Source organism: Lissotriton vulgaris, chromosome 7 (genome assembly GCF_964263255.1).
Source record: "Lissotriton vulgaris chromosome 7, aLisVul1.2, whole genome shotgun sequence".
NCBI classification, from domain to species: Eukaryota; Metazoa; Chordata; class Amphibia; order Caudata; family Salamandridae; genus Lissotriton; species Lissotriton vulgaris.
In genome coordinates, this window is record NC_141695.1 from 712,197,628 (window position 1) to 712,269,716 (window position 72,089).

Genomic DNA, 72,089 nt, shown 5'->3' on the forward strand with positions numbered 1-72,089 from the left:
CAAAACGATTCAGAAAAGGGGGTGGTGATGGACAGAGTATCTGAATTAAACAGAATACTACTACCCAGTCAACAGATCAGGGCTTGATCTATCACCGTTTTTTAGCTCACTGCACCATCCCAGTTCAGAACCTGGCTACATGCGAATTAGTCTGTCCCTGGCCCAGTGCATCATGAGAACAGGGCAGACCAAACTACCAAGCCAATTCTTTTACTGGAAAGGAAACAAGCTTCCGGGGACCGGTTTCTGGCATTACAGCCGTCTTCGGCCCGGCTTGCTTGAATCCTGATGGTGCAGTGAGCAAGGGACTCACATCTGAGCATACCCTTCCACGCTTGTGGTGGACAAAACGATTCAGAAAAGGGGGTGGTGATGGACAGAGTATCTGAATTAAACAGAATACTACTACCCAGTCAACAGATCAGGGCTTGATCCATCACCGTTTTTTAGCTCACTGCACCATCCCAGCTCAGAACCTGGCTACATGCAAATTAGTCTGTCCCTGGCCCAGTGCATCATGGGAACAGGGCAGACCAAACTACCAAGCCAATTCTTTTACTGGAAAGGAAACAAGCTTCCGAGTACCGGTTTGTGGCATTACAGCCGCCTTCGGCCCGGCTTACTTGAATCCTGATGGTGCAGTGAGCCACCGGGGCACTTGTGTAATGCAGCCCCTGGAAATCTACTGGAAATGTTATGTGGCATATCCCGTGGGCTCCAATCTTGTATTTTTATTCAAACATATTGCCAGTTTTTAGAAAAGTATGCAATATGTGTGCAAGCTGGTAACTGCCCATATCACCGTCAGCATGCATTTTGAGTTTTGATGCATTTTTAACATATGTGTGAGAATGTAAAGGAGCAACACAGTATGCTAAAAAGATTTCCATATATTCTTCCAAATTGCTGGTGTTAAGCAAAGGTAAATATGTGTATATGTGTCCAATAAGAGTTTTGCCAAATGCAATGCCTCATTTTTTTAATGTTAGGATTTTTATTATAAGGATTTGAGAGAAAATATTGAAGAAATTGATGTGCCTCTCTCTGAACTCGACCGTACTTTCATAGATAGCGCCCTCACAACAGACGAAATTGCTCTCGCAATTCGATCACTCCAACTGGGCAAGACCCTTGGCCTAAATGGACTCCCAATCGAGCTATACAAGCTCCGACCCGACAAATTGGCCCCTTATTTGAAACTCATGTATGAATATAGTCTTGATAAAGGCACACTGCCCCCTGACCAGAGACTTGCCACCATAGTTGTGACCCACAAAGACGGAAAACCAAAAACAGACTGCTCCTACTACCGCCCTATATCCCTTCTTAACGCAGAACCCAACATTTTGGCCTAGCAGATTGATTAAAGTAATTGGGGAATTAGTGCACCCTGCTCAATCAGGCTTTATGCCGCAGAGAAACACTGCCCTAAATCTGCACAGACTGCATGGTGTGCTGGGCAGGGCCGCTACCATAGGGGAGGATGCGGTCATAGCCTCACTTGATGCCACTATGGTATTTGACACACTTGAGTGCCCTTATCTCTTCGCTGTGCTTGAGAAAATGGGATTCTGTCCTGTCTTCTGCCAGTGGGTGCGCCTGTTATATAGCAGTCCCATGGCCCAAATAGTTGTTAATAACAGGAAGTCTGACGCATTTGAGCTTAGCCGGGGTACCCGCCAGGGATGCCCCCTTTCCCTGTTACTGTTCGCAATAGCCCTTGAACCACTTGCAGCATGGATCCGAAAGGACATCATGGTCCGAGGGATGCAATGATCGGCAGACTGGGAAGACCGCATCTCCTTGCATGCGGACATCATTCTTTATTTGACATCCCCCAAGAAATCCCTCATCGCCGTATTTGATTTCCTTGTCACCTTCGGCAGGTATTCCGGATTCCACGTGACTTGGCAGAAATCCTTCTCTATGTATTGCACAGGGATCCTCCTCCGCTATACCCATCGTCTCTAACGGCTTTTGATACCTTGGTATATACATCTCCCTAGATCCGCAGGTCAGACATGACCGTAACCTTGCCCCCCCTTGCAACGACTCAGAAATCACATTACGCATTGGAAAACACTCCCACTTTCTCTTTTAGGTAAAGCCATTTTTAAAATGATGTCTCTCCCTCGATTCCTCTATGCCCTCCAAAACTCAGCTGATCCTGTCCCTAAGGCATATCTTAAAGAAATTGAAAGACTCCAGAGAGACCTTCTGTGGACTGGACGAACACGCACAGCCATGAAAAAACATACTCTATGTTGGTATGACGGCGGTATTGGATTGCCGGACATCAGGAAATACTATTGGGCGGCACACCTCGCTGCAATCAACCATTGCACCTACTCTTGTTCAGAATATTCCTGTTTTAACACGGACCGATGGATCTTCCCAAAAGGATCTTTTGCCCGTGCATTATACTCCAAGCCACATAGATTCCTGCTTACTGGCCCTATGAGGCATGCAGTTAAAATTTGGCATGCAGCAACCAAATCTCTAGGCTGGAATGACAGATTGACTCTTGCCACACCGTTGTGAGACTCTCAAAAACTGAGTGGTCGCTCCCCAGTCTCACTGCCGAGACCTGGTATCGTTGCGCTGCATTGTGAAATATTTTGAAATATTAGCGCCTGGAGATTACTTGCATTTGACTTGCTTGGTTGCTGCTTAGCTTGCTCTGAAATTGACTTGCAGATTAAATACGCGATATCCCCCGGCGCCCTGCTCTGCTCTCCCCTCCATTTTGTTTTGTTGTTGTTGTGCTCCGTGTGCATTCCCTTGAGCCCGCCCCGCCTCCCAGCTGAGCCGCCCTCCCACTAACAATATACAGCGCTCCCGTACCTAGAAGCGCTGTGATCCCCTCATCGCTCCTGCACTGAGTGGTCGCTCCCCAGTCTCACTGCCGAGACCTGGTATCGTTGCGCTGCATTGTGAAATATTTTGAAATATTAGCGCCTGGAGATTACTTGCATTTGACTTGCTTGGTTGCTGCTTAGCTTGCTCTGAAATTGACTTGCAGATTAAATACGCGATATCCCCCGGCGCCCTGCTCTGCTCTCCCCTCCATTTTGTTTTGTTGTTGTTGTGCTCCGTGTGCGTTCCCTTGAGCCCGCCCCGCCTCCCAGCTGAGCCGCCCTCCCACTAACAATATACAGCGCTCCCGTACCTAGAAGCGCTGTGATCCCCTCATCGCTCCTGCACTGAGTGGTCGCTCCCCAGTCTCACTGCCGAGACCTGGTATCGTTGCGCTGCATTGTGAAATATTTTGAAATATTAGCGCCTGGAGATTACTTGCATTTGACTTGCTTGGTTGCTGCTTAGCTTGCTCTGAAATTGACTTGCAGATTAAATACGCGATATCCCCCGGCGCCCTGCTCTGCTCTCACCTCCATTTTGTTTTGTTGTTGTTGTGCTCCGTGTGCGTTCCCTTGAGCCCGCCCCGCCTCCCAGCTGAGCCGCCCTCCCACTAACAATATACAGCGCTCCCGTACCTAGAAGCGCTGTGATCCCCTCATCGCTCCTGCACTGAGTGGTCGCTCCCCAGTCTCACTGCCGAGACCTGGTATCGTTGCGCTCCATTGTGAAATATTTTGAAATATTAGCGCCTGGAGATTACTTGCATTTGACTTGCTTGGTTGCTGCTTAGCTTGCTCTGAAATTGACTTGCAGATTAAATACGCGATATCCCCCGGCGCCCTGCTCTGCTCTCCCCTCCATTTTGTTTTGTTGTTGTTGTGCTCCGTGTGCGTTCCCTTGAGCCCGCCCCGCCTCCCAGCTGAGCCGCCCTCGCCCCTCCCCCTTTCCATTATCCATATATGACCGTTGCATTTGCGCGCAGCGTTCACGCGCAGCGATCGCGCCCCAGTCGCGCCGAAGGTGCGCCAAAGGTAAGCCCGTCTACGCCCGTCCGCGCCTGGACCGCGCCCAGCGCCAGACCCCCTGGTTCCCGTAATACCCAGCCCACTCGCATCACTTACGATGCCGCCTCCCTCTTAGCCCTTAACTCCGGCCGCTCCCTCAACTGTGTCCAAGCCGCTCCCGGACACACCCATGGACCCTTCTCCTGCAACTCCTGCAAGTTCGACGGCACCAATACCAACTCCTCATCCACCAACGCGACACAGAGACCCGACACCAACCACCTAAAATGCATCCTGCTCAACACCCGCTCAATCCACAGACATGCCATCGACCTTTGGAATCTACTAGACACCATCTCACCAGACGTCGCCTTCCTAACAGAAACATGGATGAACGCCTCATCAGCCCCAGACATCACCATTGCCATCCCAGAAGGATACAAGATCATCCGCAAGGACCGCGTCAAGCATACAGGAGGAGGCATCGTCATCGTCCACAAGAATTCCATTCACATCTCAACCAGCTCAGATGACAACCTTGCCAGCGCCGAGCACCTTCACTTCCAGATCCACACCGACCCCAAAACCACACTCAGAGGCACCCTTCTCTACCGGCCCCCGGGCGCAATTCAATGACGATATCGCTGACTTCATCACCCCACACGCCCTCCCCTCCGAGGACTACATCCTATTGGGAGACCTCAATTATCACCTGGAAAAGAGCAATGACAACAGCGCCACCACCCTTCTGGACAACCTCGCAAACCTCGGACTTAAACAACTTGTCACTTCCCCCACCCACATTGCAGGTCACACACTCGACCCTATCTTCACCTCCAGCAAATACGTCTCTTTCAGCCACACCACAGCTCTTCATTGGACGGACCACAGCTGCGTTCACTTTTTCTACAATAAGCCCACAATCCACTACCACCCTCAACCCACCCTGCGTAGAAATTGGAACAAACTCAACATCGACCAGATCTCTTCATCGCTCCTCCAAATCCCTCCTGTCCACTCCTCAAACCCCGACCAAGCAGCCATTAACTTCACCCAATGGCTATCCAAAAGCGCCGACATCCTAGCACCGTTGAAAAAACATCAAAACAAACTAAGCAGCAAGAAGGCCTCCTGGTTCAACGATGATCTTAAGAAATCCAAGAAACTCTGCTGCTCCCTCGAGAAAGCATGGAAAAAAGACCCAAACTCCAACACCAGAGACGCCTTCAAAAACGCCACCCGCATACACCACCAACTAATCCGGTCCGCCAAGAAAGCCGCCTTCAAAGACCGACTAGATAACAACGCCCACAATAGCAAGGAATTATTCAACATCGTCAAAGAATTTACCAACCCATCAGCAAACTCCAACACATCACCCCCTCTCAAGCCCTCTGCGACTCCCTAGCCTCCTTCTTCCACAACAAAATTGCAGACATCCACAACAGCTTCGACAACCGACCCGAAGACCTACCCACTCAACCTTCTGCAGGACCTTCTCCCCCCTTGAACATCCTTAACAACTGGAACCCAATCTCCACTGAGGACACCATCCGCCTGATGAACTCCATCCACTCAGGATCCCCAACTGACCCATGCCCTCACCACATCTTCAACAAAGCAGACTCCATCATAGCACCACGCCTCCGAGACGTCATCAACTGCTCCCTCAACTCCGCCACCTTCCCGGAAAGCTGGAAACACGCAGAACTCAGCGCCCTTCTGAAAAAACCCACAGCTGACCCCACCGAACTCAAAAACTACCGCCCCATCTCGCTCCTTCCTTTCCCGGCCAAAGTCATCGAGAAAGCTGTCAACAACCAGCTTGCCGCCTTTCTCGAAAGCAACAAATCCCTCGACCCCTCACAGTCCGGATTCCGAGCCAAACACAGTACTGAGACCGCACTCATCGCAGCAACAGACGACATTCGAACCCTACTGGACAATGGAGAAACAGTCGCCCTCATCCTCCTTGACCTCTCCGCAGCCTTCGACACAGTCTGCCATAGCACCCTATTACAGCGCCTCAGTAACATCGGAATCCAAGGAAAAGCACTGGAATGGATCACCTCGTTCCTCACCGGAAGAACTCAGAGAGTCCGGCTCCCTCCATTCAAATCAGAGGCCACTGAAGTCATCTGCGGCGTGCCGCAAGGATCGTCACTCAGCCCCACCCTCTTCAACGTATACATGAGCCCCCTCGCAGCCATCGTTCGCCAACACAATCTCAACATCATCTCCTACGCTGACGACACCCAACTGATCCTCTCACTCACCAAGAACCCCAACACCGCCAAAAACAACTTACACGAAGGAATGAAAGAAGTAGCCGAGTGGATGAAGCACAGCCGTCTGAAACTGAATTCAGACAAAACAGAAGTCCTAATCTTAGGTACCTCCCCCTCCACCTGGGACGACTCTTGGTGGCCAGAGGCCCTTGGAAAATCACCCATCCCGACGGACCACGCACGGAACCTGGGCGTCATCCTGGACTCCTCACTCTCAATGACCAGACAAGTCAACGCTGTCTCATCATCCTGCTTCAACATTCTTCGCATGCTCAAAAAAACTTTTCGCTGGATCCCCACCGAAACTAGAAAAACGGTCACTCACGCACTTGTCACGAGTCGCCTGGACTACGGAAACACCCTATACACCGGTTCCACCGCAAAACTCCAGAAAAAACTCCAACGCATCCAGAACGCCTCAGCCAGGCTCATACTTGATATCCCGCGTAAAGAACACATCTCTGGTCACCTGAAAAACCTCCACTGGCTCCCCGTAAATAAGAGAATTACCTTCCGCCTATTAACCCACGCACACAAAGCACTTTACGAACTTGGACCCGAATGCCTCAACACACGACTGTCCTTCTACACCCCCTCCCGTCAACTACGATCCTCCAACCAAGCCCTGGCCACTGTTCCCCGCATCAACAAAGCCACCATGGGAGGTAGATCCTTCTCCTACCTGGCAGCCAAAACCTGGAACTCTCTTCCCACTCACCTTCGGCTTACTCAGAACCACCTAGCATTCAGAAAGCAACTTAAAACTTGGATATTCGACAAGTAATTTTCCCCCTTCCTCAAGCGCCTTGAGACCCTATGGGTATGTAGCGCGCTATATAAATTTCTGACTTGACTTGACTTGACTTGACTTAACAGTCCTGGGGTTTTGACAAGTGGGACCTAATTGGTATCTCCCATGTCAAAGACCTTTGGAGTGCAGAGGGCGTGAAATCCTTTGATATATTACAGAATGAATACTTCCTCGCGAACTCTGAGCGTTTCCGCTACCTCCAAGTTCAACACACACTAACCACAACCCTGCCCCGTGGAACAACTCCTCCGGAAAGCTCCCCTTTAGAAGACCGACTTTTAGATGGCAATCTTCCTGAGAAAGCCATCTTCCTTACCTATCGTAAACTACTAAATAATATGGGAGACCCCCTACTTGCACTCCGTGATAAATGGACTAATGACGGGGTCGAACTGGATGATGAGGACAGGCAGACAGCAGTCTCGTCTCCCCGGACGATTGCTATTCCGGTGCGACTCCGCCTAATGCAATTAAAAATCGTCCATAGGGTATACTTGACTGGACCCCAATTAGTGCACATGGGTGGACTGAACGATGACTCATCTAGACGGGGATGCTCTCACACAGGTACCTTTATGCACATCCTCTGGCAGTGCGACTTAATACAAGAAGACTGGCGAGCAATCCATGTGATCATGAGCGAATCGTTGGGTGTCGTAATCAAACCGCTGGCATTCAGGTGCCTCCTAAATATCTGGGAGCCTACTGATCTTAACACATATGCAACACAATGGGTCACTTTCGCTTGCATGCTTGCCAGGAGAAATACAGCCCAACTCTGGGGGGGCCGCACATATGCCTACTGTAGCTGATAGGGAAAAAGACCTCGAGTGGAGTATGCTGGGTGAAAAATCAGTGTACGTGGCACGGGGTGCCGTTGGAAATGGTCTAGAATATGGGCCCATTGAAATGCCTACAGAGAAGATATCTGTTCACCCCTCGAGACCTAGACAACGAAGATTCTCCCTCCCCGTGATTTCCTCCAAACTCATTTTCTGTAATTATGTGTTATTTCCTTTGTAATTTGCTGTCACCTGTCTACGGATCATTGTGACCATGCACCATCATGTTGAGATTGTTTAATAAAAAGATTTATTAAAAAAAAAGAAATTGATGTGCCTGCAGACTTTTCTATCTTGATTTAGAACTATGCATTAAATGATGAATCTGCATACAGAGTGCTGGTATGAACTTAAAACCCACTGTCGGAATGTCCCCAAAGGAGGCTATTAGGGCTTCCACCAGTTTATTAATATATAGTGTAAAAAGCAGAGGAGCTAAAATGCACCCTTGCCTTACCCATCTCTGGACCTCCCATGAATCTGAAAGACTGCCATTCTCATTGTACCTTATTGAAGCGGATAGGTTTCAATGTGATCTATGTAAGAAGGCTTCTATCTCAGGTTGAATACCTATGTTCAGGAGAATAGGCATTAGTTTTGATCTATTTACTCGGTAAAAGGCCAATGTAAGACCCATAAAGGCTAGGGGCAGACATCCCCCCTTGGTTACATTGTATTTACCTATGATGAACTCTAAGTTATTACAATAGTCCAGGATCCTTCTCCCCTGCCTAAAGCCATATTGCAGCTCTGATATATTATCGGCTCCAGCCAGGATGCTAAATGCCTCAGGGCAACCTTCCCCATGATTTTAGCAGCAGAGTCTAGAAGTGAAATGGGGTGATAGCAAAGTGGGTTATCCCTAGACCCTTTTTTAAAGATGGGTAGTATAATGGCTTTGGACCATGTAAATGAAGGGTCATGGTTACAGGCCCCATTAAATACTTGGGTCAGCACCTTTGCCCACGTTATAGGGTTAGTCTTGTAAAGGTCTGGGGAACCACATCTGGGCCGGTGCTTTTCCCCCTGCAGTGGCAATGATGGCCTGGCTTACTTAGTCTACATTAAAAATCAGCAGCGGGATGTCTTTATCCAGGATCCACAGCCTATGTGTTCCCTCCGTAAGCTGCCCACTGTACATCCCCTTTGAGTCGGGAAATTTATATGTCGGGAGCTATGGTGCAGGCCAGACTAAGGTTAAATATCCCTGCAAAATAAGGTCTGTTCACAATCTTCCAGAATTTGGAACTTTTCAACAGCACACAAGTATGCAATAAATCCTCCAGGCATGCTCCTTAATTTCTTTTTTCCTGGGTTGCTAATTTATAAGCTTTCCTGCACTACCTAACCATTGCTTCATCCCTGGGCTAATGTTTCAGGGCTTCCATCAGATTTCTATAGGTTCTAGAGCATCTCCCATCAAACCACTTAATGTCCCTAACAGTGCTGTGCGTACCACAAGCCGAGAGGTTGGCTGCGATCTGCTCCCAGAAACTGTCGAAGGCATCGAGGACCTCAACATCCCCCAAGCCGCTTTCTAGACAGAGTTCTAAATCACCCACGTTTTTTATATAAAGATTATCTTGGAAATTCTCTGGAATTATCCTATCCCATTTGAATCTCTGGGCTTCATCTTTAACGTCAAGAGTCTTGTTTGATGGGCCTTTTTTATTCCTGGTCTCCTGATTGAATTCCCAGTCTAAAACCATTGCTATCGGGTTTTGGTCACTAAAGTTAATACAAGATGCACTCATGGATATGGTGACTGGGATCAAAGGGGAGTAATGGATGACAAAGTCAATGGTGGAGGAACAAGCCCATCCAGTAAATTAAGGTATGACATCATCCATCCCATTTTGTTCCAGACAAATCAAGTTATTGGCCGCCATTAACTCCTCTAAAATGTTCTAAAGAATTAATAATTTCTTAAGGTCACTATCAATTCTGTATTTTTTGCAGTTTGGAGATTTTGTGACCACGGTGGTGAGGAGGGCTGCTAGCATTGCAAGCTATTTAATGTTTGCAAAAATAATTATACGATGTCATTCGTTTATTATTGCCATTACACACGTTTGTAAAGACTGAGAAATGAAAAGTTTCCCATATAGGCTTGAGAGAAAGTGAGAGAAACATGGTAAGAGGGAGCTAGGAAGAAAAAGAAATAGCGATAGAGATAGAAAGAGAGCATGTGAGATTGAAAGAATGAAAGATAGCGATAGAACAAGAGAAAAGAGAGATGCCACATCCCCCAAGGCATAAAACAGACCACCACCATGAATTGTTAATGCACTTCCTCAGTCAATGTTAGGTTCAGTCAGTAGTTGTTTATGATGATTTAGTAGCCCATTTAGAAAGCTCTATCTTTAACTAGCAGCTAGATTTTTCACAATCCCTAATCCTTTCATGAGGTGTCTTTTGGGTGTCCTCCAGTCTAAAATCTGCTCCAGCACCACTGGGGCAGATGGAGGATAACAAGCATATAAGAAGCTGGAGGGTTAAGGCTGAAAGCAACATGAACAGTTCAGGGTAGAGAGGATGGGTGAGCCCCATATCTGAAGACAGAAGGGAAAAGATGGCTAGCATTCTGTTATCGGAGGGCAGCTAAACCAGTTTATCAAGAGTGGCATCATGATTTACAAGGACGCAAATTACATTTGTGTCCATGTTAATATTAGTGCTTAGGTCTACCCGACCCTGTTACCTGGTTCATCTGCTACTGTAGAGATGTTTGGAACCTGTGTCTCACAGGTCCCAATCCTAATTAGAAAGTTTGATAAGGTAATTCACTAACGACAATGTATCAAAATAGCCCAACAGTACAAAAAAGAAACCCAAAGAAGTCAAACACATTGGATCAGTTACCACTAAATGTTACAGTACACACCTCTCTAGATCATGTCAACAACCTCCTTTGCCTTAAACTGAAGCTCCTGAAGCAATCCGGTCAGTGTGCAAAATATAATCTTGTGGGTAACTGATTACTTTCAGTGAATATATCTGGCTGCTGAACTTTTAAAATACCAGCCCTGAGAACGTCATCCTCTTTTTATTGAAAAGAAATTCTTACAGATGGAGTTTGTAGTAAATGTTCCCTTTCTGCAGGGTTACCTCATATTTATTGCCTTTTTCCTAAACCCTGTTTTAGCTGGCTATACAACTATGGGGTCGATTCTGATTCGGGAAAAAAACGTCCGTACGATTATCATCCGGAGCCATCGCCGTACGATTCGTACCCGTCCGTTCGATTCGCGTAGAACGATCCGTATTCCGTCTATCCGTCCGAATCGTCGCGATCCGTGCGTATTGCAAGGCTGAAACTGTGAACCGTACGACTCGTACACATGCCGTACGACCCGACGAGTATGATCCAGACTGGGGTATGAGGACTCGATTCGTACGGTCCACGTCAGGTAAGGGCGATTCGTACGGAAAAGCGCACAATCACATACACACCGTACGGGGCGTCCCCCCAAGATCGCAGGGGTACGGCGCGTACCCCTCCAATCATGGGGAGTACGCGCCGAACACCCAGTGTACATGGGGTACGCACTGTACACCCAGCGTACATGGGGTATGGTGCGTACCCCATGTACGCTGGGAGTACGATGCGTACCCCCATGATCGCAGGGGTACGCGCCGTACCCCTGAGATCATGGGGGGTACGCGCCGTACCCGGGGGATGCCGTTCGGTACCTGTTTCGGCGCGAACTCTGCTTTTACGGCTGTTTTCAACTCCCGTAGAAATTCAGACACTCTGTTCATCATGTAAAGAACAGCCTAGGCGGAAGTCTTAAATTGCCTACACAGTGGTAACAGGACAAGAGACCTAAAATGAACAGTTTCCAAAAATTATGTTTTTGTACATAACAAATTTATTATTAATTAAAACAATTTAAAAATACATATCTCAGATGACACAATAAAAATCACAGTAAAAAACACATAATCAGTTCCTTTTACAATGAAAACTGGGGGGGTGGTGTATCAAGAGACACTCTGTTCATCACCACCCCCTTTTCTGAATCGTTTTTGGCCACTATAGGTGTGGCAGGGTATACTCAGACATGAGTCCCTTGCTCACTGCACCATCAGGATTCAAGCAAGCTGGGCCGACGACGGCTGAAATGCCAGAAACCGGTCCCCGGAAGCTTGTCTCCTTTCCAGTGAAGAATTGGCTTGGTAGTCTGGTCTGCCCTGTTCCCATGATGCACTGGGCCAGGGACAGACTAATTTGCATATAGCCAGGTTCTGAACTGGGATGGTGCAGTGAGCTAAAAAACGGTGATGGATCAAGCCCTGATCTTTGGACTGGGTAAGAGAGGTCTGCTTAATTCAGACACTCTCTTCATCACCACCCCCTTTTCTGAACCGTAGGAAAAGGGTCGTACGGTGCGTACCCGACACGTATCGTACTTGCTGGGTTGTGTAAACCAGCCGCGAACCATACATATGTCACGTACAGCGGGTTCCGAGTGAGAATCGTACGGAGATTAGAGTCGTACGGTCTCTGTATGATTCATACGGAGTCCAGCTCCTGGTACGAAGCGTACTTCGTCGTACGTACGGGGGACGTTGCAGGGTACGATTCGCACGGGAAAAAAATGCTCCGAACGGCTATTCGGAGTGCTTTTTCCCGAATCGGAATCGACCCCTATGTGTACATTACCATTGCTAACCAGAGGTAAAGTGCTTGTGCTTCTCCTTTCAACATGGTAAAATTGGAGCAATAACAAACGTGGTGCTTAATAACATTTAGAAAGGTGATGCTTAATTAGACATTTCTAGACTTGACTTCTCTCCTACTGTGGCCAAAATGTTCCAAACAAAACCCTTTCAATTTCTTTTAATTGAGTGGGGGTGCTCATGTTGGGGGAAAACACTCTGGTGCCCCTAGTGCAGATGCACACACTTATAAATAAAAATATAAATATAAACGACAAATTAAGTGGGCAGATGCGTAAATACAGTTTGTTGTGTTTATACTGAGCGAAAGAGGGACAGGGAGGTGAGTTGCCTCCAAGTGTAGCAGATAGGACTTCCATCAAGTCCAGGACAATAGTTGGTTGGGTTCTCCAGGGAGGGGTTCAGAGGGGGGGGTTGGGGGGTACACTGGGTGGGGAGCATGTAAGGAATTTTCTTTTTTAAAAATCCTCTTTTACCTTAGTTAGTCCGCTTACCTCAGCTGTCTCAGTTATCTCCGTTTTAAATGTATTGGTCTGGTCTTGGTGATCTCTCCTATATGTGCCTCAGATGTTCTTCAAGGTCAAATTGTTAAGAGAATGGTCCAGTTTTTATCATGGAACGTGAATGGCTTGCACGTTAAACGAAGAAGGGCAAAAATCCTACAATACATTAGGGACTCCCCAGCGCAGGTCATCATCTTACAAAATACACACTTGTCGAAGGACGAATCAACTGAGGTATTTAAAAATTCAAATGGGTTGAACATATGATTTGTACTGATCAAAACGCTAATATTAGAGGAGTGGCAATATTAATAAAAAAAACAAGCTAAAGCAAGCTTATTAGACTCATTAGTTGAGAACGGCGGCTGGTGGGTCATTCTCAAGGTAATTATTCTGGGCACTCTTTTTACTCTGGAAGACTAATATGGCCCACATCATGATGATCCTACCCTCTTAAAAACTGTCTCCGCAAACCTACTAGATTTTCCACATCCTGTAATCATGGCTGGTGATTTTAACATCGTACTAGATCCCAAATTGGACAAATCACCAAATAGCAGAGCCACAATACAATCTAAATCTCGGGCATACCTCCACTCAATGATGAAGCAGATGGGACTCAGTGATGTCTGGAGAGACAGATCTGGCCACCAGTTAGGAGTTTCATACTACATTAGAAAGTATGGCCATAAATACAGGATTGACTATGTTCTGGGCAGCCTTAGCTCGAGGGGGAAAGTCAAGGACATTGGATACTTGACACCACACCTATCTGATCATTCAGGGGTATCCTTAGATTTGGATCTGGAAAATAGGAAGATCGGTAGAGTCTGGACTCTCGATCGTACGCTGCTTCAAGACGCAGAGGAAATGAAGCATCTGAGTCTTGAGTCGAAGGACTTTCTAGGCCACAATGTGGGGTCAGCCTCCACCCCCATAGTCTGGGATTCCCTAAAGGCATATCTAAGGGGGGACCATCACCAAAAGATAATGTTTTAGAAATAGGCAGTATAGGGAAGAGGTTGCTCAAAGAGAAGCAGAGATGAATATTGCAGAGGAGGGGGTGAGCAGTGCAGTAGATCCAGAGAAGAGGCAGAAAAGTAAGGTCAAACTGGAGAAATTAAAGGAACAACTTGACACTATCCTTCAGACGACGGTCACTAAGCAATGGGAGGCAAGCAAGCTAGCCCATTTTGAATATGGTGAAAGGGCAGGTAGGTTATAGGCCTGGAAAGCAAAACCAGACAGGACGCGTAATTTGATACAAGTAGTTGAGAACAGCAAGACTAGAGATAGAGGGTGTCTTTTCTGATTTTTGTTTCAGAAATTGTACTCTGAGGATAGGGTAGTCAACAAATCTGAAGCTGAAGAATGGTTGAGTTCGAGCACTACTTTGGATAAAATACAACAGCAATTCCTAGAGCAGAAAATCACACAGGAAGAGGTTAAGAGAGCTATCCTTGCCAGTAAAGAGGGATAAGGTGGCAGGCCCAGATGATCTACTATTATAGCTTTACAAAAACCTGGCGGAGGTCTTGATTCCAGTTATGACCCAGCTCTTTAATGAGATTCTAAGCAATGGGAGAAAACTGACAGGCTCTTGGGGTGAGGCAACTAAACTCTAATATTAAAGCCAGGGGGAAATCCAGTGAGCTGGAAGTCATATAGGCCCATATCACTGCTCAATGCTAATTATAAAATCTTCACCAAGGTCTTAGCTGACAGGTTAGGAATAGTAGCAGGGGGCTTGCTTCACCTTGTCCAAAAGGGTTTTGTTAAGGGCAGAAATGTATATGAACTCACATACAACTTCATAGGCGCAATATACCTTGCCACAATGTATTCGCTCCCCCTTGCAGCCATGCCCTTAGATGCTACTAAGGCCCTTGATAGGGTCAACTGGGGGGATCTGTCAGGCATCTTGGAGAGAAATATGACTTAGGCGAACATTTCCACAGAGCCATCCAGCTGATATAGCAAGACCCATCTGCAAAACTGTTGGTCAATGGTAATCTAACTAGCCCCTTTAAATCACATGGGGTACTAGACAGGGATGTCCATTATCTCCCCTCTATTTTAATTTGTATATGGAGCCATTTGATCAGAGGCTGAGGTGAGCATCTTACCATTCAGCCACGTAGGATGGGAGAGAAAAGTAGCCCTTTACGCCAATGATTTCCTGGTTTTATGATCTAATCTCTCCACTGCCCTGCGGTAATAAAGCACGCCGAAGATTCCGGCAGGATATCAGGGTATGAGGTAATACTGAGAAAACTGAGGCTATGTCATGGAACTTGAGGGAGTGCCAATATCAGACTAAAAGAGAGATGAGATACCTCGGGGTAAGAATAGTACAGGACATCGACAGAATCTCAGAGGCTAACCTGGCTAATGAACAAAAGGGTGTTTGGGGCGTTTGAAGAGCTGGGCCCACATCTCGCTGTCAATCTTTGGGAAGGTAAACCTGGTCAAAATGATAGTGCTCTCTAAAATCAGCTTCTTCTTCAACTCTATTCCATTACATTTTGGCAAGCCATCGATATACAAACCCCAGCAGGCTATCAACTCCTTCATATGGGCTTATCAAGGAACCAGAATTGCCTGGAAGAAGTTGAGATGTAGGAGGGAGAAGGGGGGACTATCCCTCCCGAACTTGCAGTACTATGCCTGGGCTTTCCAACTACCCCACTCCAGGATGCTTTAAAAAAAAAAAAGATTGTGCCGGGGTAGGGGCTATGTTCAGCAATGTTAAAAGGTGCTAGCTTGGTCCAGGAGGATTTTCTATTTAAGTACGATTTTCTGTTTAAGTACAGAGAGTGCTACAGGCGATGGCCAGAACATGCGAAAGTATTAGACGTATGACAGGCCTTAGTTATTTCTCTAGACTTGCCCCCCTCTGGGACTCGCCCGGTACACTGGAATGTTTAAAAGACAAACTAGCACGGCCACTTAGGGAGGCCGAACTTAGAGTATGGGGAGATCTCGCTTAAGAGGGCACACTTTCACCCTGGCAAACGCTACATTCTATCTTAAAAGGGGGCATCTCCAAATTTTAATATACCCAGCTTCAAAGTTGGGTCCAAAACCTGAAATCATCAATAGGTACAGGAAACTTTTTAGAGGAATAACCGGTGGAAAAACCTAGGGTTAAAAAAGAGGTCTCTGTATGCTATTGGAATATCGAAGAGGCAATAGACGGGGACTTTAAACTTGCAGAGGAACTGTGTGGTGCTTGTTTGCCAGGGGAGCCCTGGGAACAACTCTGGCAAACATCATTGGGTAATCTGTACCCCACAGTTAAGCCGGCATGGTTAAGGAGGAATCGTTTATTCACAATTCACAGGGCTTACCTAACCCCCCAAAGGCTATCAAGGATGACGATAGTAGCTCATGTCAGATGCAAGAAATGTGGCCAGGAGAGAGCATTGGATATACACGTTTTAGGAATGTCCGGCTATCCTTGATTTTTAGGTTAAAGTTGGTGAAACGATCTCGGGCATCTTTGGTTTCCAACTCAAGTTAGCCTCTACATGATCATTTTTGGAATCTCCAATAAAGTTACAGACCCAGAAAGAGCCTTCCTCTTCTATGCCATACTTTTAGCTAGGAGGGAAATATGCAGAAAATGGGTGGAATGCTCATCTCCCCAACCCTCTGATTGGCTGGTCTCGGTCATCTTGAGGTCTAAGTTAGATTTGAGAGGGATCCAGACTAAGAGGAATAAAACCTATTGGAACTTTTTATTAAGATGGTTGAACGCAGAGGCAAGTGAAAACTGATATGCGCCCCAATTTTGTGCCTGTTTTTATAATGATTTGTCCTATGATTATACCTCTCTGGATCTCTCTGGACTGCATTGGGCCTCACCTTCTCCCACACTGCCATCATTAGCAGTTGCTATGTATACCGGACCATATCTGAGAGCAGCGACGGCTCGTGGAGGGAGTTACGGTGGGGCAGGAGGGCAGGGAGGGGGAGGGGCAGGGTGGAGGTTGCTAAAAACCGGCATATGGATAATTGCAGGTAAGTAAACAATTTAATTAATAAAACGAATTTCGTAGTGCGCCTTGCATCGCAAAATGCAATGCAGTGCGAGCTACGAAATTCGTTTTATTAATTAAATTGTTTACTTACCTGCAATTATCCATATGCCGCTTTTTAGCAACCTCCACCCTGCCCCTCCCCCTCCCCGCCCTCCTGCCCCACCGTAACTCCCTCCACGAGCCGTCGCTGTCTGAGAGTGACCTTATCCCTTTGGGATTGTACCTTTCCAGTGTACAGATGTTCCAGCAGGGGGGCGAATTCCCACGCCTGCTCCCAAGACGCGCCAGGTACAGGCGGCTGGCTTGGTCACGGTGGTCTGAGGTGAATGAGGATTACAAAAAACATGGTAAAATTGATATACACTTGATTAGCTTATTTAATTTGCCTATAAGTCCTTAGTGTGTGGTAACAAGTGAACCTAGGGCTTGCAAATAAAATGCTACCTGTGGACTGCAGTATTACTTGTGCCATCCACTGCAGTGGCACTGTAAAACATGTATCCAGGACTACTATTGTAAACTGTACATTCCACTTGTCAAAATAACCCCTTTTTGGCAGGCCTTTTAAATATTAATAAGTGACCCCTATGTAGGCCATATTGCACATATGTCAGTATGCACTGCATTTAAAAGTGGGACATGTAAAAGATAAATATTAAACATGTCCTTACTGTGAAAATGTCCTGAACTGTAGCAGGGTTAGCTGTTCCATCTAAATGCTCTGGGATACAATATTCAGTTGATAACTGTTATCTTCTGCTCGGGAACACCTGCACATTTCATTTTTGGACTTGTTGAAATATTTATCACAAACCCACTGATGAAGTTGGATTTGCAATAAATATTCCGGCAAGGTACTTTTAAAAAGTTCCCTTTACCTTGTCTGCATTCCTGAGAAGTTAAATCTGCATTTTCCTTTCTCACATCTGCCAGCCAGTAATTAGCATTTGAATATGCATGAATGAGGTGTGAAAGTGCTCCAAGTAGCAAACAGTAGGCTGACCAGAATGGGCAGAGACGATCCATTTTTGCCTGACAGAATATGCAGGGTGGGACTGTTAGCATCCTTTTTTGCATTAATGTGCCAAATCCTACTTGCATATCACATCCTCCTTGACAGTCTGCTGTGGTTTTTCATATGGTTCCACATTGTTAAAAGTGCGTGTTTAAATGCTGTGCGCAAAGCATTACTTTTCATTTATTTTCAGAAAATCATCTACATTTAGCTGCAGCTATGTTCCTCCTCTGTACATGTAAAGAAATATTTTTTTCGAGCTTCCACTGTCAAAGGGATACATTTTTAAACATTTCAAGGCAATGTGCAGCATCTACGTCGCTATCGTCGTTCAGAACAAGCCTTCATATAAAGTGTAATTTTTAGTTTATTTCCTTTGTGAAACTAAATAATCTGAGTTAATAGCCAATGTAAATTATATGGAAGTGGGTGCTATTTGGGGTGGTTTGAACGCTAATCGTCTAAATGCTTGGTGTGCCTTTTTACGTAAAGTCATGCTATTACACGGTGTGCCGTCTTTGTCTGAAACTTTATAAAAGATGTGCCATTCTGGGAGAAGTTACGTCATTTTGCTGCTGTACTGTAGGAGATAGGTGTGTGGCCTTTTTGTATTAGAGCTTGTTATTGCTAATCTGCTAGGGCTACCTCATTTCATCAAGGCACATTGTATTATTGCATTTATTAATGAGCTGGCTTCTGACTCTAATTTCCGTTTTACTTTCTGTAATGATTAATTAAATATTTGAATACAGGCTGAAACTGGAAAAAGCTTGTTTGTGCACATTTTTCCTTAATGGTCTTGACTGATTATTTGAGGCTAGCTATCTTCCTTTTCTGCAAACTGACCCTCCTTAATGGTAAATGAGTTGGAGCACCAACAGTGTTTGGTGGAGAAGAAAGAGCAAAGGAATTAATCAGTTCAGTGTAGAAATGCTTAGGGCAAAAATTAATTAGATGGTAATTAGTAGAGCATTAGACCCTCATGGAGAATCTGGAGTGTTGGTGACCCGTGGACAGGTAAACTGTCCTATGATGGAGAAGTCCTGTCTTTAAGTCTGCAAAGAGGTAACAGGCAGTCCAGTCAGAAAGATGTATTTGTGAGTATGTCTCCACAGTGATGTTGTGTGCCTAGCACTGCGTGCTTTGCAACAGGGTTTGTTGTTGGTGATTGCGTCCATTAGTGTTATGATATTGTGTTTTGGGTATTGCGATTTGCACGTGGAATGTTATTGGCATCGTACATGTTAAAATATTGTTGTGATTGGGGGCGTGGCTTAGCGCCCGACGCGATTGGCGGCTTCCGTGTGAGGCTCCTCGGTTGCATCGGGCGGCTGTCTCCTCTTCGTGCTGCCTCAGCGCTCTTTCACGCTTGAAGAGACGTCGGAGCACCTCATAAATGGCCTCGGTCCTCTACGGTTAATTTTCAAGCAGTTTTCATGCAGCTTTGACGACAATGTGAGTCTCTTCTTCTTGTCGCAATATTGCGACCGCCATTTTGTTTTTTATATGCAGCGCTGAGGTGCCGATTTTTCAAGCTTCAAATGGATTGCTGTGGTTTTTTGCTTCAGTCCTTGCCTTTTTTCCTACTTCCTCATTATCCTGTGGATTAATTTGACTTTATATGTGCGTTTTTTGCGCTATAGACTCTGCCTGAAGTGATTGAAGATTTCTGGCGGCCATTTTGTGTTTCTGCTTCTTCCTCAGTACATTTTGTGTGCATTTTTTGGTCACCTTTTCGTTATTTCTCCATATGGGCAGCTTAAAAGGCTCTTTATCCACGGCAATTACACCAAAACATATTTTTATCAAAAATTCGAAGGTTTTTTCTGAGATCTCTCGCCTACAAGACTCTTTACCCTCGGCTGATGACATGGTGACCTCTGATGTTGCGTCAGCGCCTCCTGGGAAATCCCTCATTAAGCGCACTAGGAAAAATACCCCTTCGCCACCGCAACCTTCTTCACCTGTCTCAATGGAGATATTATTAGAGGAAATCAGGGCATTACGCCCCTTTATGGAAGACACTAATTCCAAATTGGAAGATACCAATGCTAAATTGCAAGTTCTCACTGACTCTTGGACTCAACTGGATAACAGAGTCACAGCAGTTGAGCAGTCCATTTCCTCCATCACGGATACTTGCACAAGAATTTCCGCTCCCTAATCTCAAGTTTCTCTACTTCAACGGCAGGTGGAGGAGTTGGAAAATCGTAATAGGCGTAATAATCTTCGTATTTATGGCCTTGAGGAGGGACATGAGGGGTCTGACCCCCTTACAATCTTTAAATCCTTTATTCCCAGAGTTCTTCATATGCCGAAGGGCACTGTCCTCAACATTCAGAGAGCGCATAGGCTGGGACGTCCAACTTCTTCTACCACTCCGTCACAGAAACCTAGAGGGGTCATCCTGTATTTCTTGGAGTACACTGACTTATTGAAGGTTCTTTCTGCTGCCAAATCCTCTCAATGCGTTACTTGGTCTGGATCCACTTTATTCTTTGCCCAAGATTACGCTAAGGCCACCGCGAATAGGCGAAAGGCCTTCCTCAACATGAGACCTGCTCTTCGTGCGATGGGCACACGCTATGGACTTTTTCATCCCTGCCTTTTTAAGGTTACTTTTAATAACAGGACGACTACCTACAAAGACCCACTCCGTCTCCAGAGTTTCATAAATGCTCACAGTACCGATGCCATGGATGCTTCCTCCTCCAGTGTTGGCTGATTCCTTTTAATTGTTCCCTTTTTTGTTTGTTGTCTCAGTATTCCAAGTCTTGTTGGCTGAATAATATATGTTTTAACTCTTCCTTCGTTGTACTTGTTTGACTACGTGTTTTTCATATTGTGTTTTCTGTTTTTCTCCGCAGCTTTTCCCTTCCCTGATGTGATGCCTCCCGATCCTCCGTCTTGCCTGGTCCCGGTTGTGCCATTCACCCCGTCTGGCTCTTCCCCTCCCATTGTATCCTTAGATTCTTTCTCTCTAGGTATGTTCTTCTTTCTTGTATTCCTTTGGTTGTATTTATGTAAGATGTGCTCCTTACTTTTTTCTCTATCTTCTACTGTTTCTCTATTTCAATCATTTTTGTCCTCCTCTCACACTGTTTCTCCTCTTCCTTTCCCTCTTTCTCCTTTACTATCTTTTTCTTCTCGTCTCCTCTTCCTCTCCCTTTTCTCCCTTCTGTTCTCTTTTTTCTTCATCCTTGTTTCTATTTCCTTATTCCTTCTTTATTCTCTCAGATTCATGTTTACTAGGTTACTGCATATATTGGACTCACGCTCGTTTAATGCGTTGTATGCTTTTTTTCTTTAGAATGGTTGTTTTTCATGATTCACGTTCCGAGTTATTTCATGGAATGTTAAATGATTGAATAATCCTATTAAAAGACAACAAGTGCTTTTGAATCTGGCTAGACTGAAAACTGACATTGTTCTGTTACAAGAGACCCACCTTTCCGATGTTGAAGCTTCTAAATTGCAACGTCTTTGGGTTGGTCATGTTTTTTCCTCTCCTGCTTTAGGGAAAAGAAATGGAGTTGCTATCCTGGTTCATAAAAATTTAAATGTCTCTGTTACCCATCAAGAAATAGATTCTGATGGTCGTTGGGTGATCACCAATTTAACTATTGACAATGTTCCTATTGTTCTTTTTAATGTATATGCTCCTGTCTCTGTTGATAATACCTTTTGGCCCTCTATTTCAAACAAGTTACTTTCTTTTCATGACAATTATATTATTTTTGGTGGCGATTGCAATCAAATCCATGACCCCATCCTTGATAGACATCCCCCTGTTAAATTTGTTGCATCTAAAATGCACAACCAGTTTACTTCTACTATTACACAAAATTTCCTGACTGACATTTGGAGACTTTGTCATCCCGAGCTCCAAGAATGTAGTTATTTCTCTCCTCCTCACAAAACTCAGTCCCGTATTGACTATCTTTTTCTTAGCAAGTCCCTCACCCAACATGTTCTTTCCTCAGATATAGGTTCCATCCTGATATCTGATCATGCCCCTGTTATAGTTGATTTTGACCTTTTTAATAACCCCCTTCTTACTGATCCCAAATTCTCTGGCCAATTCAGTTCTTTCGCAGATGACTTCTTTCGCACTAATTCTATTCCTGAAACTTCTCCTACCATGATTTGGGACTATTTCAAAGCTGCTGCTAGGATCTTTATTATTAACTATGTTTCTCAAAAGAAAAAAGGCTTCGAGAAGCAGTCCTCTCTTCTCCTTGCCAAGATTAAAAAGTTAGAATACTCTTATTATCACTCTCCCACGGACTCATCTTTAAAGGACCTTATCACTGCCAAGATCGCTTTTAATAAAGTGTCTACTGACGTTGCATCTTCTTTTCTTCTAAAAAGTAGTGCCCCTTACTACGGAGGTCAGAACAAAATGGGGAAACTTTTGGCTAATTATTTGAAAATTAGGCAAAACAGGACCCGGATTACTTCCATTACCGACTCTTCCGGTGCGTCTCATTTCAAAGATGCCGACATATTGCAGGAATTTGTTGCCTTCTATAAACAACTTTATACTCCTGAGTCTATTCCACTTCCTTCGGATTTGTCTTCTTATTTTCAGTCCCTTGTTCCTCCCCCATCTTCTCATGTTGACTTTCAATCTCTTGAAGCGGATGTAACGTTGGCGGAGATTTCCCACGCAGTCTCAGTCCTGAAACACGGTAAGGCCCGTGGCCCGGATGGTTTCTCCATTGAGTTCTATCAGCACTTTTCAAAACTTCTCCTTCCCCATATGCTCCTCCTCTTTAATTCCTTTATTACTAATGGTCTCTCTAAAGGCACATTTCAAGAAGCAATGATTTGTCTTATCCCTAAAGAAGGTAAAGATCCTGCTTTCTGCAAAAACTATCGTCCCATTTCCCTTGTAAATACTTATTATAAAATCTTTGCCAAATTGCTCGCTTTGCGTATTGACCCTATTTTACCTGAACTCATTGGCCCTGAGCAATCGGGCTTCGTTAAAGGGCGTCTTTCTTCTGATAACTCTCGGGTTTTCTTTAATATTCTTAGCAAGGCTTCTTCTTTTAACGCTCCACTCGCGGCTATAACCTTGGATGCCGAGAAGGCGTTTGATAGAATTAGTTGGGATTTTATGTTTCCTGCTCTTACCTGGATCGGTTTTCCCCCTAAATTCATTTCCCTTATTTCTCTCTTGTACTCCGGTCTTAAAGCGTCCATTTTTGCTAATGGGAAGATTTCGGATTATTTTTCCCTTTCCAGGGGAGTTCGACAAGGTTGCCCTTTATCCCCCCTTTTGTTTATAGTGGCCCTCGAACCTTTTCTCATTAGAATACGTCAACACTCCCAAATTACTGGATTCAATCCTGGCCCCAATCAGGTTAAATTATCTGTGTGTGCGGAAGACATTCTTTTGTATTGTTCTAACCCTGAATCCTCCATCCCTTCTTTTCTCCGCCAAGTTGATTCTTTCTCTTTAGTTTTAGGTTATTGCCTTAATCGAGATAAATGCGAAGTTTTGCCTCTTAATATTTTATGTCTCAGACATCATTTCGACCAAACTGGCTTCTCCTGGCAACCAACCAAGGTAAAGTATTTAGGCTTATGGTTTTCCCCTACTATTTCGGGCACTCTGAAAGCTAATTTTGACTACATTGAGAAAAAGTTATCAGATTCTATCACCAGATGGCATCCTCTTTTCCTCTCCTGGTGGGGGAGATTAGACTCCATTAAAATGATGTTGGCCCCTATTATTTTATATTCTGTGTCTATGATCCCTGTCCGAATACCTTCATATTATTTTAAAAAATTAGATTCCGTTCTATCCAAATTTCTTTGGAAAAACAAGCCCTCCCGCATTGCCCTATCCTCGCTTAAAAAGGATAAATTTAATGGAGGTCTTAAATTCCCTGACTTCAAATCTTATCATTATTCCTTTATTTTTAAACAAGCCTCTCATTGGTGGTCTTCTGATATTCCTCCTTATCCTCCAGTCTGGTTATCTCTGGAAAAATCTCTGATCTCACCTTTTACCTTTTCCGAGTTTTTGGCTTTTTCCGCTACGACATCCCTTTCACGTTCTCCCATCATTGCACATTCTCATCATCTTTTGGCTCCATTATTACCCTCCTCATATCCCTCCCGGGCATCCCTCCATCAACAATCTATTTGGCACAATAAATTACTCCGAAACAAGAATCGTTCCTTTTTCTGGAACTCTTGGAAGTCTAGAGGAATAATGTGGATCTCCCAACTCCTTCATAATGATGTTCCCCTAACCTTTGTTGATCTCCAATCCCAATTTCACCTTCCGAATTCTGCGCGGAAACAATACGATCTTTTGCGTCCTGCTCTACTACATTACCTTCTTTCTCTTCCTCCCTCCCATGACCTTCCTTCTCCCTATGACGCTCTCTCCTCGCTATTGTATTCCTCTCCTTCGGCTTTTCGCGTTTACAGTTCATTGTTAAGCTCTCCTGTGCGTCTTAAAACAAAGACTGAATTGGCCTGGGAACAAGACTTATCAGTATCTTGGCCTATCTCTCTATGGGATAAATTGTGGTTAAAACTTCACAAAACTTCCAGAGCCACCAATACCACTCAAACGCTATATTATGTATATCAACGTTTATTGCTTTCTCCAGTTAAACTGGCTTTCTTCTCTCCTGACCTTTCACCTACCTGCTGGTCCTTCCCCTGCCCACATGCTGATTTGCTTCATATGTTATATCAATGCCCCAATATCACCACTTTTTGGCATTCAGTTTGGTCCCGTATAAATATTGTTTTTTACCATACAGCTCCCCTTTTCCCCTTCCAATATCCTATTGGGTTCTTTGTCCCCTAATCTCCCTCAGCACCCTTCTCACTTTAAACTATTAGATTTATTTATAGCTGTTGCCCTCCACTTGATTACCTCCAATTGGAAGGACTCCTCGAAAGTCACTTACTCTGCTTGGTGGAATGCGATTTGTTTCAACCATAGACTTGATACCAACTATGTTACCCCCATTTCCCTGGCTGTTAAAAGGGATTTATTGTGGATTCCTCTTACTACATACCTGTCCAATCGCACCCCTCCCGATCCCACCGCTAGTACAACTCCTGTCACTGACTTTGATGAAATCCGCAAACCTCCCTGAATTTCCGCTTGTTGTCTTTTCAAGATCCCTTCTTTTTGTACTTTTTGCCAGATGAATCTTATTGCTCTTATTTTCCTTTTACTTGATATTGCTATTATGCATACAGTGTATACCTTACTTTTATTTTTTGAGCTTTTCTCCTTTCCTTGATTTAGAATAAGTGTTTATTGATTACATTTTACTATATCTTTGCATTACACCCTATTGTTTTTTCTATATACTGTTTTTAACTTCTGGATGCACTGTTGTACTCTCCTATTTTGTTTGGTTTCAATAAACTTGAACTTAAAAAATATTGTTGTGATTAATTTGTCTTGACACTACATATTTTATGTGAAGAATTTGAACCTTTGGAGAACTTGCAAGTTAAGTAAAGTCTCTATGGAATTTAAAAAGTGTGGAGCCAAGGTTTAAGTTTTTGACTTTAATGATTTCCTTAATAGACTAGCTATGAATCTCATAATTTGAAAGTGGAATATTGGTGGTTTATTTTGCACAAACAAACAGGTTAAAGATAAACTATTCCAAGTCCAAGGGTTGGTTGTCGCTAGTCAAAGCCTATCTCGATGTGTGATTCACTAGCAGAAGCAGTCAGATGCCCAGCCCATGAGATGGCTTAAGGAGTGGCACATGGCTATGGAAAATGATACAAAGCCACAATCTCCAGGGAATGGTACTTTTGATTTAAAGAAAATTGCTTACTTGATACAAAGTTTGTTTGATACAACTCCACAACCAAGACCTGTACAGTTTGAAGCAGTGAATGAATGGGATACCAGAGCCAATATGAAAGCTCATCAAAAAATGTTGAAGGGTCAGGTTGGTAAAGCTGTTCATGACCAGCAGTCATTTCCTGTTTTTTCTGATTGCTATTGCAGGCATATTATAACCTTGATACATAGATGGTTCAAGAACAGCAGGAGATATTCAGCGTGTCTGCTCTACACGAACTTCACACAAGCAAAACATATATTCTCCAATGTCTACAGTGCACTAGTAAGTATCCCTTGCCACATCTCCCAATGCTCAATAATGCACATCTTAATTTCTACATTCACAGGCATACTCGCCCACACAAACAGGAATACATACACACATATATACAAACATGTATATGAAAATGCTGAGATACTGCCACATACACAATGTATAACACATACACGCATCCATGCATTAAGACAAAAGTGCACACAAAGACAGATGCACACACCCTACGACATAGGTACAAGGTAGAAGGACACACATGCATAAAGAAATTCAGACACACATGCACATAGAAACAAATAGGTACAAACCAGTGGCATAGCTAGCCACTGACTGGGATGGTCCCTGTGTTTGCCGCCCTGCGGTGGTCACATTGAAGAGAGGGGGCATGCTGGTGATTGCTGCCCCAAGATGGCAGGTAAGAGGAGGGGGAGGCCGCAGTCCCCAAAACTTGTGCTGCCCTGGGCTGAACACCCCCTCCCACTTGCTACACCACTGGTACAAACACTGGCAGACACATGCAAAGGCACTCACACAACTGGACCCCAACATGCAATTACTGATATACCTCTGCAGGCACATTCATCATTATAATTGATCCTTTCTACCAAAATGTTAATCTCTCTTTTGCTTAGACATGGTTTGTCTTACTACCACTCTGCTACTCTTAACTATCACAACATATGTTATTCTTGATACCCTCTACAGTGTTCTCCATCATCCTCTATAGCAGTGATACTCAAAGTACGGCCTGGAGGCGGCATGCGGCCCACCTGAACTTTACATGCGGCCCCCTGTGTAGCAGAAGCACTGGCCTGCAATTTACTAGACTCTGCACTAACATGAAGAAAAGTTACATATACAGCAAACACTTATTTAAAGGTTAATTGCAGTTAGGGAAATGAAGTAACTAGGCCCTTAACTTTAGGAACACTTACATTTGTAAAGACAGCCACTAGATATACATGCTTTGCTTCCCCTACACCCACTATACAGCCCCCGCTGGCAACAGTGCAGCACTCGGTCAAACCATAGACCAAACTTTGCGGCCCCCGGGAAAATGTTTGTGAGTACCCACACTCTAAGAGTAAATCGCTGCGGGGCTAAAAATGCGTGAACACTTTAGAGTCCATTGAGTGCATCGTTATTTGATTGTGTTTCATCCTACTAGCAACGTTTTAACATTTTAATAATCCGTCATAATATTGTGGATTGGTGTGCTAATAGTATATTTACAGAAGAAAATGTAACTTTTGTCTTTTAACCACAATGGCTAACCAAGGATAACATTAATCTAATATCTGTGAAGAAAGTTAATATAGACTCTTGTAGTTTTCATCCAAGAACTCTCCGACATTCACGTTAAAAAATCATTCAGTTTTTTATCTATAAAATATGCCGGCCACTGCCTTTAGACGTATAGCTAGACCTATTTGTTGCTGTTCTGAAGGAATGCCTTCGCTTGGTGCAAAAGTGTCAGTGTATCACGTGGAGAGGTTTTGGGTTTTATTTTGAATGGTAAGAATGTATTATTGTAGGAACACAATATTTACTTCACTCTAGAATGTCATAAAGTTGGGATGAATGAGTGACTGTACAACACAAACATATTCCTTTATTACTTTCTTTTCCCACTTTGACAGTTTTATTTAGTAATGATGGCTGACAGCACTTACTTTGCTCTTTCCAAATTTGTCTCAGTGTACAATGGTCCACACTCAATAACCACCTTTTCTTGTTTGATGATCTCGGACAAGAGATGAAAATTACAAACAGTGAACTTTGCAAATGCCCTGTTTATGCTGAGAATACTGTCCCATCACATTAAATCCATTTGATGGCCCTTGGAGCAGTTCCCATATTTGCTGCTCCTCACTTTTCCTAAGGCACTCTGTACAAATTCTCCATGTAGTATACATACTATTGTACTGCCACTTACTGGCACAAATCAGATCAAACCATATGACTGATCCCAGGTCTCTATCCTTCTTTATGTGTTGTACAAGCATCTATATGGAATGTGGTATAGTATACATAATTTCACTCTGGCATTGTTGTACAAAATAGGTCCTGGCACCAAAAGAAAATTGGCCCTCATTAGTGAATTAGAAAGCTAAAAAAGTGGCCCACATTTGCAAATCGGTGTAGTTTTCAACTTGTAAAGACATGCTGACTTGATGTTTTGCAAGGTATGGGACACTGCATGCATTTGTGCTTGCTGCAAGCAATGTTTGTGGTAACATCAGGAAAATCAACAGTAAAAACCTGCCCACAAAACCATAAAATTGGCCCACAAAGATCCATAAAACCAGCCCACACACTGACCTGTCAGAGCAATGCTTCAGGTACTACCTGACTGCCCTACAGGCCAGTCAGACTCTGACTGCAGTATTTAGTTTACACATAAGGTCTTCACATTACAACCTGGCATACTCACACCTACACTTACATGCAACAACTTCATATGCTGACTCCTCTGTAAAGAACACCCTCCTCTTGTTTCAGATGCTTCTCCAACAGCGAATGATTGTCACGCGTACAAGCATACTCCATCTTCATTTGTTCGTTTGCGGGTACTATTGTGAACAGAACCTTTACTCCCTCTGCCTTACATAGTTTATAGGTTTCTTCCAAGTAGAATACACAAGTTCAATTGATCTTTTATAGGGCCAAAGGGATGTCCTGGCCTGAGCATATTTTCCATGCTGTCCTATACTTGACAATTACTTCAGGACAGCGCCCCCTCCCCCCCCCCCCCCCCCCCCCCGACTTATCATCAATCATTCTCTGCGTTCAGCATTCCTAGTTCATGTTCACTCTTCTACATTCCTTTATACATGGGAAAGCAACAGTAAAACTGGAAGCGGTGTGCAGTCTGTGTGACAACAGTAGGCAAATTTAGCTGTGCATGGAGCGTCCTACCTGCTAATACATTCTGTGCCTTTGTGGTCTTTTTTACTAGAAGACTGGAATGTTGGGAACTCAATTGAGGACAATGTGGGTTGCTCCAGGATCCCCTTGTATGTCTTTTTGCTTCTCCGTTTTTAATTTACGAAGTTCTATCTTTAATGAGTGTAAGGCTCTACTGGCATTATATCCCTTCTGCACCTGGCTACAACTTTCGTTTAAGACCTTCTTTGAGCAGAGGGCATATACTTCATGAACTGTAGCTTTTTTGCATAATTATGTATTTGCCGCATATGCGACATAATCCATCATCTGCTGCATAATCTGCAGTTTTGAACAAAAAAATGTTTTTTACTCAGATGGGTCAAAAGTTAATTAAAATGTTGAGTAGACTAACCTCTTATCTTTCAGTTGCATATTTCTGTATTTGGCTGTTCAATATTTGCCCATGCAGTATTACCATGTGTAAAACTGGCAATGAAATATTAGTACCAAAAAAATATGTTGCATTAAGCATTATGCCATAAAAGTTCCTTTCCCTGCCACATAATTTAGTCAACCAAGCTGCATAATTTGGGGTTCCCCTGCCACATAAATCCAGTTGGCCTGAGTATAATTCACGGGGTGCAGTGCTGTATTAAAGCTCCAGTACTCATTAAGCAGAGGCCTTTGAATATGACTGAGATGATTATGCAGTACTGCGCATGTCAGGGGCACAGGGGCCTGTCAGCGTCTGGAGTAATATTCTTGAGCACGGTGTCATGCGCTCATCTGGGGTCTCACATACCATTTAGCAACTTTATCGCTTGCTCAATAAAGAGCAACATTTAAAAAGATATAATAATGAGGCTTAAAAACGGAGTAAAAAATGAATGAGGGAGGAAAGAACATTTCTCCGCCCCTTCTCCCCCTCAAACGACCGTTTCGGTAAACAGGATAAACAGGAAATCAGATAAAGAGATGACTGCACACACACACATCCTCGCCGCCAGAAGCTCAGATCATTTTTTTCCTTCCCTTTTTGCTCGGTTTTTATCTCTGAGAAAGATAATGAAAGAGGAGGCTTGAAACCGCGCGGCCATTGATGTTCGGAAATACACAACCGCCAGATCTGAGGAACTATGATGCGCACATCAAAGAGAAATGCCTTTCATTCCAACAAAATTATCCCGCCGCTGTCGTGGGGCCGATGGGCCCATTTGTGGACGCGGGGGGCAAATAGACGCGAAGGAATCTTCCCATTTTGCTGCAAACCAAGTGAAAATGCCGCCTGTACTGCAGGATTAAGCAGCAGTGTGCCTAACCCTGTTAGGGAAAATCTGTAGAAATGAGCGCTGTTGCTTCCAGACACAGCCGAACGCTAAACGACGCCATCAAAACATATGTCTGTGGCGAATGGCAGCGGCGCTGTTTATTTGTGGAGCGCGCAAATTGCCTGCAATTCTAGGCCCTGAAGCGAATTGAATTGCACGTGCATAGTGCTCGGCTGGAGCACAGTTGGAGGCAGTAAGAAGTGTACCTACCTGAGCAGGCTTCGCCAGCGACACTCAAACTCACATTCAATCGAAGAGGTCACAAGAAGGCTGGAACAAAATAAGGCACCCTAGTGTCGATGCTCCACCTTCCCGCCATTTGAGTCATTTTTAGGGCTAAGCTTACCAGACAGCACACCTGTCTGGTTTGCTAAGGGCAACCTGGAATTCTGAAAACTTCTCTGCGAATGCATTCAGTCTATTGCCTTCCCATTGGCTTTGTGGTTTGCAACTTACATTTGCTTTCTTTCTATTTTCTGGCTTTATTTGTTTAAGGCTGTTCAGCTTGAGTTGTCCCTAACCCTGTTTCCTCTATTTTTCCACCAGTAGTGCATTTCTGTTAACATCCTATTCTTATCTTGTCACATTTGCTGTGCATTCAAAGACAGAGGTCAAATGTCAGGGTCTGTCTTCAAGGGAGCTTAGTTATTACTTTTCTTTTTCTGACTTCATATTGAGAGGATTTATGTGGCTGCTCCAGTATGCTGTAGGGTGTTAGTTTTCTTCCTAAAAAAGAAAATTGAAATGCCTGTAAATGAACAGTGCTGATATTTCAGAATATGGACAGCACAAATAAAGCACGTTTTTGGGATATTCTGAAGTGTAGTGAAAAAAAAAAATATTTTAATATGATCCAAACAAATCAATACACTAGGTGATGACATTTTTACGCATTATAGTTTGTGCACGGTATACTTTTGTCAGTAACACTGTATGTCTGTGCAAATGTAATTGTCATTTCAATTGAAGATGTGTTGTGTGTAATGGATGTGTGCTACCACACCTTGCATACTCCCCTTTACCTCACTTCACTCTACTCTGCACCACTCTATGACAATCCACTCTGCTTTGCGCCACTCCACCTACACCACTCCTCCATGCCACTCCACACTGCATACCTGCACTATACGCTGCACCATTCTTCATTATGCCACTCCACTCCATACTGCTTTACTGAACTCTGCTCTTCACCACTTCATTCAATGCCTCTCTACTCTACACCCTTCTACTCCACGCCAATGCCCTCTACCCCACACTAATTTACTATGCACCACTGCACTCTTTGCCACTGCACTCTGCAGCACTCTACTGTATGCCACTGCGCTCTACACCACCTCACTCTGATCTGAAACAATCTACTCTGCGTCACTCTATTCCACTCTGCGCCATTCCTCTGTATGTTACACCACTCAATTCCACTGTAATCTACCCTGTACCACTCTACACCACTCCATTATATGTCGCTGCACTCTACGCTATTGCCCTCTACACTACTTTACTCAAAACCAACACACTCTAATCTACTCTACACCACTCCACTGTACGCTGCTATACTGCACTCTACAACACTCTACACTACGCCATTGCACTCTGTTACTCTACTTTACACCATTGCATTCTATGTCACTTTACTCTGCACCACTCTATGCCACTACACTCTACACTCTACAATAACACACTCTACGCCACTCTTCTCTACTCCATTGCACTCTATGATAGTCTATTCCGCAACACTGCACTCTCTGTCACTGATTTCTATGCCACTTTACCCTGTGCCACTGCACTCTATGCCACTGCACTCTACACCAATGCACTCTATGCTACTATACTCTATGCCACTACATTCTACGCCAATCCATTGTATGACACTCTAATCTATTGTGCACCACTGCACTCTATGACACTGCACTCTACTCCAGTTCACTCTAGACCTCTCTACTCTACTCTGCACCACAATACCCTGCTCTACTATACACCACTGCACTCTTCACCACTCTACTCTACGCCAATGCACTCTATGACACTGCACTCTACGACACTCTTCTCTGCACACTGCACTTTCCGCCCCTGAACTCAATGTCAATCTACTCTATGCCACTGCACTCTTCTCTGCACCACCCAACTCTATGACGCTCTACTGCACTCTTTGCCGATGAACTCCACGCCAATACACTCTACGCTACTTTACTTTGCATTACTCCACTCTATGACACTCCAATCTATTCTGAACCACTGTACTCCATGCCAAAGCATTCTACACCACTCTACTCAATGCCACTGCATTCTATGTCACTCTGCACTACACTTTTGTACTCTACCATGCACCACTCCACTCTACCCTGCACCACTTCAATCTATTGTGAAACAATCTCCTGTACATCACTGCACTCTATGCTACTCCACTCTACGCCATCACACTCCACGCCACTGCAATCTACTCTGCACCACTCTACTCTACATCATTGCACTCTATGCCAATGGACTCTATACTTCTTTACTAAATCCATGCACTCTATACCAATCTACCCTGCACCGCTATACTTTACAGCCACTTCACCTAGTCCACTCTATGACACTCCACTCTACGACATTCCACTCCACAATGCTCCATTCTATGGTGCTCTACTCCATTAAACTCTACTCCACTCTACTCCACTCTATGCCACTCCACTCTACTATACTCTAAGCCACTCTATGACACTACTCCACTCTACGCACTCCCTCTACACCACTTCATGCCACTATACTCCACTCTATTCCTTGACACACTATTCCACTCTAATCCACTCCTTCTCTCTACATGACTCCACTCTACATCCATCACTTCACTCTACACCACTCCATTCTATGTATTCCACTCTGACTCTCTATGCCACTTCACTCTACTCTACGCCACTCGACTCTACAACACTCTACTCCACTCTATGCCATTCCACTCTCCTACACTAGTCCATTCTATGCTACTCCACTCACCATTAATCTACTCTTTTCTACATCACTCTACTCTACAACACTCTACTCCACTCTGCACAACACCCTCTACACCACTATACTCTGCTCTACACCTTTCCCTGACAGTCTGTGCAAATCCACTTTGACTCTCTACTCCATGCCCCTCATCTGACCTCCACTCTACGTCCTTCCACTCTATCACACTCTACTCCCTCCATGACACTCTAAAGCCCTCTGTACCACTCCAAGAGACTCTACTTCACTCCACTCCACGCCACACCACTCAACTCTACTCCAGTTGACAGCACCCTACTCCACTCTCCTTAACCCCCTCACTTTTAGAAGTGCTGAACAGCAGCCACGCTGATATACAACGCATATTGAAATGTAAAGGGGTAACCCTGTGTGCCTCAGAAACTGGGCGTTTATGAAATGAACTCCAAATGGTTCTGTCCAATTACTTAGCGTTCCATAATGAATATGTATCAAGAAACACACCAAGAGAATTATTATTTGATATACAAGAATAGTGTCTTTTTCTTTTTTTCTTTTTAGGTCTCGCGCCTAGCATTGCAGTTCGCAGCACTGACCGTGCAGCGCAAGACATTTAGTATGTGAAAAACGGGGTTTGAGTAGCTGACCGAGGAATGGCACACACACGAGCGTGTGCTTTTCCTCTTGTGGCACGCTATTTGGCTTTGCGTGTGTGTTTTTGTAAAAGAGAGCAAGCAATAGGCCAATGGTGGGAGCATTGCTACGCCCACGGCCTATTGGTGTCTATTAGGTACAGCAGCAGCATATGTTTCCAATTATCGTGCCCAGACACGGGCGCGATCATTGAAAATATGTGCTGCTGCTGCACATAACCGAGCCTGCACACCAGCAGCTCCCGCATCTCAGCAGGCTGGGCGTGCTCCTCCTCTCTTGTCTTGCCAAGTGGACACAATCACACCACAGGGTTGGATAATAATAAGCGTGTTACACAAAAGAACGCATTGCTGGATAGATCACCGTCTCCGGCATTGTTAGCTCCCTACGGGAAGCTCCAGGAGGCATCAATGTTTCATATCCAGGCAGAACTAAACCTTTCCTCTTGTCCCTACACCACCCCAAATGGAGGAAGACGTGCACACCCATACATCTCGTCTCTTAATATTCAATATCTTCATTGTTTGGCATCGTCTGTTTGGCACCAGGAGAGGCCCACCCCGGGCAAACAGTGCCTAATTTAACCCCCTACCTCGCCCCGCCACCCAGGACCCACACTAAGAAAGAGGAGCACACAGAGCCTTGCCACTGAAAAATCACCCCTGGGGCCCGAGGAAGCAAGACAGTATGCAGAGGTGTCATCCTGACGAACAAAGCATTGGTGTCCAAATGGTCTGGTGGGCTGGGACGGGGTCTGTCACATGTTGGGGGAACCTTGTCCCACAATTCACAGCACACTTGACCCTTCTCACCACGTTGAATTGTATTATACTGTAGCATTTATGCTGCGTTTAACGCTTCATTGTGGGGAGCCGAATGGTTTCTGAAGGATAGCGCTCTATCTACAGGGGTGCATTGGTGGAAGGCAGCTGTATTTGTTTTCGTTCTCTTTTGCACAAAAGACCACACTTTCTTTTATCCTTCCTGTTACCTGATGCCGGGTCATCTATCTACTCCATGATCCTTCCATTCATACCAGTTTTCAGGTAGATGACTTTTCTCTTTTCCGTGTTCCCTGTTCCTCCCTGGCTCTTTGACATCCCCCATCCCACACACACCAAGTTCATCAAGGCACCCAGCCTGTCGTCGCTTTTCCCCTTCCATCCAACCATCCGAGGCTCCCTTCTTCCCTGCTCTAGATTCATCACAGTCCGTCTCCTAACCACCTGCTATTGCTCACCCTTTACATTGAACTGTAAAATGTGCTTGCACAAACAGGCTTTCTTTTCAAAATTTCCAAAATCGTCATATTCAACTTTTCAGCTTCTACACACTGGTCCGCAGGGGAACTAGGTAGGAAAAGTCACTTTTTGGCGGGGTGCCCTTTGACACCCACGGCCTTCCTGGGAGCGGGGGATGGGTGCATCAGATTTGCATAAGCCTTGCCTGGAAAAGGCTGGGCACGTTTGCCAAGCTACCTGATAAGATACTCTTGTTAGAAAGATCCGTGGCAGAGGGCCTGCTGCAAGGAAATGTGTGTAATCTGCCTGTCAAAGGTTAAACTCCTTTGTAGGTGGCACCTTCCATCCCTTCAATATCAATAAAACGTGTGTTATTGACTCACTGACTTGGGTAATAGTAGTACATAAAATTAACAAGCATTTACAATGCAATAGGTCTCGTTTGTATATGCAAGGATTTCACATAGACATATATTTCATTGAAAATACAAATACATGACTTAATGATGAATACGTGATCAAGAATTGACAAAGTGAAAAAGTGAATACCATATATACAGTGTAAGGATTATAAATCAATATGTGCAATGTATGAATCAGTTAACATCCGTCCCTATACAAAATAATCTCAAAACCGCTAAACAAAGTCCTTTTTAGGTCTCGTCTGAGCCAGCGCATGCGCTGCCCAGCGAGACATTTAGTAAATGGGTTTTGAAAGTGCTACACATAGGCTTTTGCTGGCCTTAAGCTTGCGGTTAGGCGCGCAGCCACCATCTGTCTTTCCTCCGTCAGGGGTCATTAAGTGCATCGCGATCACTTTCACTTTATTCGCTGAGTCACTTTCACTGCCGCGCGTCTGCGTCACTTTCACGGCAGCGCGGCCAATACTTGTTTATTTTCGGTTCCTTTAGGCCTTTTATCTATTGTTTCCCTCAGTTCATGTATCAGCACGGTGCCCTCATGTTTCTCACGGCATTTGCATTTTGTTAAAATGTGGCCTTTTGTTTGTCTTTGTGTACTTGTGTTCACCCGATCCTGTATGCAGGATAATGCGCTGCGTGGCAAAATACTACATGCGGGCTTTTATCTGTGGACGCGAGTTCACCCGATTCCAAACACATAATAATGTGCTGCATGGCTAAATACTTTTTTCCATTTACACCAAGCACTTTCACCATGGCATGCTGCTCTGTCGAGGCTCTTGAAGCACCTATTTTAAGAGCGCCACACTTTAACTACTTGTTTAATATTGTGTTTCACCTGTCAAAAGGTTTCTTAACTTTTTGCATAACTGTAATCAAATTGACTCAAGCTCCGATGGCCGTATGCCTTTTCTGGAGTCCCATGCGTGTAAGTCCTATGCGCCTTTAAGAGGGATAGTGAGACGCTTCTGAGTTAGGAGCATTTATGCGAGTCATTTTAGATCTAAATGTTTGTTTTATTTTATTTTTTTAGAAAATATGCTTGGCCGCCGGTGGGTTTTAGGAGCATCCAGGCGCGGTATAGAATGTGGAGGTGCCCCGCTGGGTTGTTCATTAAGTTCACAGTGTGGCGCCTGCTTTTCGCTCGCAGACTGTGCGCCGTATCAACAGCCCGCAGTTATTTTACACAAAGACTGAGGGGAAATATCTGCAAATGCTTTGTCGTTCTATTAAATGCCTAGTATCTCGAGGTGTCAGCAGCCTGCACGTTAAGAAAACAGTTCACTGTTAACTTGGGATCAAACACTGTATTTATTTTTGCTACGTTGCTTTAGATGATTTACTGGAACTTTCCGAACAAGAACTATTAAAAGAAACTGCGCCACAGCATAAATATATAATTTATGAAATAGAATTGCAAAAACCGATGGGGATTCAGTTTCCTTTTTTATTTTTTTTAAATCTCTTTATTCAGTTTTGACATTTTTCCCCTGAGATCAACACAAATCACTACCAAATTCAAAATACACCAATACGAGGTTTTGGAAAGAAGCATACAAAATGTTACATGAACTAATTGCAAAGCATCAATAAAAGACACATTTTGCGCAAAGAGAAACACATTTTCTAACAAAAATAAAAATATTAGTCTGGGTTCACAGAAAGATCATTTGAGCTAAACCGGCACAGTTAATTCCACCCTCCTACTCGACTTATCTGCCTGAATTGTTGCAATTTCAATGGATCCTTCCATCTGGCTAAGGGGGCCCATATACCATGTCCTAGCAGTTTCGATTTCTTCCCCTTCCTCTCGTAAATAGCTCTTTCCATTGTATATATTGAGAGTAACCGCACAAGCCAATGATAAAAGATAAGGGACGAGGGTCTAGCCAGGCAGAAGCGATATTCATCCGTAATGCGGCCATAGCCACAAAAAGAAATTGATAAGCCAGATAATTTCGTTCCCTACTACTTACTCCCAACAAAACCAAAGTGGGGGTTAGTGTGATTTTTAGCCCCAGTGACAAATCTAAAAATCTCGTGATAGATTCTAACAAACACTGAAGACGTGGGCAGGATGCAAGCATATGCACGATATCTGCTGTCAACGCACCACACTGCATACAGGTGGTCCCCAATAGCCCACCCCACTGTGCTAGTCTCGCCGGAGTATAATATAAAGCAAAAACAGTTTCAAAATGTTGCGCCTGGAGCCTGGCAGAGCACAAAACCGACTGAGCTAATTCTAAAGATTCTGCGAGCTCCTCTGGCGCGGCCCCTACACGTTACACCCATATATTCTTGTGCTTAACTAATTCATCCTGTTTTAAGGCTATCAGTTTTGCATACAATAGCCTAATGGTGCCCTTAGTACTGCCTCAAATAATATCTATAATTTTATTTCTGCTAAACCCACTAAACCCCCATCTTTTTACAGAAAAAACTACGCAATTGCAGGTATTTAAAAAAAATTCCCCTTTCCAACACAAACTCAAGCTGAATATCGCCAAATTGACGGAACCCTTCATTCAAAATTAGGTCCCTTAGCCATCCGAACTCCCTTTGTTGCCCAAACTGCCATGACCTCGTCTGAAAAGATTTTCGGAGGGTGGGGTTTTTATAAAGCAGAGTATAGTGATTAAGTCTCCCCAAACCAATCTTTCTTTTTAGTGCCCCCCAGATCTTAAGGGCAGATAGAAGAGTCTTAAATGTTGTCCTCTTATAGTAGCTGGGCTCCGTAAATTTCCAAAAACACTTCTCAGCATGCTCACCCAGTAGCAGCTTATTAACATCCGGGAGCTCTATTTCCCTGTCCAGATCCCTGGAACTTGAACCAAACAATATTCTAATGTATTGGAGAGCAGCAGCCCAATAATAGCTTCGAAATTCAGGAACTGAAAACCCCCCTTTCTCCCGTGGTAAGGACAAAAACCGAAGAGCCCTTCTAGTTTTCCTGTGTGCCCAAATAAATCGAATAACTATACCTTACAAAATAACAAACCAAGATTTTTGAAATTCCAACTGAATTTCCCATAACAAGTAAAGAATTTTTGATAAAAACATAATGTTCACCACGTTACAACGTCCAACAAGAGATAAATGAAGATTATTTAATCTATCAAAGTCAGCTTTAACCTTCCTGATTACTGGCCGGATGTTCTTGGCTACCAAGCTCTCTAAATCAGACATGATCTTAATTTCCAGGTATGCTGCTGAATCTGTAACACGAGGATCTTCAACATTAACAAGCTGATTCTTTATAACTTGAGTTTTAGTTCTATTTAGAGCACACCCTGAATCGGATCGGCGGTAACAAAGGCCACATCATCAGCGTAGGCTAAAACTTTAGATTCAACGCCCTGACAAATGATTGGGAGTATTCCTTTGTTGGCCTTGAATAGCCGTATTAAAGGGGCCATATATATAGCAAATAACAGGGGTGAGGAGGGAAAATCCCTGCCGGGTCCCCCGCTGGATTTTAAAGGGCAAAGTGTGGCCACCGTTTAGCCTTAAGCGAGCTGTGGGTGCCAAATAAAGTACCTGGATAGCTTTAATAAAACCCTCCCCCAACACAAACCATCTCATCGATTCCCACAAAAAATCCCAGCAGACCCTATCGAATGCTTTCTCAGCATCTAATAACAAAGCGGCCATAGGGTCTACTGAGATCTCTGTTGCATCGAAGAGTGTTATCACCCACCGTACATGCTGTGTAGTTCCACGACCCATTATGAACCCATGTTGACAGGGGTGAATCATTTTCTTTAATATATTATTTAGCCTTGTGGCCATTGCTTTCGAGAAGATTTAACATCGCTATTCAATAATGTTATGGGGCGATATGAACCTGGCTCCCTAGGTGGCTTTTCTTTTTTTAAGAAAACTATGACATCTGCTCCGGCCCAAGACTCAGGTGCGCCCCCCCCCCCCATTTGAGCCAGCAGGATAACCTCAATCAGGTCTGGTCCAATAGTGTCTATGAATATTTTGTAGAACTCTAACGGAATCTGGTCAGGGCCAGCTGCCTTTCCAGATGGTAAATCTTGCAGAGCCCCGATTATTTCTTCATAAGACAACACCCTTTCAAATTCCTCCCTATCTACAGAATCGACCTTATGTACAAATATTCTATCTAAGTACTTTCGAGTATCCAACGAAGCCACTAATGATTCTCTACGGTATAAGTTCTGATAAAAAAGCCTAAAGGTCTCTCGAATTCCTAGAGAGTCTGTTCTAACCTTCCTATCAGCATCATAAATTTCAGAGATCTCACCGACCGCCGTTTTTTGTATAGCTCTTACGGGCATAGTATGCCCCACCCACTTATTATATTTGTGACAATGCTCTTTTTTTGCCAAATAAATCTCTGCCACTTTCGCAGTGAAATGATCACCAGCCTCAGCCTTGTTTATACCAACTGAAATATTATTTCTTTATCGGCCCTACTGTAGTAATAGCAGTTGCCAAAGCCTCTTCCAACTTAGTTAATTTATCTTTAATCTACGCCTTCTGCTGTAACTCCTTCTTCTGCCGATGCAGACTATAACTAGTGTTTTCGCCTCTGACCCCCGCTTAAAAGCATCCCAGGCCATTCCAGCATTAGTGCTCCCTCGATTAAAATTCCAGAATTCTTTAATCCAACCCTTCATGTGGAAAACATAGTCAGGACCATATAACAACCTCCGTTTGAAAGTCCAATCCCGGAATTGCTATTCCCCCCGAAAAATTAACTGTAAGAACTAACGGATTGTGGTCCGACAATATCCGAGGGTGACTCCCAATACGAGAGTTGGAAATAAACTGGTGAGAGACAAAACAATAGTCTAATCGGGAGATAACCTTGTGCGGTGCAGAAAAAAAAGTACTACCTAAATCTGTAGAGTTTAAATATGCCCATACGTCTTTTAAGCCATTATTAATAACTAAGTTTGTTAAAGCAACAATAACCCTTCTTTTCTTTCCAGAATATTTGCTTCCTGGCATGCCCCACTGTACCCTCAAGCCATTAATGTTAAAATCCCTGCAAACAATCATTGGGGAGGGACATATTGCCAAGTTAGAATCTAAAGCTTCTTGCATTTCCGGGTCATCACATGTTGATCCATAAAGAGAGCATAATGTAAATGTAGTACCATTTAGCAAGCATTCAATCACCACCCAGTGACCCCATTGGTCAGCAGACTTTCTTAAAACCTTTACATTATTCCTCCGGGTGAGGATTGCCACCCCCCTTGTACGAGAGCCCTGTGTCATATGCACCATAAGTTTAAATCCCAGTTGATCCTAAATGCGAGCTCTGCTACCTTCTATATGGGTCTCTTGGACACAAAGAACGTCTGGGCGTAGGGACTTGAGCCAAATTGCCACCTTATGCCTCTTATTTTGGTCGTTTAATCCACAGATATTAACTGTCACAATCCGTAGACTCATGGATTAGAATTTCCCCTTTCCTTGTAGTAAGCCCACACCCTCCTGCTCTCATTTAATCTCTCAGTGCTTACGTTTATACTCATCACCATTGTTCCGCACCGTTTAGTAGCCAATTACAGACAATTTGCCTCCAAATGCGCAGCTCCTTCATAAACCTCACAGTTCGGGCTAACTCATATTGTGCTGATCCCAAACCAACCGCCCCCAAAAAAGCCAACCCCCCCCCCCTACCCCCACCCACCCTACACCCCTTACAGGCAACTAAGTCAATCATGACCTAAGTATGGCAGCTGAGCTTCCACTCGGGCAGCACCGACCACCTCCCCTCGAGTATCCCCTGATACCACTTACTAAATAGCCACAGTGGACTGATCCGTGACATTACTCAACCCCAGTCCCCAGCCCCAGGATATGAACAATTAGCAACCCATAGTGGCTAACAAAGTTATACTTCATATTAAATTACTGTCACACAAAAAATATATCGTGACCCTATAGAGAATTAATCATCACCTGTAGCCCTCCCCACTACAGTATTAGCTATTGTCCTCTGCCCCCGCTTTTCATTTAGCTCCGCAAGGAATTTCTGGTCCCTTAACCTCAGAAAAAAACATTCTGACTCTCCCTTTATGGATAACTTTAAGCTGATCCAAAACACAGGTTTTATAAAACAGACAAATTAATTGCCACAATTATATATTTAAGCATATCTAGGAAAGGCCAAGAAGTACTTTTAACCCTGATGTGTGCTTCTTATGACAGAAAATAGTGTCTGTTTTTTTGTCTCTCTCCTTTTTCTTCTGTTAGGTGTATGTAATCTATAATTGTGGCAATTAATTTGTCTGTTTTATAAAACCTGTGTTTTGGATCAAAGGTTGCTAGACATATGTAATTTGAGGTGTACACAAACGTGAAATTGAAGTATATGTTTTTTATGACAATGCATTTTTAAGATAGATCGGTGTAATGTTGAAGATGTTTTTAATTAAAAAAATAAAAGATTTATTTTACCTAGTTATCTTGAAATCTATGGTGTCAATATTAGATGGTTGTTCTAATACATGGGCTACAGCTAATGTGAGTAGCAAAAGGTAGTCTGGTGCACCAAGGGATTTTCTCCTTTGTACCGAACTATTATAACCTGCCTTAACAAAAAGTTGCCAACAAAGATCAGAATGTCCCTAGGTCGCTCCCCTTGGCTTTTCATCTGGGTTCTCCTGAACATTGGGAAACAATGAGCCAGCTGTACTTCCATCTCTCTGTTCCAGTGGGCGAGATCCGGAAAAGCACCCTTCAACAGCTTGATGACAAAGCCCATGATATTCTCCCTCTCCACATTTTCTTCCAATCCAAGCAACCAGACGTTATTACAGCACTGCCGGTTTTCAAATTCCTCGAGCTTCCAGCATACATCTAGCGATTGTTTTTCCTGCATAGCCTTGAATGATTGTAGTTTATCAACCTCCACAACAGCAGTTCGTTCTTCCACGTGGGTGACTCGTTCCGACATGGCAGTGCATGCCTTGTTCATTTTACGGATAGACCCCTGCAGTTTCTTGGTGGCAAGTAGCAATCTCTTACTTTCTTGTCTTGCCTCCCCCTGCATCTGTTTAAGAGTTGAATACAATAACTCCAGTATTGGAGAGGGGAGGCACATTGCAAGAGTTGTTGAATTATCCTATACCACATTGTAGCGCATTTCCTGAATTGGGCCAGCTACCGGTGCAGCGTAGATGCAGAATAGTCTCATTCAAATTTCCTAGTAGCTGAGTCCAAAGATCTTACTTTAGTCTTGACCCGCCATTTAGAGTTCATAGATCGGATGTGGTGTGTCTTCTGTGTGGCAGATGATTCCCCTGAAGCTGTCTCTTGTGATGATTCCAACTCACTGATCTCTGATGTGTCTGAATCATCATTTAGTGAGAAGAATGTATCTCCTTCTGGGGAGAGAAGGGACGCGCTTGCCCAAGATGCTATAGCGCCATGCTTGTTCTGATCTCCTGAAGCACTATTAATGTTGCCACCATCAATCTCCAGCGTGTCTGGCAGTGCTTGGGCTTGCGCAGATGTATTAAGCTGGGTATGAGCTGGTTGGCAGACTATATTCCCAGAGGCTGTATCTAGACCACTCCCACTAGCAGAGTCATTGCCGCTTTTATCTTTGCTGTTGTTTGGTGTCTTGTGGACTGCCGTTACAGTAGCTGCAGTCAAAGAATCCACCACCTCTAAAACCTCCTTTGAGCATATAGTAGGAGGGAGCACCCCGTTATGTTTACATCCGTATGCCTAGCTCCACTCAGCCCCAAACCGGAAGGTACATTTTCTGTTGGCTGAGGTTGAAGCTGAGGGAGGGAACTACCAAGCCCAGAATCCTCCTGGGTGGCCATTGAAAGATCTCTACCCTGTGAATGAAGGGCTGGATCATCCACCAAGAGGAATGGGCTATCACCATTTTCAGGTGCTGCAGAGACCGTAGCTGGGGAACTACCAGGGGAACCAGCAATATTTGGGGCATTGTTGCTGTGGCAATTAACACTCCAAACGCCTCCAGAACTGAAGGCTGATGTATAGAGCCTTCCACAGCAGCTGTGGCCGCGGCGCGCAGCCTAGTACCGCCTGCCACACCAGCATCTTGCAATTTCAAGGTGTTGTCCTCACCCTTCTTTTTGGGACCACCTCGCCGCATCTGACCAGCGTTTGTGCCCAAATCCTGCGTACCCTATCTTGGGATTCCTTTAGTCTCCTTGGCTGCATCTTTTGCTGCATCCTTTGCAGCACTCGAGTCTTTCAGTATTTAAATCGTCTTTGGGGCCATCCTGGACTGGAGCTGAAGCGACCACCGCTGGAGGAGACCAGAAATCCGCTGCAGAGTTGCGGACACCCGTAGCAGCCGAGGAGCGCTGCGAGGAGCACTGTAAGAGTAGCCGTGACAGCCGCCCCTGGCCCCTTGGAAGTTGGCAGCGTCGGGAGCCTGCAGAACTTGCACAGCCTCACAGTTAGTCCACCAAAGCATATCCCTTACGTTAGCCACACTTTTTGAGGGTTTTCCGAGAGGGAGAGGAAAGTCAGGGCTGCCCTCCTTGAAGTCAGTCAGCGGCCATCTTGCCTCCCAGATGCCTGGGATTTAGTTTCCATGAACAACTTATTACATATTTATGAAGGTAATAGTCTTGGCAGATCCCCCACCCCCCTTCCTCCCCAAAGTCTGACATACTGCAGCCATATTTGTACAGATGGGACGCCATCTACGGAAATAAATCACCAAGAGATGGGCAAGGCTGCTCCCTGCTTGAAATTCCAGTTGAGCAGTAACAAATGGTTTATGAAGACCCATCATCTGGCATATGCGTATTTAACATCTACTGAACTGGTAGCGTGACCATTCAGTTTGATTCCAGTTGCCGTTTGAGCATATCTCAGGTGTTGTTTTCATTTTGTTTTGATATTTACAAAAATAATTTAGTAAATAGAATTTCTGTGTTTTTTTCCCTCTCGACAGACATAGCCCAGTGCCGCAAAGGGTGCTAATACTCATCATCTTCACATCCATATTAGTGGTTTTAGCTAAAATAAGTCCATGTGTAGTGTTGTGACCGCATCAGACGACCTATGGTGGTAGCTTGAAGTGCTTGATGATGCTTCTGCCCAAAGGTGATTTTGATCTCTCCTGGTCTGCACATTCAGACGTAGTCTTATCGAATTGCAACCTACAAGGTGTGCAGTGCTATCAAGCCATCACCTTCAATATTACAGATAGGTACCCATGGACTGCACATTTAATTTGCGGAAGATTAAAGTTCCCTGCCATTCATAATGTAAAGGGGTCATAAGGGTAGAACAGCTTCCTTCAAACCTGAACACACTTCACAATATTGCAAGGTAACAAGGTGTTTGTTCAGACCCAAACACAACACACCCTCTAAACCAAACACATCAGGTCAAAGGCGGGCAGGGTTGATGGTGGAACCGCAGAAAAAAATAAAAGGCGGGGAGACCATGTGTTATGCCGATGTTACACCGAGGCGAGAGCTTTGAGACTAAAAACAGAAGTTTAACATTGTCACCCAGTGGAGTCTGCCATCCAGGTCACCGAGTGACAAATAATTCCTCTGGAAAAAACACAAGTGATCAAACCCTTTTTCATTCTACTATACCATTCTCCTGCACAGACACTCTTTAATAGTCACACTCTAAAAAGTTGGCTGGGTTCTTGCCACCTTCATACCGCCATCCTTATAATACCACATTTTAGAAATTACTTGTTAACTCCACTTTCTACCTCCTGCATCCAGATCTTGCAAAATAAATTGCATGCTGTTCTGCATGCTCTAACGTTGCCCATGTCCAAACCCAACCTATTACAAGCATTGGCATAGCCAATAGGTCTTGCTTTTGGGACCTTAATATAGAAACAGTTACTCCAGCAGGTGATTTTAATCACAGAGTTAATGTTATAGTCAACTGAGCAATATCATCCTTATATAAAGAGCTTACATCAAACCGCGCTATTTTTGGGCGTGTGGATTTTTAAACCAACTGGCAAACCCTGAAAGACACCCTTGGCCAATTTACATTTTCTAATTGATGAAAGGGATCTCGTGGTTGCAGGTATTTGAAGAATCGCTAAGGAGGAACTACAAATCCAGATTACAAATCACAAAATTAAAATATTTGTAAAAAGCGTAAAGATGCCCAATCTATGTTGACAATATGAATACAAAACAGCGGACCGCCTTTATAATTCCAAATTTTCCTTCCACCATGACACGGGGGTCATGTTCAAGTTATTACCAACAGTATTGTACATACAGAGGTGTGATGCAGCGGCCAGGGCATCTGACTTCGAAGCACAGGGTTCACAGTTTGATCTCTGGCAGCAGCTAAGCTCAACTTTGGGTAATTGCTCACCTAATTTCCATGATGGCCCTCAGCTCCTTGAGACCCGTGAGGATGAGTAGTTTGTGCTTTACAAATACAGATTTTTCAATTCAATTCAATTTAAAAAAGTCTTTATTGCGAGTATTCATCTTAAAAGACAGAGAATGAAATAAAATACACAGAGCATATGGGCACAGCCCTATTTACAGTGTAATAATTATCACTATAAATTTGCCTTTTGTAATAAAAATATAAATACCTATATTTACATTTTAAAACAATTCATTAAGACAGGATTAAATATATCACGCGCACAAGACTTTTCATTTACATACACTCAACATAAGATAAAAATCAATTACTTCATATTTCATACCATGCCATACTCAGGAATATCTATAGCTAGCTATATGGATCCCCTGTTTTTCTCCTGAAGGGCCCAGGACCAACTCAGAAATTTGGCCACCCCTATAACTACAATCTCGTTACAACCAGCTTTCAATAGCCTTTTGGCGACCAGTGCAGAACTGGTGCCCAAGGATCTACATAAGGGTTTAAGCCACATATTCCGAGGTTGCTCATAGGCAGGACAAACGTAAAGGAAATTACCAATGTCTTCGATATGATCAGGACAAAACGGACATCTATCTCCCGTGCCTGTTATCCATTTACATGTGAACTTCCTAAGTGGGAGTGTCTCCACTCGGAACTGGTGATAAAGCTTGCGATCTCTAGGCTTCGTTATTAGATCCCAGTAGCTTTCCATACATGGTCCATCTTTAAGCTCACAAACCTCTCTAGACAGGGATGAGCTAGTCAAAGTGGAGTACCTCCTGATCTTAATGAGGTTCCAGTAAGCAGTTCTATAAATTATTATAAATGGAAAATTTGCAGACTCTGGACTATCCCACAAATCCCTCATCCCCATATCAATGAGCAAAGATTTAATACTAGATAACCATGTGATTTTGTTCGAACAGTCCAGTCCCCTGACTTCTGTCAGGCCCCTTGCAAATAAGTATAATTCTGGTGTGATCCAAAACCGTCTCCAGAAGGCCAGCATCCTATACTGAGCAATATCCTCCATTGCATGGCAACCAAGGTCCAACAGGAGAGGGATACGCGGAGTGGATTTGAGGAGGCCCACGATTGATCTTAGGAATTTGTTCTGGGCTAATGCTAGATAACATAAATTACATGCTCCCCATATCTCAGTCCCGTACAAAATTGCGGGAATAATTTTAGTGGAGTACATTTTGACAGCAGGAACTATCGGCTTGGTGTGGACTGCCTATGTTCCTTTACCAATGCTCCTGCTAGCTGAGAGTGCTTCAACGCCAGTAACTTTAATTGTGGAGACCAGTTCAATTTATCGCCAAAGGTGATCCCCAGTAGGTGAAGACATTAGTTTGCTCCAGGAGTTTTCCGCTCATGAAAACTCTTGATGTTATGGGTCTAGCCCCGTGGAGCACCATAAACTTAGTCTTCTCTACATTGACCACCAGTTCATGATCGCAGCAGAACCCCTCAAAGCGAGACAGAGCCAACTGTAGCCCCTGTCTCGTCTTGGATAAAATCAGGGTGTCATCTGCGAACATGAGCAGGGGCACCCTTGGCCAGCTCACATAGACGCGTCCGTAGGGAAGTTGTCGAAGTACTGAACCACCCCATTTATAAATAGTGAGAATAGGGTTGGAGCCAGCACGCACCCTTGGCGGACGCCCTTCCCCACTACAAATTTCTCTGTGACCTCCCCTGGTTTCCCCCAGCGAACCTGGGCATAATTGGAGCTGTGAAGTCTTACCACAAAGGAAACCAGTTCCTTGGGAATCCCCAGTCCTAGCAAAACATCCCACAATTTAGATCTTGGAACTAGGTCGAACGCGGATTTTAGGTCCACGAAAGCAGCGAAGATCATACCCTTTCCCAGCAGTACCTCTTTCCAGTAAAGCATGACAAATCTAAAGACTTGGTCCAGGGTCCCCATATGGGCCCGTAACCCTGCCTGTAGTGGGGTAAGGATGTCCTTTTCAAGCATCCAGCACTGGATCCTGCCCAGTATAACTCTTGCTATGATTTTCTGCAGGGCATCGATAAGGTTTATAGGCCTATAGTTGGCCGGCACGGAGCGATCACCCTTCTTATAAATCGGGATGATTTCCGCCCCGCACCATGATGCGGGAATTGGAGCTCCCCCTGCGAAAGAGTTAATTAGGTTCGTAATGTATGGGATCCAGAGATCGGGGTCCTGCTTAAATAAGTCTTCTGGGATACAATCAGGCCCAGGAGCCTTGCCACTTGGAATAATCTTCAAAACTGCCTCAACCTCTTTGGTGCTAAATAGCAGGGGATTTCTAAGCTAATGTGCGGGACATGGGTATTACTTTCAGTGCCCTTTTGGAATTGGGCTTCAAGAAAGGCAACCCACTGCTGTGGTTTCACATTGTTATTTGGGATAACTGACCTTTGCCCATTCCCCATTTTATCAAAACTGGGTCATGTTCCTACCTTGACATGCTAGCAGCAGGTCCTGCCAGTGCCCCTCATCCCAATCTCTCTTTGCCTTTCTTAGGGTAGATTTGTAAGCTACTCTAGACAGTTGGATAGTAAAGTGATTCCTTGATTTAATGGCTACCACTAAAGCCTTATGAGCAAGCCTACATGATTTGTTGTACCATGAGTTAGGTTTAAGGTTGGAGATCTTCCTTATTGGCTTGGTATTAATAAAACAGTTTTTCAGCCCAGTAAAAAGCTCATTGTGGATCCCTGCTAATTTATCATTAAGAACCTCTTGTGTTCCGCATTCATTAAGTTCCTTTAATGACCCTGAGACTAGGGCCCTGATTCCTTGCCTCTTCCTTTTATCAAGGGCTACCTTGGCCCATCGGACCCTTCTCAAATTGTTAGCCACGATTACTTGGATAGGACAGGTATCAGCCTCTGTAGAAAACATACTGCAAAAGCTCCTGTCATTCAGAGTGAGGACCAAAGCATTATGGTCACTTTCGGGGTGACTTTCAACTTCCATGTCTAAAACTAGTGACCATATTTCCACATTCACTAGAATGTAGTCTATGCGGCTTTGAGATCGCCCATTGTCAAAAGTCGCTGCACCCGAGCGTTGGACACTGTCCTTCTGTTAACCACCCGAGACCCCTTTCCAGACATAACCCTTTAACTTGGAGGGCCGCCTCAGTCCATTGTTTGATTGGCTGCAGGTCCAACTGTGGCACACCCCAAAGCGCGTCTACCTCGTAACTAAGCCTACCATCTTCCTCGTCCAGGGGCTCAAAGCAGGTATTAAAATCTCCTGCAATTAATAGATTTGCATTATGAGCACCTTCTAATAGATAAGGCTCTAGGGCAGTAATAACCTGTGAGCACTTACCACCCGGTTGGCCCCTTGAATAGACATTAAACAAAAGTAAGTCAAGGCCCTTTGTATATGTAACTCTAATGACCAGAATGTCTGGACTATAAAGGTAGATCTCCTCTACGGCTATCCCCTCATGTTTCTTTACCCAACTGGTTAACCCCCCCCCACTGGTCTCCCTCTATGTCCCCTTGTTGCTGGTTTAGAGAAATTTAAATAACCAGCGTGAAACAAGGGAGCAATTGACCAGGTTTCTTGAAATGCCCAAATGTCTACACCATCAATATAAGATGACCAGTCGGCTGAAGTAGCCTTAGACTCCAGGCCCGCTATGTTCCAAGAAGATATAGCCATCGAAGTCTTCTGGGGGGGCAGAGTCAATATGCCCAGAGGTGACTACTTTTGCCGATAAGAGTTTATCGGGCACCAATGCCACGGGAGTTTGGGAGGGGGTAGGTGCTTTACACACTGCTGGAGTAAGGGGGCTGGGTGACGTAATGATCCCTGCCAATTCCTCAATACCTCCATTCACTAAACCCCCTGTATATCCACCCCCTGTTAATCAATTTCTTCAAGCATAGAAGAGGCCTCAAAGCGATTATTAAGCTGGATGGAAAGGTCAGGCCTGAGGCAATCGCCCTGTAGGGCATGGGCATTCATAAATCTGGAGAAAGTGAGTTGCTTGTAAAAGAAACCAAGGGGAAGAATACCAATGGCAGCCCTGTCTTGTGGGTCATGACTAACCATCTCAAGAATGCAACAGACCTAACCTGGAGACCTGAAGCTCAAAACCACACAGTCTCCTGGCAAGGTTTTTGTGGCGTGTCTGACCCACTCAATGAGTCTTACCTTTTTAAACTCATTAAATAAGGCATCCCCTAAACCAGTCTTTTTATTTAAGTAATGGAGGGCCTTATTTTTAAGGGTTGACCAGTGCTCATATGAGCCCTGAGTAAGGGTGGGGGGGGGGGACATTCGCTAATATTACTGTGTAGGGAGTTGCTTCAGGTGGTAAGTGGAGGTGAGGGTGCCTCTCTGTTCAGCCATCGTTTCCATTATTTTCCTGCCTCCGGGACCCCTCTGTCTCTTGTGGCCTTCGATTGGGCAAAATCTTGTCAGCACTTGTACCCTGAGCGGCTGTGCCCCTGCTCCTCCCTGCATTGTGCTCCCCTCCCGCCAGTATCTGGGCATTTGCCTTTACACCACCCTGGTCCCTGTAAATTTCCCCAACTCTAACTGGAATAGTACCTGTTAAGACCTGCTTACTATGCTGTGCGGGGGTCACTTGGGGCGGTCGTGCCAGTGCCACTTCAATCTGATAATCTACTATCAACCAAGTCTAATCTTTTTAGAATCTGCTCAAAAAAGACTGCCAATTGTTCTTTTAACAAAGTGCAAATGTCCCCTTTACTCAACGGAGGATAATTAGTAACCATGGGGGGTTTAGCTGTGGATTTAGTATTTGGATTACCAAAGACAAATACCCAACTCGTACATCTGGGTACTGTAGATGATTTTTGAATCTTGGCGCCACGCCCCTTTCTTTTTTTGTTTGGGGGTTCTTTATTTGTGGCACCCAAGGCCTTCATCCCTCTTGTCGTTACCATGGCTGGACTATTCACAATACTCTGGGGCTGAAAAATAAGCTGTTCTGTACTAGTGGGGAACAAACTTGGTGAGCTGGACAAAGAGTGGATAGTAGAAACAACTGCATCTGGTGCTATATGGGTGATGGGTCGCTGGGCACATGGTAATGATCCCCTCCTTAAGAGAGCGGGGTCAAGGGAGAGTCTACGTTCAGTAGCCTCAATCTCGTGGATTAATACTGAATCCGCTCTTACAAGAAAGGCATCAAGTGTGCCCACCACCCTGTCCCCCACTCTCCTTTTGTCCATAGTAGGAGAAAATGAATAAAAGTTAAATCAATCAAAATTAAATGTCCCGCTATCACGCCCCCTGCAGCCAAGTGTGTCAGTCCAAATTTAAAGAGTCTTACTGTTCAGAAGTTGAGATATCAGAGAGGTGGCCCAGCCCAGCCTCTTCTGGCCTCTGACGGAATCAGACGGTCCCGCCCTTGTCCCAGGCTTAACCCGGCGCAACCCGCGCGCGATCAGGCGACGCGGGGGCTCTCCTCCAATTTATGCGCCTCCAGGTGCGGTCTGGGCAGTGGCGGCTTCCGCCGCAAGGGCTCACGGGGTTTGTAGTCCCACCCTCTCCTGTGCGGCCGCGCAGCGTTGGTGTGGAGCTGCAGCAGTGGGAGGGGGACCGGGAGACCAACAGCAGGACGAAATGGACTGCAGCAAATAAAATAAATTCCCCCACAAGAAAGTTTCCGCCAAGCACACCAGCTCCGCCGGGGCTCTCCTCCAATTTATGCGCCTCCGGGCGTGGGCTGGGCGGTGGCGGCTTCCGCCGCAATGGCTCACAGGGCTTGTAGTCCCCCCTCTCCTGTGCGGCCGCGCAGCGTTGGTGTGGAGCTGCAGCAATGGGAGGGGGACCGGGACACCAACAGCAGGACGAAATGGACTGCAGCAAATAAAATAAATGTCCCCACAAGAAAGTTTACGCCGAGCACAGATTTTTACAAGTGTTGTGATGGAAACGATTCTCAGCAAGTAATAATAAATATTAATAATATCCATAGATGGTTAATTGCTGCCCAGTGCGAAAATTGAACCTGCATCAAAGCCCACCATTTCAGAGCTAGTAGTAATTGTAAATAATTGGGTGATCCACTAGTTTAACAATTGCCACAAATACATGACTATGACATCGAGGGCAATTTTGAAAAGGAAGATAGGAGATATAAACTGGTAATGGCCAAAATAAATATAAACATTTTGGAAGGATGATTATCTTTATCAAGTTAACTTAGAGTTTGACCACTTTGATAGTTATATGCTAGGATTAGATGTTCAAATCACACAGCCACGGTCCGTGCAGGTGACTGCGGTGGGGTGGTTTGGCCGGGAAAGGGGGTATTTCGAGGAACGATGCAGAGGGAAAATTAAATAAATAAATAATTTTCCCTCTGGATCGTTTCTCGAAATCCCCCCTTACCCGGCCCCACCACCCCACCGCTGTTACCTGCACGGACCTCGGCTGAAATTAGGGCATCATTTTCAGAAGCAAAGATTTTAGGTAGTATTCCAAAAACTAGGCAGTGCTTAATTTGAGCAGGTGCTTTCAGGTGCTGGCACCTAATCCTCAGCACCGGCGCTTGTATCACCAATTAAGGACACACTTATTTGGGAGGTACACAATTTTCTCTAGATTCACAGCATATTGAGGCATGCCAAGACTCGAACCCGGGTCCCCAGCTGAGAAATCGGCAGCTGTAGCCATTAGGCCAAGTAATCTCCAGAATAATAAGTGCTGGGGCTCTAGTCAGGAGGCAGACTGTACCTGCACATTTCTACTGTTAGCGCTGTCTACTGATGAGAGCCCCTGCACGTTTTATTTTACAAATTAATCACTGAAACTAGGTAGATGAAATTATTCCCACTGTCTGCTGCAACACAGTTAAATAAAGATACATTTATAAACTGGGGTACGAGTTTCAGAGGCCGTTGGCAGTGGGGGAAGATGACCGCTGCCAACTCTCACTGAAATATTTCAAAGGAAACAGCGCTATTTTAAACAAAAAAATATTTTCGTTTTTCAAACACAAGCACATGGACGGTGGTCTGCTGCAGGGGCATGTCGCCCCACTGGTGAAATGCTGCAGACAGAAGAAAAATAAAATGACAGTAAAACTATTTTATTGTCATTTTTATTTTTCATTTCCAGTCCATGAGTCTGGGGCAGGGCGGCGCCACGTCTCAGTGTCAGCAGCAGAGGATGCGTAGTGCAATGCACCGAAAGTGCACATGTCCATTTGGCTGGCCGTCTCAGGACGGCCAAACCGACATGCGCACTTTGATATCTGAGCAGTGCTCAGGGACACAGGCTCCCAGTCCATGTTGGAGCGTGAAACTGGCCCGCACTACCCAATCCTAGAGCTCCTGTCAATGATGGGAGTAATTGCATGAGAGAAGTGCTGAAATTGAGTCTGGGAGCCTGTTTTTGTGGGGATTGTAGTGTGGAGCAGAGGAGCAGTGCGGCGTGGCACGTGGCGACAGGGCAGAAGATCCCGAAAGGTAAGTGTGTATTTTGTTCTTTCCCCATGCTGCCCCTCCAAGTCGGATTCACTATCCCTGTGATTGTGGTGAATCAGAGTGAGTCACAAACTGTGGCCAACCTAATTAATACTAATTAGGTAGGTCGATTGTGAACCACTCATATTACTGATTTTGTGAACCGATCTATTAGTACATAGATCAATTCACAAAATAAGTTTCTGTTTGGAAAAAGACTGATCACAAGTTGCAACCGTTTTAATTCGAAATGCAGATAATTCTGCCAGTATCCCAGCAAGTCCTAAGGTCTTTTTTTTTTAAGGATCATGGTAATGAGTTGAATAAACTATTGAAGAGGCAGTGGGCACGCCACACCTTCGGCCACATGCATCATTGTTGCTGTTTGCGATTTCTTAATTGAGAAAATTAAGGAATCACAATTAAGAAATCGCAAACGGCTATGCACCCAGAAATCGCAATTATTTTAGTGATTTCTTACATTTCCTTAAATGCGATTCACAATTTGCGAATCGCAATTAAGGAATCCCTTCCCATTGATTCCTATGGGCCTAGAGGCCCATAGGAATGAATGGGAAGTCATTTTCAATTTGCGATTAGCAATTTGCGAATCGCAAATTGAAAATGCAATTTCAAGGGTGCAGGAGGGGGTCCAAAGGACCCCCCCTGCACCCCTGAAATTTTACTTTAAGTGCATTTTTCACACACGCATGCCCCAAGGGCATGTGTGTGTGTGTAAAATGAAACTTTCAAAAATGCACTTTTGTGCATTTTTTAAAGTTTTCGCAAATTACCATGAAGGTCAACTTCATGGTAATTTACCTTTCCCTATTTGCGAATTCGCAAATCTAAAATGTTCATGCATTGCATTTAAGAAATCTCAAATTTAGAAATCGCAACGTGATTGCGATTTCTAAAATTGCAAAATACATGATGAATCCCAAATTTGTCAATTGCATTCGCAAATAGCCGAAAATTGCGATTCGCACCGTTTGCGAATGCAATTAACAATGATGCATGTGCAGAATTCCGGCGTTTGCAAACCCATTTTCGCTAAATGAAACATTTTTGTTGCAAAATAAGGAATTGCTAAATTTGCCATTCCTTATTTTGCGATTGCATTTAAGGAATTGCAAATTTTGCGATTCCTTAAATGCAATGTATCAAGGAAAAAAACATTCCAAAATGCCATTAAGGAATCGCGAATTACCACCAACTTCAAGTTGGTGGTAAGTTGCGAATTCTTTCAAAAAAGCATTATTTTAAAAATCAAAAGGTGCCATGTGATGCTCATACATGCCCTTAGGGCATGTATGTGCACCATATGCTCACACATGTCATTTTCAGGGGTGCAGCAGGGTGTTCTTGAGACACCCCTGCACCCTTGAAAATATTCACAATTTGCAATTTGCGATTAGCGATTAGCGATTAGCGATTGCAATTCGCAATTTCCCCTTCATTCCTATGGGCCGCCTGGTCCATAGAAATGAATGGGAAATTATTCCTTAATTGCGATTAGCAATTTGCTAATCGCAATTATGGAATTCTAAGGAATCGCTAAAAAGAAGCGATTTTCTACATACATACCATTTTGCGATTTCTAAATAGCGATTCCTTAAAAATCGCTATTTAGGAATCGCAAAACGGAATGTTGATACATATGGACCCTAAGTCCCTCTGTATTTCTTTTAAAGTCTTGAACACCTCTTCCCCAGGTATTCTGGCCAACCTGCTTGCACCATACACCCCTTCCCATCAACTTCGGTCGATGGGGCAGCATTTGGCAGTTATACCTCGGGTGAGGACGGTATGCGCCGGGGGGTGTTCCTTACTAACTTTGGCAGCCAAACTTTGGACGTGCTTCCTATTTCCATCCGCAGCTTGAAGAATTATTTGGCATTCGTAAAGCAATTAAAATGTACCCCTTCCATCTGTCGTAGGCCTCTTTCCTGAGACGCTCCTTTGCTGGGGCAGCTGTGCGCTTTACAAAACTGCATAACATAATATATCATAACATTAATGCTGGTTTTGCACATTTGTGCAATAATGAAGGCAGAAGAATTTCCATAACTGGGTCTACACATCTCCAAACAATTATTGAATACCTGAGTATTTGGTTGTGCATGCATACAGTGATCACATGCATATTTAGAGAAGCAGAACTTAATAGAAGGCTATTGCACCTTATTAGGCATCATATAGGGCTGACACATGTCGACTTTCCTAATAAGGTTTGAATAATTCCCCCATATTTTTTTACCTCTAAATTCCGGGGGACCTTTAATAAAGGCACTTGGTCCACTAGAAGATAGTTTTTTCCCTGTTTACCTTTCTCTGTCACTCGTTTACCCCCCCCCCCTCCCACCCCTCCCCTCACACCAGTGGATTGGGTACCCAGATGTTTGTACGATTCCCAAGAGCACCCCAGAGGTTTCAGGCTAGAAGCTTACAATAGCTGTAGCGTTTGCAGGCTCCCTGACTCGCCTGTGGCAGGGCTCTGTCATTGTGCAACATTCCCCTGCTCTACAACTCTGCTATTTCTCTTAATTTGGATGCTGCATCTTAAATAGAAGTTCTATTAACGTATTTTGTGCATTAGGCATTTTGCATTTTTAAGTGATATTATTTTGAATATGAATGTGCCAAACTTGAATTTGATTGTCGTGCTGTGCTAGAAACTGACCTGCATGGGTGGGAAAGTCCTTCTTGTGGGCGGGTGAGGAAATTAACAGCTATCGACCAGGCTAGAGAGTGACCTGGGGGTCCAGAAGTCATTTTTCCTCCCGGTGGGATGACTAAAGCAGCCATTTTTGGAAGTGCACGTTCTAGTCTATCTTGCCTCCCCATGCACTTAACCAGGGACGCTGCGCGGATGCACCAATAGCGGTAGCGTTTGCAGGCTGTCTCTCACTCGCTTGTGGCAGGGCTCTGTCATTGTGCATCTCTCCCCTGATCTACAACTCTGCTATTTCTCTTAATTTAGACGTAGCATCCTACAATAGACGTTTTTTAAACGTATTTTCTGCATTAGGCATTTTTAAATTGTATCATTTTGAATATGAATGTGCCAGACTTGAATTGGATTGTTGTGCTGTGCTAGAAACTGACCTGCATGGGTGGGAAAGTCCATCTTAGCAGGATGTTGAGGAAATTAACAGCTCCCGACCAGGCTAGGGTGTGACTTGGGGTCTGGCGGGCATTTTTCTTCCTGGGGGATGACTAGAGCGGCCATTTTTCGAAGTGCACCCTCTAGTCTATCTTGCCTCCCTATGCACTTAACCTGGGATGCTGCGCAGATGCTGCATGGGTGCGCGCAGCTGGCACACCAAAGGCGCACCAAGGCAAGCCCATCTGCGCCCGTCAGTGTCCCGGAAGCGGCCAGCGCCAGTCACTATGCTGGTACGACTAGAGAGAAGGAGGCAAGTATCTCTTACAATTCTAAACAATAGCTGGAACTGGTCCATAGTGTGTCCTGCACCAATGTTACCCTCCCTACCTTTGGTCTCCCTGTTACTCACTGCAGTTCTTGCAATTTCTGTATTAAAGGCGGGATGCCATCCCTAAAGGAGCACTTACCTACCAGTCTTCATATTAGGGCAGGACTTATCAACACCCAGTCTCTGTTCAAACACACAGCCTATATTTATGATCCACTGATGGATGAACTCTTCGATGTACTTTTCATAACTGACACTTGGCTTTCAGACGCCTCTGACCCAGATATTTGGCCAGCCATTCCAAAAGGCTTTAAGATCATGCGGAAAGACTGTGTCTTAGGTAGAGGGGGTGGGCTTGCAATTATTCACAAGGAGTGTTATATGCTCACCTCTCTGCCCCTAATAGAGCTATTGGAGGCAGAGATTCTGGGTTTCACACTATCCCTCTCCCCGAAACAATCAGTATCTCAGGCATTAATTTACAGGCCTCCTGGCCCGTCAGGAGGGGCTTTAGCCGATCTCTGCAATGTCTTGACACCATTAATGCTTAATTTTGCACATTGCTTAGTGCTGGGAGATTTTAACCTTCACAAGGATTGTACGGAGGCAAGAGATGCTTCAGTACTTCTAGAGAATCTGCTATCATGGGCCTGGCTCAGTCCATTTTTTACCCCAAACACTCGGCCGGACACGTTGGACCAAACTTTCACCTCACGTCCTCTTGAAGTAGATCCCCCCTGCCATTGGTCTGGTCCGACCATTATTTGCTCAGATTTAAATGGCCTAAGTATATGAATACTCCGGCTACTAAGGGCAACTTACCCAGTACGGTAAGGGCCGTTCACAAAATTCAGAGGGAAAACCTTTGTTCCTCACTTGAAACAGACAAACCCTTCTTATCAGGGAATCTGGAGGTGGACACCACTCGAATAAATAGTTGGCTAGAGACCACAATTCTTGCTCTTGCCCCTGTAAGGAGGTCTCCGCAATACCGCCTTAAAAAGACCAGTCCTTGGTACACAAAGGTGCTAAAAAGTCTAAAGCTAGAATGTAAACATCTAGAAAGGCAATGGAGAATTCCTTACTCTTCATTAAAAAAATCTGAGTATAAAGAAAGTCTTGTAAAATATCATAAGGAGATTAAAGGGGCTAATTACTTTGAAGCTAAAATCTCAACTGCTGGCAACTGCTCCAAGGAGATCTTTAAAATAGTTAAATCTTTCACGACGCCTGAAGTAGAGGCTAAATCTAGACCATCTACACAAAAATGGTGCGAACAACTCGCTAACATGTTACAGGACAAAATTACCTCCATTCAATTTAGCCTCCTTTCTCCAAAATCTTACAATTGCATGGATAAAGACAGTGCGAAGGATCTAACAGGCATTGGGGAGAACAATGAGATAGACCAGATTCATTCATTGCATACCCTCAGAAACCCAGTCAGCTGTTTAGATTCTTTCACGCTTATTTGTGTGGAAGACACTTTTTAGCCATGTTGCCTAAAATCTGGCTCCCCCTACGACTGGGGCTGTGCTTCTCTTTTAGCTCATGGAGTGAAAGCAATCACACCACTAGTGCATCAGTTGTTTAATCTGTCTTTGACATCAGCTAAGATGCACTTGGTTTGGAAACAAGCTAAAATGTTACCACTGCTGAAAAAAACACAGGCAGATCCAAATGATCCAATAAATTATCAACCCATCTTCCTTCTCCCAGAAAGTAATTGAAAAACATGTTAATCATCAGAACTCTGCACATTTAGAAAGCAATAATCTGTTGCGTTCAAGTCAATCCGGCTTGCGACCTCACCATAGTACGGAGTCAGCGTTATTTGAAGTACCTGATTCCATCTGCCTTTGTACTGACAGAGGTGACAGAGCGCTGCTCGTGCTACTCGACTTATCAGCAGGGTCCAACACTATATCTCACTCCATTCTCCTAGCACGTATACAGGGAATGGCGATCACTGGGTCGGCGTCGCAGTGGCTTGTCTCTTTTTTGGAAGACAAAGGACAAGAGGTCTGGTGCAACCCTTTTTCTGCCACCTCCTGCAAGCTTACGATTGGAGTGCCACAGGGCTCAGCTCTGAGCCCAACGCTATTTAATATCTCCCTTGGTCCCATTGGTGGAACGCTAGGGTGCAAAAATAGTGTCATATACTGATACAACCAACTACTTTTTTCCTGGGGGAAGGATGAGGCCATACTGGGAGAGAAAACCTGTGAGTGCCTGAATGCAACATTTAGTTGGTTATTAAATAGTTGGTTATTAAATAACAAGTAACAAGGGTAAAACCGAGCTGCTTTTCTTTGGCCCTGAGGCCAAGACATCTTGGGAAACTTTCTGGCCGAAGGATTCCCCCATCGCTATTAACAAGTCATACGGTAAAAAACCTGGGCTTTAAATTTCACATTTAAAGCAACTCTGAGGTGGGTATGGGCTTTGCCCTCCTTCGGGCCCTTAGGAAAAACATTTCTCTCCTCTCTTTTCAGGCTAGACAACAGGTGACCCACTTTACGGGACAGGTTCTGGTTATTGTCAAGATAAACTCAAGCCTTACACTCCCCAGAGGAACCTTCACTCCGGAAATTTCTGTCTGGCCATAGTTCCTCGGACTAAGAAGGCGAGGGCGGAGGCAGACCCTTCTCATTTCTAGGCCCCTATCTCTGGAATGAGCTACCATTGCCAATCAGGGCCATAAAATAAATATTGATCCGCCGGAAACAACTTAAGACTTGGCTCTTTCCCGCAGCTTAGGCTCTTCTCTTCCCTGCATGCAGAAAGCACCATCGCTATAGCGCCAGGACACTCCTCGGATTAACAGCAGCACTTTATAAATCACCTACATAAACATGTCTTGTTACACCAGTGTCATGAGGGGCCTGATGATGCAGCATGCCACCACTGAGTGGGTGAGAGGTTTCATTCTTGAAGGAACACATCCCTGTATAATCAACTTGATGGGACTTCTATTTTAGAATAACAGTTAGGGCTTCATTACCATTGAATATTAGTTGTATCCAGCTTAGGTTGGAGTATGCAGTTAAAATCTCCACCTGCAATCAGAGTGTGGTTAAGCACCACTATTAGACTGATTCATTGATGAAATATTACAAAAAGGTAGTAGTTTGAACGATACACTGAATAGACATAAATAAGTAGTTATATTCTAGGGTAACAACCATCTTTGCCTCCTTGGGATCTCCTTGATAATTTATTGTTTTGAAATAGTTCTTCAATACACCAAATCCTTTAGTCGAAAGGCAAGGCAAGATGGCATATAGTCAGTTGTTAACAATTTTGGGGTAAACTTTCCAATCCTGATATGTGACTCTGGTCTCTAGGAGCCATACCCCATAAAGTTTCAAATCTGTGATTTTGGTTTTAACTAATCATTGTTTCATCATAGAGTTCAATGTTTTGGCACTAAGAGTGAATATCGGAGGGCCCGATTCACAGAAGTAATCTGAGACGAAAGTCTAACTTTACGACTTTTGGTATTCACAAAGGGCATTCACTGGACTTTGCCTGGAATCAAGACTACATCAAGGACTTCTGCTGCTCCTGGTCTCCCTGTTCTGCAAGTCTTCTTTGTTGTCTGTGTCTGTGCCTCTTTGATTTGATTTGATTTAGGATTTCTAAAGCGCGTAGCTACCTTTGGGCGTCCCAGCGCTATCATAAAGCTTGACTTTACTCCTAGGGGTGGTTTATTGGGGGAACAACCAGGTTTTCAGCAGTCTGCGGAATGCGAGAAGATTGTTTTCTTTCCGGATGTTAAGGGGAAGGCTGTTCCAGAGTTTAGAGGCGTTATATGAAAAGCTGCGACCGCCAGCACGAGCTTTCCTTATTCTGGGTATGTCTGCTAGAAACAGGGTGTCTGATCTGAGTTGTCGGGATGATTTGTATCGCTTGATTAGGGGTCTCAATATTGGTGGGCCCTTGCCTTGTAGGATCTTATGGGAGATACACAAGGCTTTAAAGGAGATGCGTTCTTGGATGGGGAGCCAGTGAAGAGCCTTGAGGGAGGGTCTGGCTGAGCATCTCGGTTTTGTTCCAGTCAGTAGTCTTGCTGCGGCATTTTGGGTGTGCTGCAGTTTTTTATGGTAGCTATGGGTGCACCTAGATATAGGGCGTTACCATAGTCCAGTCTTGATATAACAAGGCCCTGGATCAGCAGTTTTCTAGACTGGGGAGGAATGAGCGGAAGGATCTTATGGGCTGCTCGCATGAGCCCAAAGCAGGTTCCGGCTGTCTTTCTTGCTTGGGCTCTGAAGCTAAGCTCCTGGCCAAGCCAGAAGCCAAGGCTTTTGATTTCTTGTTTTGGTATGGGGGGGGGTGCCCATGCTATATGGCCAGGCAAGGGTTAAGGGTAGTTTGTTTGGGTTGCCCAGAAGCATGATTTCGGATTTCTCTCCGTTGAGTTTGAGCCTAGAGTCGCTCATCCATATAGATATGTTGTGCAGGCAGGAGACTAGGTTGTCCATTGATTGGTCGGCTTGGTTGATGGAGATGACTAATTGTGTGTTGTCAGCATACATTACCACCTTGATGCCGAATGGAGCGACAATGTCATCCAGGGGGGCCATGTAAACATTAAAAAGTGTGGGGCTCAGGGAGGAGCCCTGAGGGACTCCACAGTTTAAGGGGAGGGATTTGGAGTGGCCGTGGCTATCGGCTACTTGGAAGGTCCTGTGTTCCAAGTAAGATTTTAGCCAGGCTAAAGCGGTCTCTGAGATGCCCGTTTTTTGGAGACGGTGTAGAAGAATGGTGTGGTCCACCGTGTCGAAGGCAGCACTCAAGTCCAGGAGGATCACTGCCACTGATCCTCCTGCGTCTAGAATGGACCTTGACTCCTCAGTCACTGTCAGAAGTGCGGTATCAGTCCCTTGTCCAGGTCTGAATCCTGTCTGTGAGTGGCGGAGGAGGCTGTTAGACTCTAAGAATGTTGAGAGTTGTTCATTTACAATTTTCTCTACCACTTTACTAATGCCTGGCAGGAGGGAGATTGGTCTGAAGTTAGAGGAGTCCAGTGGGTCTAGGTGAGGTTTTTTTATGAGTGCGCGAACTACCGCATCTTTCCAGCTTGCGGGGACTGTGCCGCAGGTGAGAGATGCATTTATCAGCCTTGTAAGATGGGGAGCTATCTTGGGGGCTACTAGCTTGAGTTTGCTCATGGGGACTGGGTCGTCTGGTGATCCACTCTTCACATGGCTAAGAGTATCCAACAGCTTCTCGGTGGAGACAGGAAGGAAGGCTTTTGGTATTCACAAAGGGCATTCACTGGACTTTGCCTGGAATCAAGACTACATCAAGGACTTCTGCTGCTCCTGGTCTCCCTGTTCTGCAAGTCTTCTTTGTTGTCTGTGTCTGTGCTTCTTCCAGAATCTTCAACAGACCTGTGGGCATAAAGGGCACCCAAAGTAATCTCCCTTGGTGTGCAGGAGCCAATCCCCTGCATCTACAGGCACCACAACGAAACTAACCAATCTGCCACTGACTTCGAAAGGCTCAGTAACAGATGTTGTAGTTCATCAACTTTTTCAAGTCCTGACCTGCCCTCTCTGCAATTTTGAGGCCAGTTTCCCTCATCGGAACAGCTGCGACCAAACCGCTGTGCACTGCGTTGATTTACCATTACCAAGACTTGTTGACTCCGCACTCCAGAGATCTTCAGGCTACAAAAAGCTCCAGTCTCCGGCATCTCTTCCTGCCAAGTACAGCATCCTCATCGCATTCTCTGCACCGTGGGTCTCCCTTCTTGGTGAGCATGCCTCTTGCGACTCCTGTGCATTAGGCCTGTAGGTCCTCCCGATTGTCTTCTCCTGCTTTAGTGGGCTCACCTGCTTGCTCCAGGCCTGCTCTGACTCTCCTGCTTGTGGTGAGTCCCTTGGACCTTGCTGGTCCCAACAATGCTCCTCCTTCGCTCTCCATGCCAGTTGCAGCTACAAAGGCTTTTGGCACTCCTGACGGACACTCACCCCCTGGTGCTCAACTTCTGAAATGGGACAGCTTGTGTACGGCTCCTGGCCTTCCACAACATTGCCTGGTCCTCACAGCTGCAGCGACAAGGGCATCGTCAGCACTCCTGAACCGACCAACATATGTTGGCATTGCTCTTCCGTGCCTCCTGGCGACTTCCGATTGTCCCCTCTGCTTACAGGTTCTCCTCTTCAAGAATCCACCCCTGGATTCCACCTGACTCTTGCACAGCTGCATCTTCTTCAAAGTCCTCTATTGTGGTGTACGGGTTGGGAGCCACTCCAACCTTCAGGGTCCACTGGGAAGGGTTCTTCTTCTTAAACTGCAACCACGACTTTCCCTTGGACTTCTATTGGACATGAGGCTGTGTTTCCACTCTGCACAAAGCCTCCGTGGGGTTCCTGGGTACTTAACTTAGGTGGTTCCTTGTGTCCACAGCTCCTCTGAGTCTCCTGGTCTAAGTCCCGACTTGCAATCAATCAATCAAAGCATTTGTAAAGCGCACTACATACCTGTGCGGGTCTCAAGACGCTAGGGGGGGAACGCTGCTACTGTTCGAAGAGCCAGGTCTTGAGGAGTCTCCTGAAGGTTAGGGGGTCTTCGGTATGCCGTAGGTAGATGGGGGGGGGGGGGTGTTCCACATCTTGGCGGCGGCCACTCTTTGGATGCAGGGACGGTGGTGAGGGCGTGGTCTGCGGAGCGGAGCTGGTGGGCGGGAGTGTAGAGGCTGAGTCGGCTGTTGAGGTACGCTGGTCCGGTGTCGTGGAGTGCCTTGCGTGCATGGGTGAGGAGCTTGAAGGTTATCCTCTTGTTGATGGGGAGCCAGTGCAGGTCTCTCAGGTGGGGTGTGATGTGGCTGCGGTGGGGGATGTCGAGGATTAGGCGTGCAGAGGCGTTCTGGATGCGTTGGAGCTGTTTCAGCAGTTTGGCTGGGGCTCCTGCGTAGAGTGCGTTGCCGTAGTCCAGTCTACTGCTGACAGGGGCCTGGGTGACCGTCCTTCTAGTTTCTGTGGGGATCCACTTGAAGATCCTGCGAAGCATGCGGAGGGTGTTGAAGCAGGAGGAGGGGACGGCGTTTACCTGCTTCGACATGGACAGTGTGGAGTCGAGGATGACCCCTAGGTTCTGTGCGTGGTCGGTGGGTGTAGGGGGTGTTCCTAGTGCTGACGGCCACCAGGAGTCGTCCCAGGCTGAGGGGGTTGAGCAGGGGATGAGGACCTCCGTCTTGTCCGAGTTGAGATCCAGTCGGCGACGGCCTTCATTCCTTCTTGGAGGTTGGTTTTGGCGGTCCTTGGTGAGCGAGAGGATCAGCTGGGTGTCGTCGGCATAAGAGATGATGCTGAGGTCGTGCCGCCAGGCGACGTGGGCGAGTGGTGCCATGTAGACGTTGAACAATGTTGGACTGAGGGATGAGCCTTGGGGTACACCGCAGATGATCTTGGTGGCTTCGGAGCGGAAGGGGGGGGAGGTGGACGCTCTGGGTTCTCCCGGAGAGGAAGGAGGTGGTCCAGTCCAGGGCCTTCTCTTGGATTCCAGCATCGTAAAGGCGTGCTCCTAGTGTGTGTGGCAGACTGTGTGGAAAGCGGCTGACAGGTCCAGGAGGATGAGGGCCGCAGTTTCTCCGTTGTCGAGCAGGATCCTGATTTCATCTGTGGTGGCGATGAGGGCAGTTTCGGTGCTGTGGTTGCTGCGGATCCCGGACTGGGACGGGTCCATGATGTTGTTCTCTTCGAGAAAGCTAGTCAGTTGTTTGTTGACGGCCTTTTCGATGACCTTCGCAGGAACGGGAGCAGGGAGATGGGTTGGAAGTTCTTGAGGTCCTTGGGGTCCGCCTTGGGTTTCTTTAATAGGGCCATGATCTCTGTGTGCTTCCAGGGCTCTGGGGACGTCGCTGTCTCAAAGGAGATGTTGATTGTTTTCCGGAGGTGGGGTGCGATGGTGTTGCTGGCTTTGTTGAAGATGTGGTGTGGGCAGGGGTCTTCCGGGGATCCGGAGTGGACGGTGTTCATGATCTTGATGGTGTCTTCATTGTTGATGTTGTTCCAGGCAAGCAGGAGGTTGGTGCCGGTGGTGGTCGTTGGCAGGGTGGTGACGGCATTGAAGCTGTTGTGGTTGTCTGCGATCTTGCGATGGAAGAAGGTGGCCAGCAAGTCGCACAGGTCTTGTGACGGTGGGATGTCATTAGTGTTGGAGCTGGGGTTGGAGAGTTCGTTCACGATGCTGAAGAGCTCTTTGCTGTTGTGTTCATTGTTGTCTATGCGGTCTGTCAAGGCAGTCCTTTTGGCGGATCTGATGAGTTGGTGGTGTCGGCGGGTGGCATTCCTGTGGACTGTGTAGCTTTCCTGTGTTCTTTCGCTGGTCCAGTTTTTTTCTAGTTTTCGGCAGGTTCGCTTGGAGGCCTGGAGGTCTTCGGTGAACCAGCTGGCTCTCTTGCTGGTGTGGGTGTTGGGGGCTTCTTGAGTGGGGCGATGGTGTTGGTGCAGTCGTTGATCCATTGTTTGAGGCTGCGGGCTGCAGCGTCGGGGTCCGTCGTGTCTGTGGGTGGGCTCTGGGCGAGGGCGAGGGTGGTTAGCTGGTCCTCGGTGATCTTGCCCCAGCTGCTGTGAGGCGGCCTCTGCTGGGTGCGGTGGTGTGTTTCCGCATGGTGAAGTGGATGCAGCCGTGGTCGGTCCAGTGGAGTTGGGTGGTGAAGACATGGGTGCTTGTTGAGAAAATGGGGTTGAGCGTGTGGCCGGCGGAGTGAGTTGGTGTTGTGACAAGATTTTGGGTGTCCGAGGTTGTCGATCAGGGTGGCGGAGTTGGAGTCGTTGTTGTTCTTGACGTGGAAGTTCAGGTCCCCGAGGAGGATGTAGTCCGTGGAGGGGAGGGCGTGTGTGCTGATTAAGTCGGCAATGGAGTCGCTGAACTGTGGTCGGGATCCGGGGGGTCTGTAGACGAGGGTGCCTCTGAGGGTCGTGTTGGGGTCGGTGTGGATCTGGAAGTGCAGGTGTTCAGCGGTGCTGAGGTTGTCGTCGGCGTCTGTTGAGATTTTGGGAGTGTTTCTGTGGACGATGGCAATTCCTCCTCCTATTCCGTTGGTGCGGTCCTTGTGGGTGATCTTGTAGCCTTCCGGGATGGCTATGGCGATGTCGGGTGCCGAGGAGGGGTCCAGCCAGGTCTCAGTCATGAAGGTGACGTCTGGGGCGTTGGTGTCGAGAAGGTCCCAGTGTTCCATGGAGCGTTTGCGGGTGGAGCGGGTGTTGAGCAGGATGCATCTGAGGAGGTTGGGTTCTTCGGTGGTGGGTTGGGGGGCCGGATGCTGGTGAAGCTACAGTTACGGCAGAGAAGGGTCCTTGGGTGTGATTCGGGGCAGCCAGGCAGCATTTGCGTGATCATCTGACGTTGAGTGCGTGGAGGGTGCTGGGGTCGTAGCAGAGGTGGGAGTTTCAGCGTTCACGGGGGCCAGGGTTCCTGGCGCTAGGCGCGGTCCAGTCGCGGACGGGCGCAGACGGGCTTGCCTTAGGCAGCCTACCCAGAACCGGGGTCCAGGGTCAAGAGTCGCTCTCCCTACCGCTGCACAGCCTCCATATAAGGGGGTTAGGGAGGGAGGAGCAGCTGGGAGGTGGGAGCGGGCGGTGAATTGGAGCTGAGGGGCGGGACCACAGGCGAGACAGCGGCGGGAAAATGCAGCAAGAGTGGGCACAGCAGTAAAGGGAGATGAAAAATGGAGAGAAGCACTTTAAAACACACAAGAGGGTGTATAGCAGATTAACGGCAAGGCACTTAGCAGCAGTGGCACAGGATGAACAGGGGAGTGGGCAGTGGCCTACCCAGAACCAGGGTCCAGGGTCAAGGATCGCTATCCCTACCGCTGCGCGGCCTCCGTATAAGGGGGTTAGGGAGGGAGGAGCAGCTGGGAGGTGGGGGCGGGCGGCGAATGGGAGTTGAGGGGGCGGGCTGCAGGGGACACAGCGGCGGGAAAATGCGGCGGGAGTGGCCACAGCAGGAAAGGGAGATGAAAAATGTAGAAAAGCACGTTAAAACACACAATAGGGTATACTGCAGATTAACGGGGGAGGAAAAGGGGGGGGACCACAGGGGAGACAGCGGCGGGAAAATGCAGCAAGAGTGGGCACAGCAGTAAAGGGAGATAAAAAATGGAGAGAAGCACTTTAAAACACACAAGAGGGTGTACAGCAGATTAACAGGGGGAGGAAAAAGCAGTGAACAGAGAAACAGTAAAAAACAGTAAAAAAGGAGCTAAGAGGCACGATAACACCAGAATAACCAACAGTGTACTAGGGGGCGACAGTAGCGGCAAGGCACTTAGCAGCAGTGGCACAGGATGAGCAGTGAAGTGGGAAGCGGCCTACCCAGAGCCGAAGTCCAGGGTCAAGGGTCGCTGGTAGCTGTTCGCAATCCACTTTTATAGTATATGGTTTGGTCTCACCCTGGAGACCACTGTGTTTTGTGCTTACTTACCTGATTGCAATTGAAGTATTTTGTGCATTTTTATTGATATCTCCGGGTAGCAGATATACCAATGTGTTAGTGAGTGTTGTGTAATAAATAGACATATTTTTATACTTATGCAGTGTGTCTTTTTTTGTTTAATTCAGTTGCTTAACACTCCTTCAAGGTAAGCCAGAAGGCTGCTCTGCACAGCTACCACTTTGAGAGCTTTCTATGGTTATCAAAGACTACTAAAATCACCATAAGAGTTGCCAGGCTTATTGCAAGGTGCATTACTGAAATAAGTTTGCACCATATACTAAGCCAGCCTCCTACAGTTGGTAATTAATTTTATTTTCTGTTGATCACCACTAAGTGGTGATGACAGACGTCAAAAAAAGGTCAGTGTGGAGCCCTTAATCAGAGGGCCAGCACTCAGCCAGGCCCTTGGAGTAAGTTGTCCATCGAGGGAGACAGAGCCCATGGGGGCAGCGCTATGGAAAGCTGACTGCGGCCCAAAAATAGGGGAGGTGGACCGAGGGTGTAGCAGACAGGGTACACCGTCATGTTTGTTTGATGGCGCGGTGGGTGCTCTTTACCATTTTTAACTAGGATATTCTGTTTGTGAATGCTTTAAAACATATTTTTGTTCTCAGTAACTGAGTCCTGAAGCAAACCGAAGGATGCTTCTGAATCTCATCCGTCTCAAAAATAGAGCATTAGGCCTCGTTTACATCCAGTCACCGAAGGTGCTTTCCAAGGAGGCTCGGGTCTTGCGCACCCTGGTACAGTGGGAGTATCCTCTCTTGATTGACAGCCGCGGCGTACAGCACATCTCCTTTTTGTTTGATTGACCCGCTGTCGATACCCTTCATTAGGCCCGATCTAAACCGGCACCCTTGGACCGGTGCCACTTTGATGCCTGGATGCTGCGTTCCCCGCTTGTGCTCTGATGCACACGTTGCACCAGGAGATAAAATACTTCTGAGGGATATTAAGACATGAAAGTCCCCTGGCTATTCATTGGCGCTGTTTTGATGTTTGCTTGCTCCCTGGAAAATTAGCATATCCCTTTCAAAGACGGCGTCTGATGAGAGTAATCCTTTGCCACAAAGTATTTGCTAAAAGTCACAAATGATAGTATATTATATAAAGAAATGACACATGAAAGGGACGATACTAGATTATTGATACCAAGGCAACATGGTGACATTTCACTTTTCGCTTTCATTAAGCAAAAATTGACACCGTAAATGCATCCCGCTTTTATTAACGAGGATTTAATGCTTCTGAGGTTTTAAAAAGTCTGCGTGTAATGTGGTTCTGTTGGAGAGGTCTTTTCTTACTTGAAGATACGGAAAGTGCCCGCAGTGTACAGTTTGTTTGTACGGGGTGGAGTGTGGAGACTGGAGAAGGGGGGTACCGGTTTTGGGGGGGACATTGGGTTGGAGGTATGGAGGAGGACGCCGGGTAGGGTGAAGCTTCCTTGTGGGATTAGCACTGTGAACGGATGTCACTCGCGAGGACCTCCTCGCTGTCCCTGGAAGCAAGGAGTAGGGGGGGCTTGGGGTGTGTAGATCAGGGTTACTGGATGTCGGACTTCAGTTTTGTTTGTGGGGAGAGGGGTTACAGTTGACACAACTAATTCTCGTGTTAATTTTGAAATATCGTATGCATATCGGGCAGGCATGTCACACGCAGTTTCTTGGGCAAGATGGCGGCTTAACCCCTAAGTTTTCCACACAAAGTCAAGCCCAGTTAAACAGAGGTTCACAAAGGGTTCTTGTGCGTCACTTTACCTATATCTTGATGAGCCCAGTTTAAGTGTTGGTGGTGAAAGACAACCATCTAACAGGACATTTGTCATCTAACTCTCACAAGGATTGTAAAGATAGTTCTATTGTGGAAAGACAAGTGACACTAGGGTTTGGTTTGAGGTAAACTAGAGTGAAAGGGGGACTGCGAATGGAAAAGTTTTGTGACCCGACCTATGCACTAATAGTGAATCGCAATCCACCCTACCTGAGGTAGATCACAAATTGTGACTCACTACGATTGGATGCCATCACAGGAAGGTTGGTCTGCTGGGGACCAGCATGTCTCTGATAGTATTTAAATAAACTTAAAAAAATACTGCCTGTTTTCCTTCAAGAAACGAAACTTCATTTAAAAAGAAAAGTTTTTTAAAAGTTTCTTTGAGAGTAGGCAGTGGAAATGTGTTTTATTCACATTCACAAACAGGAAGAAGCCACCATGGGTCCTTTTCATTTGTACGAAGTGTGAATGCACGACCACCTCAGTTCGGGAGTTGGTAACTTTTTAATGAATTGCAACCAGATTTCAATAGCGAAACATTCACAGAGACCACCTTAAACACACCCCTTCCAAATAGTAAATCATTATGCCTTTCCGATGCCATTTTGCAATTTAGTTACCTGTTACTGAATCGCCAAATGGGTTTAGTACAATAAAAAAGCCATGTTGTGGTCGCAGACTTGTGTTTTTGGAATCAGGCTTTGAAACCACAAAAATGGCTTTGTACATCTAGCTCTTAGTTCTTTTCTGCCACATATGCCTGTGCCCTATGAAATAGCTATTCATTTAACAGTGTAAACAGATTGTGTCTGCTATCAGTGTGAAATTCGTACTTGTGTCTGTAGCACATTGTACCAGCAATATTGCCAAGTACAAATGTAGATATCCAGAATAGATGCAAATCCTATAGGAGCCTCCAGCCTGCAAGAGATATCTACCTGTTTCTGAAATGTTTCCCATCCTATAATTTCGTAACAGATGGATTACTGCAATTCTCTGTACTTTGGTCTGCAAAATCACTTCTTGCCAAACTACTGGCCATGCAGAATTTTGCAGCCCCCCTCATTTTTGGGCTCAAGTCGATGCTGCAACAGCTCGCCCCTCATACCCTAAGTCACTGACTTTGAACTCCAAAGCCCTCTTTAAGAGCCTTTGCTTCTGCCAGACAGTTGTGAATGACATGGCCCTGGCTCACCTCTTATTGTTTCCTCAGATACATCTCAAGGAGGTGCTTTTGCTACCTCACAACCAGTTTACTGTGTATGCCTCATATCTTCACCACTTGTTTGGAAGATGAGCCTTCTAGGTTCTCATGACTAAAGCCTAGAATGCCTTTCCCCTGAGCTACATGCCAACTGTATTCTTCTTATAGATTGAACAAATCGGAAAGCATGTTTTTTTGCTAGTCCTTTGGTCACTCCTTTCTTATTATTCAGCTCCTTTATTTCAATCATGTTATTCCCACTGAGCCCTGTTTCCCAGGGTAGCCATGAACTCTGCAAATCTCATTCATTCACTCATTCATTCTTTCAAAACACTGACAAGCTAACATATGCTTCTGAGTAGCTCCAAAGAAAGAGTTCTAAAGGGCATATGGAAGTTTAACTGGTAACTCCTGGAATGTTCCTGTGTCGACACAGAATTAGTCAAATGTGTGAGTGCCTTCAATGGTATGGACGTGGGACAAAGAAGCAGACCCAGATAAAAGCATGAGGTCTAGCAATAGGTAAGTAGTCTTGTGAGAGAGCTCTTGGTTTGCAGGTATCTCATAGAATTATTCTTATCTAGTATCAGCATGAATCAGACTACTTCGAACGGCCAGTCTGTAAATTTTAGGGGTGGGTGGAACTCGAAGAATTTTACTCAGCGGAATTCCGCAGAGTTGCATAAAAACTCCATGAGATTCCATGTTGTTCCGCAAACTGGCAAAAATAGGAACGTTGCACTGCTAGAGCTGTGATTTAGTGCTGATAGCACGTTCCACGCAGAAAAATCAGTGGCACCATGTGGTGTGGCATAAGGTGCAGCTACTCAAATTGATTTTGTATGGATGGCTTAACCCCTTCCCCGCGGGGCTAATTCTCCCGTGGTGCGGGGGGAGGGGGGCAGCGCGGCGCGCCGCAGTGCTCGTGACGAGCTGAGCTCGTCAAGCTGCACAGCGGAACTGTGCTCATGACGAGTTGAGCTCGTCACAACTCCGCCCACTCAATGGACGCCCCTCACAGGAAGGGAATTATCCCTGCGTGGGCGTTCTGCGGTGGTTATCATGAGCTCAGCTCGCCTTGAGCACAGCTCCACTGTGCTCATGACGAGTTGAGCTCGTCACGACTCCGCCCACTCAATGGAACGCCCCTCACAGGAAGGGAATTATCCCTGCGTGGGCGTTCTGCAGTGGTTATCATGAGCTCAGCTCGCCTTGAGCACAGCTCCACTGTGCCTCATGACGATATGAGCTCGTCATGAGCGCCAAAAGGGTTAAGAGAGGGAGGGCACCCACCCACAAAAGAGAAAGTCTCTTCTTTTTCTAAAACTGCACCTCCAATGTTACTACAGCCAAAAAGGACACAAAACTGTTGTAAATGTAATCCAGTTCAGAGCTGGAGCAATTCCAGTACCACCATGGCAATCGATAGTATAGCACCACCCAATATAGAAAATAATAAAGTTAGGGACTTAAAGTAGAACCAACAGAATGTTCAACTAAATTAACGAATAAAAAAAAGTATATATATATATATATATATATATATATATATATATATATATATTCACTGAAAAAACCATAGGTTATAGACCATATATAGTTAGGAATTAGCATTTACAAAACCTTGAAAATTCACTGAAAAAAACAATAGGTTTTAGACCATATATAGTTAGGGATTAGCATTTACAAAACCTTATTTTACTCGCACAAAACCATTGAAATTCGTATATATAGTTAGTTGCACTAACTATATATATC